General features: G+C 41.4%; 1 protein-coding gene across 2 annotated transcripts; it reads left to right on the top strand.

Annotated features, from left to right (window-relative positions):
- Window positions 1-29697: 29697 nt before the first annotated feature.
- SHOX (short stature homeobox) lies at window positions 29698-50909 on the top strand. Of its 2 annotated transcripts, none has more exons than XM_032227018.1 (5): window positions 29698-30028; window positions 34088-34296; window positions 42591-42648; window positions 42723-42811; window positions 50664-50909. In XM_032227018.1, the coding sequence occupies exons 1-5, from the start codon at window positions 29698-29700 to the stop codon at window positions 50907-50909; spliced, it is 933 nt and encodes a 310-aa protein (XP_032082909.1). The 2 variants fall into 2 exon arrangements, with proteins under 2 accessions (XP_032082909.1, XP_032082908.1); XM_032227017.1 differs by having other exon boundaries at window positions 42723-42814.
- The last annotated feature ends 21180 nt before the right edge of the window (window positions 50910-72089 follow it).

Here is a 72089-nt window from a genome sequence, read left to right as displayed (position 1 = left end):
AAATCTCCGAAAGTTCTTCACCGATTGCTTTGAAATTTTGACACAACGTTGCATTTGAATATGCACCTTTTTATATACCTATATTATATAGATGTCACACCTGTGACAGGTAAAACATGCTTTTCTGAAAGCAACACATGCTATACTAAATGTTTCACGATTCCATTTCAATGTTTCTGATTGCATTGTAACATTGAATTTTCATAGATTGCAATTTATTTTCATTTTGATTTAATTATTTCGTGTGACATTGCATTGGAATTGAACTGTGTTGTTTACCATAGCATTCATTTCGTGAGTATAGTATATTCGGAACAGTTTGACCTCTCTCCAGCTTTGTCCCAACGGTCCCTTTATATGTGTGGCTCGGCTGCGGCTGCACCCTTTCCCCTTTCCACCCCTCCTCCGACGAGCTTCGGCCATTTCTGCCAAGGGGAGCTGAAGCCCTTCGGCCTCCCCCTCCCCTCTCTTCCCTCCCCTCCCAGCGTGTCTTTGCTGTCTGCGGCAGTATGCCTGCGCCATCCCTCGGCCGCCTCCCCCTGCCCTTAAGCCAGCCTCCCCCCGCCCAGCCCAGCGGAGCTCCAGAGGAGGTGCAGGCAGAGCGTCTCCTCAGCCTGGCTGGCCCTGCACGCTCTCCACCCCCCCTCACAGTGAGCCAGCTAAGGCCTCACCAAGGTGGCTCCGACGGGGTGGCGGCAATGTCAGCCTGAAGTGCAGCATGGCTGGGGTGGCTGCTGGGTGCCCTGTGAGGTGGTGGCTGCAACGGCAGCAGCATCTCTGGATGGGGCCACGGCCGGCAAGGACTGCCACAGGGGCTGCCTCGCGTCCACGTCACCAGGGGTGGCTTCCTCCTCTTCCTCCTCTTCCTCCTCCTCCTCAGGGGACGTTGGCCGCCTCCTCTTGCCGCTGCCACTGAGGGAAGCTGGGTCACTGGTGGTGGCCGCCTCCTCCTCCTCTCCTCCTCAGCCCGGCCAGTGTGGCGCCTGAGGGAGGCGTCGTTGTCGGGGATGGCGTCGGGCCTTCCTCCCACCAGCCCCAATGCAGCAGCCGCCGCCACAGCAGCCTGACTCAGTGGCGGAGGCACGGGAGAGGAAGAAGATGGCACAGCCTGCGATGCTGCCTCAGCAGGGTGGCAGCAGCAGCGGCACCGGCTTGGAGGACTTCCTACCCAGCCTGCTGGCTCAGCCAACGCCGCCTCCACCAGCCTCCACTGCCCCCTTTGTCTTGGTCTGCTCCTGCCATCCCGGGGTGCCTCTGCTGCAGAGCCTGGCGCTGCTCTTGCATGGAGGAGGCATCGGGGGTCCAGCGGGCATCCAGTTGAAGAAGAAGAGCAGCTTCCAGGTCACTAGCGTGACCCTGGTGCAGATCTCAGCCAGCTTCAGCTCCAACAACAGCATCGCCAAAGACACAGAGAGCTACGACGACCTGGACAAGTCGCACACCAAGGACTTCTCCTCCTCCAAGATCCTGGACATCTAGCTCTCCCAGGCCACTGACTTGGGGGAGCCCGAGCGCAGCTCCTCCAAGGAGATGCTCAACAACTTCCACGAGGCCAACAGCCCAGCGCCGTCTCTCCCAACCAGCCTCGCCCGGCCCAGCAGCCCCAAGGCCTGACCAATGGCAGTGCCCCCCTACCATCCCACTACACTCACGAGGGACACCCCCAGCCTCCCTCCCACACTGAGGTTCCCCCACCCATGTCCAGAGGGGCTCCATCCAGGCCGTCATTTCAGAGGCTGCCCATCGCGGGGAGCTTGGAGGGCGCTAGGCCAAGGCCTGCGGGAGCGTCCTCCGTGGCAGCTCTTGCAGGGGCCACCGTGGTTCACTTCCATGCAGGGGCTGCCTCTGCCGGGGGAGCCATGGCCAGTGCAGTGAGTGGCAGGGCCCACCAGGTGGGCAAGACCCTCATGAGCCTTGCCGCTGCTGGCAACGGCATGACCCTGCATGGAGGGAACCACCCTGGGAATGTTTCTTTCTTTGCATGCTGTTGGTAAATGTGCCCGGTCCAACGCCTCACATGGACAATTATGTGTTGCGTGTTCTAGAGTCAGCAAACCAGACAATCTCTATACCTGCACAGACAATGGAACAACAAAAAATGTTGTATACCCACAAGCATTGTGAAATTAAACATATTACAAACTTGCGCTTTCTCTTTTCTTTCTTTTCCATTTAACCAGCCTGGACCAGAGCAATGTGTGGCCAGGTACAGCTAGTTATATCAATATAATTTAATTAAATCAAATTTAACTTGCCTAGTTCCACCCATTTTATATCCTGGCACCACCCTTTTTATGATGGATGATTCTTTGGAATATTGCCCAACCTGACTACATCTCCAAATGAAAGTGAGAACTGTGTTTTCAGACATGGCAAATTTCACTCTGATGTTATTAATTTAACAATTGCAGTGATTCACTTAAGAACTGTGGCAAGAAAGATCATACAATGGGGCAAAACTCACTGAATAAATGTCTCACTTAACAACAGAAATTTTGGGCTCAATTGTGTCATAAGTCGGGAACTAACTGCATTAACCTGTTTTATTACTTTTGCATATGATTTTCTTATGATAATCAGCAATGACTTCCAGCAGTTAACATTATAAAGACATTTAAAAAGCAATGTAAATAGAAAATTCATAAAAACCATCAGTATCATAATCAACAGAGATTGTAATAGCAATAGCAATAGCAGTTAGACTTATATACCGCTTCATAGGGCTTTCAGCCCTCTTTAAGCGGTTTATAGAGTCAGCATATTGCCCCCAACAATCCGGGTCCTCATTTTACCCACCTCGGAAGGATGGAAGGCTGAGTCAACCTTGAGCCGGTGAGATTTGAACAGCCTGCAGTGCTGCATTTAACCATTGCGCCACCTCGGCTCTCGGCTTGCAACATTATCATCTTCCATAAATTCATTATCATCTTCCAAATATTCAATTTTGACCATTTTCTGGAATACCATCAGGATGGATGTCAAGCTATCTTCTGGAGGGAGACTATGTCATCATATAGTCCCAATCTCCAATCAGTTCTGATTACAAGAGCCTGGCTGCTCATGAGCATCAGCCTAATGTAAAACAATCCTTTTCCATATTTCTGTATCCCCTTGTTCTTTTGATGAGATAGTAGTTTCATACAGTCTATGTGGTTGGCACAATGATTCCTGGTTTGGATCCCAGGTAAAAATAAGGGAATTTGCATCACTACTTGCTTGGGCTTGGCTTTTCTAGTCTTAATAGATGCCAATCTTGTTTTTCTCATATCATAAGTCAGTGGCATGACACTGTCTGAAAGTATTTAACTTATCAAGGTTTGAGCAATCAAGTCATTGGAAATAATGATCCAAACAAACAGGTTCTACCTGCTGTATCATTTTCATCTTTCTACAAAGCTACTTTAAGCTCATTTACATACAGGCCAGCCAACTGTTTTTCCATAATTTGATGCATGGAATGTCCAAATTAAACTGTTATTGACAGAGTTACCACCGTAAAGAGGAAACACAGCCAGATCCCTTCATGAAGGTACAAGATATAAAGCACATGTTAGAAATAGCGTGTACATCCAAATGGAAAAATAAGCACCAGTTGTGTACAAACTATCACATTCAATAATGTGAAGGTATAAAGTTTACAAAACGAAGTCAGCATCTGTATCACGGGCACATAAAAAGTATAAGCAAATCATTAGCTAAAATGGCAGCCTCAGGGAGCAGATCATTTCACATCATTCTTGAAACAGGTGACTCGTGAGAGGCTGTATTTGGTTTATCAGAATAAGGGATTCCTCCTAGTCAGAAGTATATTAAGAGGGAAAGAAATTTCTAAGTGGCTAGCTTGTAGCCATTTTGTCTATTTATTATCACAGGCAGAAAACTTGAAGGGTTTGAATCCAAGTCTCCTTGTTGACACTAACATATGTTTGTTCTTTTGTTCTTAATAAATAATCATTGTCTAACATTTGGAGTATATGCAACTGCATGCAAGTCTCTTGGTATCTGAAAAATACTCATCTTATACAATTGGAATAGAAGACTTTTCTTGTCATAGCTTATGAACAAATTGGGGATGTCCCAGGAGGGATCAAACTAGCCAAGATGGCTGCTGTACAATCAAAAGCCCCAATCTGTTTTACATGTATCAAGCATGAATTGCATGCACAAGAGGGATATGGTTTTACTTGTATGGTCATTGGCACCATCTTGTCTTTTTTGGAAGCCTTTCTCTCCTCCCATGGATACCTCTAGACTAAAATGAGCTTAACCCAATCTTCTAGAGATAAGCTTTCATGACAATGGTGTACCAGGAATGGAAACATCTGTTTTATTTCATTTATGCTCTGCAACCACACAAACACCATTTCTCTGAATTTAATTGCTACTTGTTTATAATCTTACACAACTGCCTCACAATAAGGAAAGCTCCATTTTGACTAATCTTCAGCATCATTCCCCTGAAGATGAAAGGGGTTTTTTTGACCATCCTTTTTGTTTGTTTGTTTTACCTTGTATCCTAGCTTTCTTTCAAAAGTTCAAGAGAATCTAGATAGCACTCCCACTACAATTCGTTTCCTGTAAGGGCAAAAGAGGGGCAAATATGATATGTGCATGATAGCACAATCACAAGTGTTCTGTGTGCATTTGCAGAGATTGTGACACAGCTATATAATTTTGATATTCCTTGAGGGTATCATTCATGTGTCATTATAATATCATTATGATTTGTCTTGGGCATCACTGCCTGTGAAATAAAGCTGGGCAAACTACAGGACTTGGGTCAATGTTAGTGAGTTTCCACAGACCATAGTGGACCTAAAAGAATGTTACTAACATCTGTTAGCTGTGATGGCACAGTAGTTAAAATGCAGTACTGTATTCTCACTGCTGACTCTGGTTGTTCAATTATGAGCAGCACAAGGTTGACTTAGCCTTCCATCCTTCTAAGGTTGGTAAAATGAGGACCCAGTTTGTTGGGGGCAATATGCTAACTCTGTAACCTGCTTAGAAAGGGTTGTAAAGCACTGTGAAGCAGTATATAAGTCTAAATGCTATCTGATCCAGCTTGTCACGGCACTTGATGGGACTACTATAATGTTGCATTAAGTAAGAAGTTTATCGAAGTATATTGTGTCCATAAAAATATTGGATGGAAAACTACTTACAACCGTCCCAACTGTCATCTGTGACCATGAGTAAAATTCACACCTGAGATAAGTATATGTAGGTTAGCCTATCATGTTGGGTCTATCCTAGCTATTCTTGGATTGTGAGAAATCTATATAAAATAAACTCCAAAATCAAAAATCAAAAGTGACATCCATTCTAGTTATATTGTTAGCATATGGTGTGCCAGAAAGAAGAAGATGGCATTAGCACGAGTCTAACTCTTGACTCTTCTTTTGTCTGAATGAATATTCAATAAGATTGTAGCATGTTTAGCTTGGATCATTATTTCCAAAATTGTTCTTTAAAAAGTCCAAGTCATACTAAACAATAATGTAACCTTAAAATCACTTTTAATTTCATATTTCAGTATTACATCCATTCACTTCAGCATGATCATATTACAAAGATGATCCAGACTGGACATTGTTAGCATGCCAACATTGACACAGGTCAAAAAATTATTCATTCACTTATTACATTTATGCTGTCCATCTCACCATCAGATGTCTTTCACAACATTATTATCAGCCTATTGTAATCTACCTTAAGCTTTTAGTTCATGTTTGGACAATTTTTTTAACCTAGTGGCACTCTAACAACAGGCTTATCACCAAATTAGTTGTATAAGTGTTCAAAGTCACCTTGAACCACCAGATGGATGGGAAATAAAATTATATTAATAATATAATAATATTATAATAATCATTAATAATAATAATGATGATGATGCATGTCTTTGTATTTTGTTATCTTCTCCAGTTCTCTCTCTTCTATTTTGCTGCTACATGTATTATTGTTGTTGTTGTTATTTCTGGCTGACTGTACTACTACTACTACTACTACTACTACTAATAATAATAATAATAATGATAATAATAATATCTTCCGATGTTACCTTAACAGTTTCTAGGTCCTTGGTTAGGACTTGAGCTGTTGAGGTACCAACCAGCCCCAAAGGTTGTGAATCTCACCAAAGATTAACCACATAATAATAATGATAATAATAATAATAATAATAATAAATGTTGCTGCTGTAATGAGAAAGATGAGACAGTTGACCATTTGATCAATGGGTGCAGCAAAATTTCATAAACTGACTACCAACAATGCCATGACTGAGTTGCTAAAATCATTCACTGGAAATTGTGCCAGAAGTTTGGATTTGAGTACAGCAAAAAACACTGGGAACATCAGGTTCAGAAGGTTTTAGAGAATGAAAAAGTCAAGATCTTGTGGGACTTCAGAATCCTGACTGACAGGCACTTGGCCCACAACACACTTGACATAACAATAGTTGAAAAGAAAAAAGTATGGTTCATTGACATTGCAATACCTGGAGATGCACAATTGCACAATTGAAGATAAACAGCAAGAAAAAAAATCACAAAGTACCGGGACTTGCAAATTGAAGTTGAGCGACTGTGGGAAAAGAAATTGTGTGCTGTCCCGATTGTAATTGGAGCCCTTGGAGCAATACCTAAAGGGCTACTTCGCTATTTGGAAATCCTAAATTTATCAGACTTGAACATTCTGATTCTACAAAAAACTACCCTACTTGGAACAGCTTATATCCTCAGACGTTACCTTAACAGTTCCTAGGTCCTTGGTTAGGACTCGAGCTGTTGAGCTACCAACCAGCCCCAAAGACTGTGAATCTCACCAAAAATTAACATAATAATATAATAATAATAATAATAATAATAATAATAATAATAATAATAATAGATGTAGCAATACCTGGAGACAGCAGAAGAAAAGAGAAAGAACTGGAGAAGATAACAAAATACAAAGACCTACAAATAGAAAGAGAACAACAGTGGCAAAAGCAATAGCAATAGCAATAGCAGTAGACTTATATACCGCTTCATAGGCCTTTCAGGCCTCTCTAAGCGGTTTACAGAGAGTCAGCATATTGCCCCCAACAATCTGGGTCCTCATTTTACCCACCTCGGAAGGATGGAAGGCTGAGTCAACCCTGAGCCGGTGAGATTTGAACCGCTGACCTGCTGATCTAGCAGTAGCCTGCAGTGCTGCATTTAACCACTGCGCCACCTTGGCTCTTATATGGTACTACTTTTGTTTTCTTTTGCCACAGTTGTTCTATTTCTATTTGTAGGTCTTTGTATTTGTATAACCAATAGTTATAGATGCTTTGGGTTCAATCTCAAAACAACTGAGCACCATTTGATCTCTATTGGCACTGACAAAATCACCATCAGTCAATTGCAAAGGGAGATTTACTCAAAACAGCTTACATCAACAATACCTTTAACATAATAAAAAATAAACTATACCAGGTTCTTGATAGGCTGACACCTGGCCAACTGAGACAAATCAGTAATAATAAAGAGCTCTCAACTATGAAGAAACTTCTGTGTGAGAACAATTACAGGGGAAAAAAAATACATAGAATGTATAAAGATGACTAGGAGGTACTGACTTGGACTTTTTTGACTTTGGTTTTGTATTTATTGTGCATATGCAAAAGAGATTAATCTGCAACCATGATTGTTGTACTTCAGCCTTTAAATTTATAATAATTGCACATTATTGCAAAGTATACCATAAATCTCTAGTGTTTAAAGAACATCAACCATGTGATGTGACATTAAAAGTGGATGGATTTTTGACTGAGATCACAGCCATCATTTTGACTTTTTCAGACAATGTAATTTAACTTTTTTTCTTGTTCACTTTCAACTTCTCGGCTTTTGTGAGCTGCAGAATACCTTAGAAAATGCTTTTATTGACCATAATATATGATCATTTGTCTAAAATCTTTTGAGTCAGTTTAATGATAGCAAAGTTATATGTAGATAAGAAATTACTGTTTCTTATATTTGATATCGTAACTGTATGCTAAGTGCTGTATAGTTTTTTTAAAAGCCCCAACACCTAAAATATAAGAAACCTAATTTGATTAAAGTTTATTTGTAAGAGATTTTGTTTCTAATTCCTAAACTCCTACAGACTATATTCATAATTCACAGTTCATTAAAGAAAAATAACACACACATATTAGACAGAATGTATCTATAAAGGTAAAGATGGATTATCAGAAAGGCTGAATGAAGTCAAATGGATGTATTTGGATTGTGGTGCTGGAGGAAATGAAAATTCTTGAGACCGGAAAAGAACAAATTGTTCAGTACACACACAAAAAACCAGACACACTAATAACAAAGCCAAAGTTTAAATATTTGGGACAGCTTATGCCCAGGCAAGAAGAGCTTGATGCCTGGAATAAGATTTCTAAAACAAGCCTAGAGGAGAGAACATAGCTAAATGCTATCTGATGACACAAAACAGGAATTTACAAGCACTCCCATAAGCAGTTATTGGCAGGCAATTCTGCTGATGTGATGTTGATTAGGTCACCTAGAGGTGGAAGCAAATAAACAACTGAACATCATCACCACCAAAGTCTCAGTAAAATTGACATGTCTCTCGAATTTTTGGGCAACAGCACACGCAAGACAAAGTTTAGTATTTATTCTTCACATGATTACTTTGTTAATAGTAGTATGAGCATAATTTTGACACGAAATTGAGTTTTCTGAATTTTACAACTACAGATAGTCCTTGACTTATAACCACACTGAGCCCAAAATTTGTTACTAAGCAAGGCAGTTGTTAAATGAGTTTTTGACCTTTTTGCTACAGTGGTTAAGCAAGTCACTGCAGTTATTTAGCATATCATAGCATATCACATTTCATCTAAATTAGTAAAACACAATAAAATATACATGTTAAAAAGTTTGATGTACAAATACCAATGTCTGGACCATCTAACCATTGATGTCAGCATTGTTTATATTAAAGAAATCAGATACTGAAGTGGTCTTATGCCCTCAGCTGATAGCTGATCACAATGTGATCTACAATTTGAATCACTATAGTAGATCTGGCTTCCCCCATTGACTTTGCTTGTCAGAAGCTGCCTGGAAAGGATACAAATGGTGATCATATGATCCTGTCTTGAATACATGCTAGTGGCATCTGAATTTTGATCATATGACCACGGGGATGCTGCAACAGTCATAAAGTGTGAGAAATGATCATAAGCCACTTTTTTCAATGCTGTTGTAACTTCAAATGGTCACTAAACAAGTGGTTGTAAGTCAAGGACTATCTGGACCTACCAGAGGCAGGGGAGAAACTATGCCAATTGTTTGTTTACCTGAGGTACATCATACAGTGGTTTAAATCAGAATCTGAGAGCAGATGAAAGCTGTTTGTGTGGTCAAGAGAAAACACTTGGATTATCATGACATTACAATTCTACTTTGAACTGCGAGCAGGGAACACAGTAGGGATGTGTCCACAATTATGGTTCCCCAGGGGAATGCACTATTTGTGATGAAAAAGCAGAACCTACATCAGAGACTCTCAGTTATTTGCTGTACCTCAGAAAGTGGAGAAAGAAAACAGGCACATTGGAAAGGAGAGGGAGAATCTAGTTTCGTAGGCTGAGCTTGGTGCAATAGTAAACAGCTACTGGATCAGAACCTATGTGTAGATACATAGTTCACGGGCATGCAAGTTCAATGTGAATAAAGAAAAAGACAAAAGACTTTGGGAGGTATAAGTAACCCCTCCCCTTTTGGTCACTATGCAATCTCCACAGTGGCCTTTCCTGTTGCAGAGGTTTCTCTCTCCATTAGTGTGTTTCCAGCTACCACTCTATACACTTGAAGGGAGAGAGAAAGAGACCTATAATAATGAAAGATATTCATTCATTCAGTATGCTCACTCATCTCAGCCAATGATCTAGGCGGCAAAAAATATTAAAATCATTTTTTAAAATGTATTTTTAAGGGCCCTGGTCATTGAAAAGTCAGAAGAGCCATCGTGATCGGAAATGTTCCATTGGGTGGGTGCTATGGCCAAAAAGGCCCATATCCTGGGCTCCATCAACCATTGTCCCTTGACCAATGATAGGACCTGGAGCATGCCCATCCTGCCATGTATTTCAAGGGAAACAATTGGGCTTTTATGGTTTTTTTTGCCAGTTTCTCTCTACTTGTCAGTTTCAACCACTTGACCCTGAAACATACAGTCAGGCCAGTTTAAGTTCATCTACAACAGTGGTCACCAACTGGTACTGCGTGGACCACTTTTCTCATGGTCCGTGAGAAAATTTTGGTGGGCCGCAGAAAAATTATTTACATTTTTATATTGCACAATACTATTTATCTTTTTTTTTAAAAAAAAAATCATATTAGTGGTCCGCCGGATTTAAAATTATGAATTTAGTGGTCCCTGAGGCCTGAAAGGTTGGTGACCCCTGACCTACAATATAGGACAGTGTTTCTCAACCTTGGCAACTTGAAAACATCTTCAAGTTGCCAAGGTTGAGAAACACTGATATAGGACCTTGCTGTTTGTACAATCGGGGCGGTTTGCCGCCATCCTCACCAAGGCTAGTTCTGCTTTAGTGTCCACACTCATGTCACTTTATTTTAAATTGGCAAGTGTCCAAAAGGGGTCTGAGAGTAGGACTAAGCAAACCAGCCTAGAAAACTCCTAAGAAAACTCTTCCTCCCCTACCCCATTCATTTTGCAATTTCCCACTCTTTAATACTGGCTGGTGAAATCCCAGAAGTGACCACCAGCAGCAGCACCATAGCAAACACCCACTCACTATTGCTTAGTAGAGTCCTGTTTTTAATCCCAAATTATGGATCTAGTCAGTTTTCCACAGTATCCATCAATCTTGCAAATAAATAAATAAACTAGCAATCTCACTGACACATTCCACTGACACATGTAACTAGTGCTTTAATTTAATCTTGAGGAAATAATACAGCAGGCAGCACTCCTCACCTCTGCTCACCTGTTCAGCTGTTAGCCGCATTTCACTCTCCTGAAGAAGGAATTAGTGGGACTCCCCCACTAATATTCAGCCAGTGGAAATTTTGAGTAGTTCATAGTTTGGAGAACCAGTAAATACTACTTCTGACTGGCCCCACCCCCATCTATTCTCTGCCTCCCGAGTCCCAGCTGATCAGGAGGAAATGGGGATTTGTAATATCCTTCCCCTGGAGTGGGGTGGTGGTGAAGATTTTACAGTATCCTTCCCCTGCCACACCCAGTCAGCCACAGCCACCAAGGCACACCTACAGAACTGGTAGTAAAAAAAAATTGAATCCCACCACTAGTCTCCCCCACTTTCATCCTCCTGGATTAGGTCTTCCGCCATCCAAGGAATGCGCGGGATGAAACTCTACCCCGTCAAGACCTGGAAACAGAAGGTCAGCAGGGCCTTTGGAAAAGGCAAGGAGATGAAGTTTCCACCAGAAAGGGAGGCATTTCGGGGAGGCTGTGTTTGAAATGAGCAAGGCCTCAAGAGAAAGTTTGGCCGAGGCAACTTCTCCATGACTGCCCTCCAACTGTATCAAAAAGCCTGCTTTCGTGAAGGTTCGATGGCTTTGGAAGAGTCGCTTTCTCCGCTCATTCGTTGGCAAAGGAATTCAGAGGGAAAACTCGCCCTGTTTCCCCCCCCCCCCCCCCCGCCCAGGATAGTCTCGCGGCAGCGGAGGATTGATCACATTGGTCTCCACGAACACCGAGCGGCGGCTTGGAGTGCCGCGCGTGGAACTCGCTAGGCGGAGAGCGACAAAGCTGCACATTAGAATCGGGGCCGAAGCCTCAACATTACGGCGTCCTTGCTGTCGTAGAGGTGATGAAACAAGGACTTGGAGACGGAAGATACTCCAGGCAGAGCTGAATATTGTACCAACAACTCTGCAGGCTTCATTGCAGTTACCTCACCAGCCCCCCCCCCCCGCTCCCAATTGCGATTCTTAACTCGGGAATACATTTTCAACGAAGAGTAAGATCTATATTCTATATGGATATAAAATAGACGAGTAAGCATCTTTTTCCTACAATGCTTTCAAAGGTGTTTCAGAACCAGTTTCTAAAACTAATAAGTGTTTAAAAAATGTCTAAAGACAGATTGCATGAAAAAAAACCCTGCAGGTTATTTCTATCTACAAGAATATAATACCGAGCAATGTTCCTTATTTATTGACATGGAAGGGATATTTAATTTATTCAATCGGGTGCAATAGGGCGCACATCCACTGGAATCAACAGGGCGAAGTTGGTGATGTAACTAAGAGGTCCGTTGCTTTTAAAGAGACTTGAAATTGATCTGGTTGATTGTCCCCATGTGTTTGAGGCTAAAAAGAACAGGGACCAGTTTACAATTTTGTAGATTTTGAACCTAGAATTCTGTTTCTTTTCTGAAAGAGAAAAAGGAAATTAAGTTTAAATTTAAATTTAAGAAATTTAAACACAGTGGCATGATTTCTTCAAATGTGCTGACCCATTTACCCAGTCCAAATGGAATTCTGATTTAATGAGAAGAAATTCAATTTTATTTCAGTGCAGTATCAGAAAATATCAGAAAATAATCAGAGGGATGATTACAATTATATTCTCTCTTTCAGAGTCTAGACATTTTATAACTAGTACTAAAGCTCAATGCTCAATTTTTAATAGTGATATGATTAGGATTATAAAGTAACAAAAGCTATCATCCTAACAACACAATAGATGAGGAAAACCAGGGTCCTTGAATTTCCTCTTACTTCTGAGTAACTAAGTAGAGGATTATACTGCAAGAACCTGTTCTCATTCAGTTCACTGGGTTTTTTGAATAGAGGTGGATAGGACTGTGCTGTGCTTGTATAGGATCGGATTGGTAAACTAATCCAACCACAGCCAGCACCGGTTTCTTATATAGGTTGACTGCATTTAATTTGCAAACTCTTCCTAGTCAACACTCCCAAGCAATCGACAAAGCAGAAGCTTAACAGAATATGCTAAAATGTCCTATTTGACTTTTGGCATTAAGAAGTCCCTTGGAAATATTTTTGTCCTATAGTGATGGATATACAATTTCGTTGTATTTATTGTGTACAATGACAATAAAGGCTATACTATCTTCTTTTCTGAACGCCAAGATCAGCTGACTTCAGATGGTAGAAGGTTTGGTCAAAAGAGAGGAATCCACTTCGCTTATTTCCAATCTCTTTATTGTAGTATTTTTTTAGACAAACAGTAGATAGAGAACTCCGGAATATACTGGCTAAAAATCAAAGTAACAGCTGGCTGACAGCTGCATTGTCCCATGAACTAATGTTCCAGGGCAATGAGACTTGGAACTACTCGGTACATGAAAAGGGTCCCTATGCCTCACTTTACAAACATGGAATGCTGCTTGCTGCTTCTCTTATTTCCTTCACCACCACACAAAAGAGCTCCAATAGAGTGACCAAGTTTCATGACTCACATTATGCGGGTTCACCAAGAAGCAACTTTCAGTAAAGCTTACAGTACTCCCACAATCTTTTGCAGTTTGATTTTGAAAGGAAGCCTCACTATATGCTCAGCGGAATCTATGCCTACCCAGATCAGAACTAATTTCTTTAAATCTTCTCCGGACCCAAAGTGAAGGAGAAAGATCCCATTCTCTATTGTACTTAGAGGTCTTCAAACTTGGCAACTTTAAGACTTAAAGTTTGGGGACCTCTGTACTTAGTGATCCTCTCCTCTGAATTGATGCTGTAACCTAACTGGGAAACTGGTTGACCTGTCTCCTTGGTTCTAAAAATACAGTTGCAAGGGAAGTCAGGATGCCCCAAATGAACGGGACTCCTTGCTTCCAATAAAATAAAGTTAGGATCAGTATTCGAAGAGATCGCCTGAACTTCCTTTTCGCGGTTGAGTTTTATAATTTCTTTATTTTTCTGTCAGCCAGAAAACTCTTCGGGTTCTCATCCGCTTGCCTTAATTTCAACTCTGAAAAGCCTCGCTCTGTGCTCTTTAAGAGCAAGAGAAATCCTAGGGTTATAAGGGCAGAAAAGAACATACAAAACACCGAATGGAATTCTGAACACCAATCCCGATTCTAAAAAGGCCCAGACTGTCCCGCTGACTTCCTCATCCCTCTCCCCAAATGAAAAGAGCTGTTGTCTCCTGGTTGAACCCAGTTCCGAGGCTGATTCGAACTATTGTCTAATTTCAAGACAGCTTGCTTTAAGCACACCCACCCACACAAGCTAACAAGATTATTCAGTGCTCACTCCTCGTTTGGTGATGTTGATTGATGGGTGGTTATTTCTTCTGTGAAATACAGCTATTTGGGAGGGGGGAGATCAAATCTGCCAGGCAGCAAATTGTCTACTGCCCAGGTATGTGTGTAGGGGGTGGGGGTGGGTGGGAACTCAATGAGTTTCTCGAGAGGAAGAGCCGTAAAGTTTAAGGTACAATTAAGTTTCTTTAAAAATCGAAGTCGCCCCCGGAGTAAATTTCTTCTTGTTTCTGGTGGGTGCTGCGCTGGAAAGAACAGAAATGTGGCATCCTTCGACGTGGAACTCATCTGAAAGAAGAAGAAAAAGGTGTGAAGGGATTTAACAAAAACTAATCCGGATTGGACGCCTTTATTTAGCAATCTATTTGGGTCATGGTTTTTAACTTTATCCAGAAAAGCAGGAAAGGAAAGGAAAATATACACCTTTCCTCTTTTCTCCAGCAGTCCTAGAAAAGTGAAGCTATTGTGCATGAAGGTATCTGTCTGTGTAGGAAGTTATTGATTGATAAATTATGTCCTATTTTTACAAGACAGTTCAAGATATTTATTTTTGCAGAGGTCTGTTCAGAGGCTGCTGGAGTTCTGAAAAATCTCACCCAGTTCCCTATTTGGAAAGTCCTTCTCTTCCGATGTCTAAGGGTTAAGCACCACCTCCAGGTATCCAAAGAGAGGTCTGAGAATGTCCTGGAGGTGAAAGCATTTGTTTTGGCTGAGGCCACCCCACATTCACATGTAATCAGATGAATAGAGCCCCATTAGGAGGTGCTTAGATGGACTTCTACGTAGTCAAGCAACCTATTTAAACCCACTTTCTTAAACTAGCTAAATGGTTAAATTGCTTATCGGTTTGACTTCAATACACCGTAGAAGGAACCCAACAGTTGTGATTAGTACATCATGATTTGTAGGCTGGGGGGGGGGAGGGTGTTAAGTCAATTAAGGTTTTATTAACAAATCTTAATGAAGCAAACTATAGAGGCTGTGTGAAGCAGGTTCCTCGTTATCGTCCAGAAAGAGATAGAAAAGAGTTTGGTGTCATTTTGAAGTTTAATTAAGAAGTAGTGTTAACAGATCCTTAATGGCAACAAATAGTGAAGAATGGTATGGTAATCACCAAACTGGTTTACTTAAATTTGAATTGACTGTTGACCAAAACCATTACTTTCCAAGCCTACCTATCATACCATGGTTAACTAAAATTAGCAGTGTTACATACCACAAAGTCTTGCCTAAGCCAATCAAAGTTTCTGGGAAGAGCAACCACAAGTCCAGCTGCTTCTAGAATAAGGAAGTAATCCGCAGGACTGGACCTGAAAACCTGGCCATCTGGTTCATGGGGAAGAGAACTGAGTTGGTGCTGGACAGGAACATGGATTGTCCTTTCCCTTCAGATAATTAAAACTTTCTATTCCAATTATTTCTGTACGTATGATTATTGACCTCTGCCCAGTCTCCAAATGTATTTCCTGGAAGAATTGAATGAAGGGAAAGAAGGAAGAAAGGAAGGAAGGAAGGAAGGTGATGTGAGTGATGATAAACTATGTGTCATGCTCATTGTGGTGGCTTTTCAAAAAGGAATGTGGTGCATGAGGCCATATTGCTACCCTTCAGGTACAGATAGCAATCAGTTTCTAGCAGGTTGCCCCCCCCCCCACTTAACTATTCATCCATCAAATTGTGTTGAGGAACATAGAGAAACCTGTTGCCCCAATATTAAAATTCCAAAGCTTTGGTCAAGGAGTGACTGTAACGGTAAATGGGGCATTCAAGCTCAGAAGGAGAGTTAGACAGAGGAGCCGTTGCTTTCCTTTCCAACCACTTTTGGGAACGGATTGACTGTCACTGAGTATGACAGATCTTTCTAATGCAGAAATCAATGAATATTCCCACCATCTCTCCACTATTAAGAGCATTAATACATCCTGTCTTCATTTTTGTTCTTTGAGGTTAGGCTCAATCAAGAAAAGGCTGCCTTTCAAACCTTGTTAATTAATCTGCTCTTCCTACCATTGGAAGGCGAATAGGGAAACTCTTAACGAGGATTCATCAGTAGGAAACTGGCTGGAATGCAATGACTGTGTGTAATCAGAACTTTAAAGCATCTTAAAGACTTTAATATTGCCATTTATGTGAATTGAAAGTCTGCCTTTAGGATAAACTCCACTCTTACGTTTCAGAACTAGCCACTCTGGTCACCATGGCTAATAGCAACAGCACTCTTAGACATATGTAGCTTCACAGTGCTTTACAGCCCTCTGTAAGTGGTTTACAGAGTCAGCATATTGCCCACAACAATCTGGGTCCTCATTTTACCCACCTCGGAAGGATGGAATGCTGAGTCAACCTGCAATCTTCTGTACTTATGAAGGGTATAGGGGGACCTACAGGTTTGCCACATAAATGTTTGTCATGGCAGTGTGATAATAGCAATTAAAACAAGTGACTGACAAATGAGCATTCTTCAGAATTGGGGGACTATAATCTTTATCTGCCCCAATTAACCAGAGCAATGGAAAGGGACTAAGAGAGTTATAGCCAAAACATCTGCAAGGCAAGAGGTCACCCACCTGCAGTTAGACTGTTATATGCTATGGCATTAGAACTGGGCGATAAGGATCAGAATCCCTTCTCAACCAGGGAAACTATTGGCCGATTTGGGACCAATTATTTCTCACTAAGTCTTTTCCTTATGTTGCTGTGAGGGTTAAATAAAAAAAAAAACAGGAAACACCTCTTTGGTGTCTTAAAATCTTGGGGGGGGGGGAGAGCAGAACATAAGTGAAATTAATTGATTATGAAGTGGCTCTAGACAATCGCTGCCTTGGATACCTTAGGGCTTAGCCATAGTTAAATGAAAAATGGTTTGCTTCATCAACTTTCCTGATTAGCACACGCTAGGCTAAAGCGCTGGTGGTTGGTGGTTTACTGGCCGAAGGAAACCCAACTCCTGGCTATCCCACTTGACTGGCTAACTACAGAAACATTGTCAGAGGAAGGCGGCGGAGAACGTGCAATCTCTTTGGCTCTTTGGAAGAAAGGTGCAAAGTGGAAGTAATAATCATGGCTCTAAATTCTAAAGCTAATAATGCTGGTGTGTCGATTGGCCTGTGGCAAAAGGCTAACATCTCCGCCTAGCGCTCTTCTTAAGGGCTAAATAATTAAGAGAGCTCATTTAAGGCTTTAAAGGTTTGCTGTCTCTTACTTTGGTTTCCCAGACACCTGGAAAGCCAGGTCTGAATAGTCTTGGCAAAATCCCTGACTTAGTCCCTTGTATTAAATTCCAATGGGCGCTGTTTTCTAATCCAAGGAGACGGCGATGGCCAGAGCGATTCATCCCCAAGTGCTCAGAGAGTGACGTCGGAATCTGGGGCCGAGCGCAACGCGAGAGCCTCTTCGGCCGGACCTACATCCCTCCTCCGCTCAATCGCAGAAAGGGGCTGGATAACCCGCGAGCCACGCCAGCGCCTCGGCCGGCCCCCTCGCCTCAGCAAACCCAGGCGAGCCTCCCCGCTAGAAGAGCTTCGTCCTCGGCCAGGCCAAGGAGGCTGCAGGGACCGGCCGAGGCGAGCGCCGAGCCAAGCGGCCGAGCTGCTTCTTTTCGCCCGGAGCTTCGCCTGAAGCCAAAAGCGCCCCGAAGAGTGGGAGGAAAGGAGCTGCGCCCGAGGTCCGGCCCGGCCGGTGGCTGCAGCTGGATCCCGGCTTCTCAATTAGATCGGCCGGAGGCCAGCCGAGTTCTCCCGCGGCCCCCCGGCATTGTCTGCGCCAGCCGAGGGAGATCGGAAGCAGATGGGCCGAGCCGGCTGCCTCCTCACCCGGCCCCGCCTCCTTCCCTTCCCGGCCGCGGCCGGTCCTCCAGGGGGCCGAGAGAGACCCGCCGCGCCAGCCGCCTGACTTCTTCCCGCTCAGCCCCTGCTCCTCTAAGCGAAGGGACCAGGCCAGGCCAGGGGCTGGCGCTCAAGGCTCCTTCTCGAAGGCTTGGCGGATGCGCACCCGGCCTATTGCGGCTGGGTCGCTGCCGCCGCATAGCCTTTCCGCACACCGCGTTAAGTTGGAGCAGACTCAAAAGGAAACTCCGGGAGAAGTAGGTGATGCCGGCGGGCCGCGGGCCTTCCCAGCAGGGAAGGATACCGAGCGCGTCGACTGGCGGCGGGTGGGAGATCAGCGCTTAGCGGCGATCCCAAACACCTCGATCAAATCCAAAGCGTCAATTTATACAGGGCGTCTTTGAGTTCAGCCTTTGGCTAAATTCTATACCGGCGGACACGCTTAAAACCTAAAGGCTGACTGCAGAAGAGCTGGGCTCCTTGCGCAGGGATTTTTGCGCAGTTTTCTTGGCAATAGCAACGAGGCGGTTTTCCCTCCAGTTGTTTCAGGAAATTTGGGGGAGCTATCAGATCAGGGGTGAAATTCAGCAGTTCTGGAGAACCGGCAAATGCCACCTCTGGCTGGCCTCAGAGTGGGGTGGAAATGGAGATTTTGCAATACCTTTCCCCAGGAGTTGGGAGGAAATGGGGATTTTGCAGTATCCTTCCCCTGCCACACTCACCAAGCCGCGCCCACCAAGCCACGCCCACAGTAGTAAAAAATTGAATTTCACCACTGTATCCGATTATACCACAGACTGGGGTTTCCTAATGGTCTCCCATCCAAGGATCAACTAGGTCTAAACCTGCTTAGTTTCTAAGTCTAAACTTGGTCCATCAGGACTTTCTCCTTGCAAGATTGATATACTTGCCTGAGAGTAATCCCTACCAAATTGTGTAAAACTTTCCGAGAGGGCCCTTCTAAGTCCATAGCCGCGATTTTTGGGTCCACATCTATCCACACAACATAGGTGTGACTTATAATTCATATAAAAATGGTATGGATTGTGGTTTGTTTAAACCATCTTAGTCCAATGTGTGAAGTAAGCTGTAGCTTTGCCTTTGACATTCTGGTTCACTGATTGATGTGTGTCTGAATGGGTAAACTGAGATCAGGGTAGAGCCAGGAGATCCAAAGATACTAAAATCTCCAGCTCTTTTACTAAAGTGAGGAATGTAAAGATTTTTCTACCATCATTGCCTTCCACCATGTAATGATTTCAGTCATGTAACGTAGCAGTGATGTCAATGGCCCTACAAACAAGTTGCAGTTGGTTACTTATCGGTTCTTATCCTTCCCAGCTGCATTGGCCCAATGAGAAAAGTCGGTGAGCAAGAAGCAAAAGGAAGTTATTCTCTGGTAACGCTGATGGCTTCTTCAGAAACAGTTCAGATTAGCACCTTCTCTTCCCAGTTGCTGTGACATAATCTGGCCATCCTTTCTGAAAAACGAATAATGTGTGTTTGTGTATAAAGTGGTATAAAGAACAAATATGCAGCAACTTTTATAGCATCAATTCTACAGCCATGAAGGAGAGAGTGAGGTGGCTGTCGTTTTTATGGAACCAGATATAACAAAGAGTTTGGTTTCAAATGTAAGGGCATGTAAGGGCATGCAAAATGAAATAAATAAAGGGGAGTGATTATCAAATGGTGTGCAATCCCAGAGAGATTTCCAGTGTGCAATATTTCTAGGAATTCCCTTTATAATTCCATAAATAGTGGGGAAACAACAGTTACATCTAACTGTTCAGTGGTGAATCTTCACTGGTGAAATTCTTGGGGGGGAGGGAGAAGGTTGGTTATAAGACCTTTCTTTCTTGTTCCCTCATTCCTCTCCCTACAGAAAATTCCTGTAAACATCGGGAAACTATAGGAAGACAATGTGTTTTTTCCCCCTTCTCGAATTATTGAATTTTCCTTTTCCTTTCTGCCATCCACACATATAGAAAATGACACCAGGCAGTGCAGGTTTTTCCCCCACTCCCTGGCCCGGGGCAGATTTCTACTTTAGTGGGGATGGCAAAGGTCACACAAATGTGACATAAATATCTGGAAAAGAGAACCCACTTCCCCAAATCTGCTTAGAGGTCAGATCTTGGGACAAAAAAATGACTATCCTGCCAAGAGAGTTGTCTTTCTCCTTGAGCAATATAGGTAACTCTGACCAACCAAATTGTCAAGATCAGCTGGGATATCTTGTTTCAGCTTTTTGGCATCAACAACCCTAAAATTTTCAGTCCAGTGGAAAATGTCTTGGTCTGATGATGACAGGCATAATGTAGCCTTTCAGGTTTGCTACATGTTCTAAACTGAGAGATGAGTATGGATTACACTTGCAAGAATGTCTACATACTTTCTGCACAGGAAATCTCTCTCTCTCTCTCTCTCTCTCTCTCTCTTTCTGTGTGTGTGTGTGTGTGTGTGTGTGTGTGTGTGTGTCTCCTCACAAATCTATGCGAAGAGGTAATTTTGGGGCCAACGAAAGGCTACTGCACTTGCTTTGAAGAATCTTCTTGGTTGCTTTGAGGTTCTCAGGGCTGGACCCCAGTCCATGCTATGGAACTGAGCAAAGAGTGGTTCTACTCATAAGAAAGCAAAGCAATAAAAATAATCTACTTTGTGGGTGTATTGTCATATAATTACAAAATGGATGTGTGGCTCCTCACAAATTGATAGAAGTCACTATCAAGATTTTAAATTGTCTGCCTTTGAACTTAAATTAGATTTTCACAAAATTAAAATGAGGTGCCATTGAAAACGAAGGGAGGTTCCATACCAGGCTCCTCAAATAACCAGCTACATTAACTACCATCTTAAACAAATTGTGGCCAGGGAATAACATCCTGCAAACACTGTGGGTTCTGCTTGGGGTCCCTCAGCTTCCACCTTGTGATCTTCAACTCTTAGCTGCATCTTTTCTACAGCAGAATATTGCCCCCCCCCCAGTCTAGCAGCCATACCAAACTGATCAACACACAGCTAAATCATATTATGTGCATCATATTGGGCACAATAAGGTCTGTCCCCACTTTCTAGTTACCAATTTTGAGCCATATTCCTTCACCATGTCTACAAAGGGAAAATGCTTTACTATAAGACTATAAGAAAATAATCAGGAACATTCACCCGCCTATCAATGCAGATATCACTAATGCTATGAACAACAGGCTTCACTCCAGACATCCACCTATTAAGACAGACAGAAGCTTTCTGGATAACAACGTCAGTCTGCTTCAGGCCCGGGCAGAAGAATGGTCCTCTACTGCATTCTTCAAAATGTCTCAACATTCCCCGCTTTACAGCCAAAACAAAAGCATTCAATCTATCTGGTAAAACTAGATTGGCAATCTAATCTCACTCCTCAATAAGATTAGGACTCGACATGGCAGGTGCGCTAATTCATCAATGGCGAAAGCTCTGCTCTTTGGAATGCTGCAATGGTGCTTCCAAAGCAGACCCTCTGGGCCAGGGAAAGCCTGGCTTTTATATGCAACTCCATCATGAATTGACTATATGAATAGTCTACCTTTGAATTTGTAAATAAATAAGTTTCATATTTTATCTTTGACATACCTTTGTGGTGTGTTTTAAACATTTTTTTGCTATATGCTAAATAAATAAACTACCTTGGAAAAATACATAAATTGATAGTTTATGATGCCAGCCAAAATTAACTTTGAGGGTCCTAATTGAAGTGATTCCCGACCCGGACTCCTACATTTTCCTGGAAGGAAAGTGTAGAATTTCAGAGGCAGACCCAAAGATACTTCAAAATAAATCCAAACCATTCATTTTGCTTGGATCGCACCCTGTAGTCTAATATTTGCCAGCAGGATATGTTGCACTCAGGTCCGTATGACCCTCGAAGCTTCTGGACAAGTCCTTCTCGTGTACTAAGGTTCTCCCTAAAAAAAAGAAAAGAAAAAAGAAAAAGAAACCCCTGGCTAGTGGTCATCCCAAGTCGCAGTAGATCTCTCACAAGGACCTCAGCCATCTTTAAAAGCTACGTGGAGATATCCGGTTATCTCCTAAAATAAATAAGATAAGGGGAGAAAAGGAGAAAGCGAAGGAGGAGGAACCACAAGTCAACCAGAATCAACTGTGATTCCGAGGAGAAAATAATGCGCGAGGGCAAATTCGCTCCCTTTCAAGTCTTTGGAGACTGAGTTCCAGGCTCCACAGCCACACACACGCCTCCGTTCGCCTTGGAGCGTGGATTTCTCCCTACTGCATTTCCCTCCTGTGGCGACCACCCGACGGTGCCCAGAGAAATGATTTCATTTGGGTTGTGGGGAGATTGAGGGGAGAGGAACCACAGGAGGAGGAAGAGAACATTCCCCTCGCTGAAATCGCACCTTTTTATTACATTGTATGGATGGGCAACAACGTGGCCGGGGTGGATCAATCCAATCCATTCATAATCAGGATTGAGGACACCTATTTGAATTAAAATCTATTAACTCCTCCACGAGAGACGTGGCCCGGGCCCAAATCAATAAAACGCACAAAAGAGTCTAGCTTTCTGTATGTGTTTTTTAAAACCTTCCCTCGTATGAAATGTGCTAAGAAAAAAAAATCCCTTGATCGATTCGATCCTTATAAATATTTAACCTGCCTAGAAGAAGGAAAAAAGAAGGGGGGGAGACATAGGAACGAGAACTTAGCGGAGAAAACGGAAGGCTATCGTAATTAACACGGCCGCCGTTCAGATTATAAAACAAATGGTCCCTGGACTAATGCGTTGTGGAAATGAATGGGGGTGGGTGAGACTGGAGAGTGGAAACAGGCTTGGGGAGACCTGAAGGTGATTTTCTGAGAAAGCCCAAGGCCCAGATGTGTGTTAGTGTGTAAGCCAAAAAGGGTCAGACAGGATCCACAGTGGGCCGAAAAAGCCATTCAGAGAAAGCGAGGGGGGCTCAATGCTGAATTCCCCAGCCAAGCGACCGAAGTCTCGGGCAGAAGGGAGAAAGGGCGCCTCTCAGCGCTCCAGCCACTCACCCATCCACCAGCTTCCCTGCATTAGTCCCGCGATTGGGCCGGGGCAGAATTGGTCTATGCGTCCGGTCCGGACCTTGAGCGGCAATTCTTTCGGAAGTCTAAGCAAGGCGAACCGGGCAGCGCCTAGGAAAGAGTTTGGAAAGCTAGTGGAAGTGCGGGAAATAGCAGCGCCCTTTGGGAAACATTTCCAGGCAAATCCCCCAGAGCTCCCTGGGGGGCGGGGGTCTGTCCATTGGGACGGGTGATGCACACACCAGTTCCCGCGATCAGAGAAAAGATGGCTAGTTCGTTTGCGCATCCTTCCCCTGCGTCTCCGAAACTGTAGAGCTTCTTTGCTCGGTAAAGACTCAGGGAGGCCGAAGGGAGGATTGAACCGGTTTTTTTAAAAGGAGAACAGCTCCCAGGGGAAACGAGATTTTAGCCTGGCAGGTGCTGACACACAACAACCACACACCATTCCTGCCCTAGAGGCCTATCGGTCCCCCTCCCCTAAAGGTTCCCCTCGCATATATGTGCTAGCCGTTCCGACTGTAGGAGGCGGTCCTCAGTTTCAAAGACGAAGAGCCAGCGCTGTCCAAAGACGTCTCCCTGGTCATGTGGTCGGCATGACTAAACGCCGAAGGTGCACTGAACGCTGTTACCTTCCCACCAAAGGTGGCCCCTATTTTTCTACTTGCATTTTTATATGCTTTCGAACTGCTAGGTTGGCAGAAGCTGGGACAAGTAACTAAGCCATCTCTTCCCGTCCTCCTTCCACTGCCAAATTTCTGATCCGGCTAAGGACTGGAGACCTTTTTGGAGGCGGGCTGGTGGTGGATCCAAAAGCCGGCTCCGAAATAGGCCAGAGGTCCGAGATACCAAGCCAAGGTCAAGTCCTTCCTCACCAGAGAAACCCCACAAAGGAAGAGGTTGCCATCTAGGGGCAGAGAAGCCACCAGGAAAGTAGGGCAGCTGCAGGAAGGAGAAACTTCTGGGCAGTCGGCCTATTGAGGGCCCCATATTCCTTCACAAAGCATCAGGGATTCGTTAAAATAGTAGGAATTCATATCTTGTTATCGCCCCGTTGGTGTTTTTCCGACCATAGGAGATTAAGAATAATAGTGGAAGTAAACCCGGGTTAAAGAGTCAGGAAGGCAAGCAGAGACTGTTTGTGGCGAAACGAGGCAGATGGAGGAAACCTGATCGCTTTTTTCTCCGACCGGTCTCCAAAACCGTGGCACGACATAACCGCGAACGTCAAAAGCGCGCCGACAACACCGCGGCGCTCAAAACTGGTGGAGCCTCTGGTTGCCACAAAGCAGCCTCGTTAATGGTCTCCATCAAGCGGGAGTTAATAAAAAAACCAAGGGCAAAGGAATGGGGGCGAATTCGATAAGGCGGCTTTAAAGAGAACAGGTTGATTCGATTTCAGAGGAAAATAGATAAAATCAGGACTCAACCTCCCCACCCACCACCCGACGAAAAAAACCTGTGGGCCACCTGGTTTGTAAACTCGTTAAGTTGATCTGTTTCTACATTTGAGTCTACCGGGGTGCCCCCATCTCAAAGATCACCAGCTCGGACGGAAACCAGCTCAGCTCCTGCCGAAGTGTCATTCCTTTTAACCTGTCTTGAGAACGAAAGGCTTCCGTCTCTACCCCCAGGGATGGAGAATCCTGGGCAAAGCAAAGGTAACCCCGAAGGTGGATTCTGGGATCTCATGCAGTCTTGGCCTGGAAGCAGGAGGCGTGAAGAAAGGTCTCTCCTCCTAGTCAGCGATCCAAGATAACAGACCGTTACTTTAATTTCCAAACTTGCTTTGCAGGAAAGCAAAAGTTTGGGCTTTAAAAAAAACTTTTCTTTTGTGCCACCTTCTTTCTCGTTCTACCATGGCTTCATTCGTCAAACGCTCCGAAGGAATTCGGGTTTGTTTTCAACCTGTCTTTGACATGGGATGGTCGTAAAATCGTCAGGAGCAAAAAATATGCAGTGATTTTGGCTTCCCGGCTATCGTTTAATAGGGCCCTGATATGAAGTAGAGATGTGCTGCTCTCCCCCCACCTCGCCCCCGTTGAGACTGCCTGAATAATTGGGAATGTCAGAATTCTTCTACTTCCCATGATCCGAAAATGTCCAAAGCAGAAGCTCTCAATCTCTCTCTTAAAAAAAGTTTAAACAACTCTCACCTACCAAGCAAAATCGGGCCTGGGTCGAGCATATGGACGACCATTTTCACACACGCGTTTCTAAGCACCCGTCTGCCCAGAATCCACTGTTAAGGCGTCCTGTGTCCAATCGGGTGGGTGGGCAGGGCAATTGCAGGGAAACACGGACATTATTGCTGTGAAGGAATGTCTTTTCGGGTAGATCTCCAAGTACATTTCTTTGATATTCGCCCTCCCCACCCCCGTCTCTGGATGGCCCTAAGTAAACGCTTCTATGAGGAGGAAATGCCCTGGATGATTGGAAAAAACGATTAAACACCGCAGTAGTTTTAGAAAGGAATATAAAATATACACTCTGCACCAATGTTAGCATCCATGGGGTTTATCCTTGTCATGTAATGGATTCGATTTAATGGGGGGGGGGGTAATGAATTTGGAAATTAGTCAAGAAATTGTTCCCCAATTTTTCTGAACTAGAGGTCAGATTGTCAGGCTGTCTGAACTTTTCAAACGCGCCTGGGGTACAGGCGGAAAGAAATCCAGGCGTGAGGAGGTCACATCTGCATACCTTGCCAAGACTCAAGGCTGGCGGCAAATAAGCACGTGACTTTGTTCCTTGGGTGCAGGATGGTAGCACTTGGTCGGGTCGGGAAGAGATCGCAACTGCACTTGCAAGGATGCGAATGGCTGGGAAGATGGTTTAGGGGTGTGTGGATGAAAGGCAGAAGGAAGAAACTCTCTCCCCTATTGGTGAGAAGACTAGCGCCTCATTGAGGTCCAGCCTTTCCCAATTTGGTGCTGTTCAGCTACAGTTGGACCGCTGCTCGGAGCCAAATAGCGGGATAGAAATGGTGGAAGTTGTGGTGTAACCCATCGCCGGATTGAGGATTTCAGATTCCTTCGGGTGATGTCTGTAGACTGCTAGCAAAAACAAAACAAAAATATATAGCAAAGATGAGAAGCAGCCGTGCAAGTAAGAAAATAGGAAGGGAAAATGTCCCTAGGAACTGTTCCTGAAACAAATACTCAAGGAAACAACCCAAGGTTATTGACTGCATAACATTTGGGGCCAGGAAATGGCCTCTTCTTTGCTTGATGCTCGGTCGCCTGTTCTTTTGCCGAGATCCCCAAAGAGCCACTGGCCAGGCCCAAGGGCGATCTACATTTTTAATCACCTCTGGCTTTTTTAGTCGCTGCCATCCTCAGATAAAAGTTTACATCTAGATACTTACCTAATTCAGTGGCCGGGTTGCTTTGTTTTTCAATCACTTATATTCTGCCTAAACCTGAACTCCCAGACTCGCTGTGTCTCAGATGTGCAGGGCTGCTCGGGACTGGAACTGGGTGAAACCTGTAATTCCTTCCTCCTGAATCCAAACAAACCCAGCGGGATTGATCTCTTTGTACCTGGCAGAATCGTTGCGTGGCCTAAAAGTGAGATAATCACAATCTGCCCACGTTTCCTCCAAGAGATACAAAGGAAGTAATTAGACTATTGAGAACGGTGTGTGTGTGTGTGTGTGTAAAATGAGGTGGCGAGGAAGAAAGCCAAATATGATCAGATAACAGGCCTCACACAGGCCCGGCGACTTCTCAGAAACGTCTCCTTTAGAAGCGCTCGCTCTCATCCGGCGCCTTCTTTAAGGCTTTCCCAAACTGCTTGGTTTACCTCAAGATACGACCCAGTTCTCTTCGGCGGTCTTCGCTGATTAAAACCTGCTTCGTCCTCCTGGAGAAGGCGAGGCCCCTCGGAAACGTCCGGAGATCCGCCGGCTGCCCTGAGATCAAACGATCAATCCTAGTAATTATTTTAAAATTCACGCCGGAATTGATCTCCTTTTAAAAAGCGCTTTTATTACTTGTTTCCTCTCCTTTTTTCTCCCTCCTCCATTCCTCCTCGGTGGAAGTGCCAAGACTGCTGCTGTTGTGGGTATCAGCGGATTAATTAAAAAAGGCCCTCGGAGAAAAGGGGGGAGCGGAAAAGAAGAGGGAGGGGAAGGTGCTCTTCCTCAGCCCGCTACCCTGAGTGCATTCATATCACACTTCGAGGAGACTCTCTCCCAAAAGTGTACAGAATGGGTGTACTTAGTTTTACAGAGTGGTTTACAGCACTCAAGGATTCACTGAACTCGAGAGCAAAATTGTGTGTGTGTTTGTATGTGTGTTTGTGTGGAGAGAAAGAGAGAGAGACAGAGACAGAGACAGATAGACTGACACTGAGGGGGGCACTCCCGTAGAAAAGTTAAAATGAAATACACTAAAATATTAGATCCTGTCGCGGGATTTTCCTGCCCTGTCAGGATCCAGGCTGCGAAGTTGCCAGTGTTTCTTCTGGGCAGTAAGTCTCGCGTATTTAAGTCGGGGCACTCCAGAAAGCGCATGCACAGAGTGAGAGAAACGGCAGTTTAAGCTTGGCGGGGAGTTCTCCAAGCAAGCGAGAACTTGACCTTCCCAGACAAATCTCCCACCCCGAAGAGGCGCTTTTCGCCAGGGGCTGGAGGTACCCTTGAAGCGGGACAGCGGGACGCAAAATCGGAGCGTTGCCTTTCAAACTCTGTGCTGACTCCGATTCTGCTCTGCTCCGATCCTAGAGATGGAGTGAGGCCGAGGAGTCGGTAGGAATCCCCTGCCAGCCCCTGAGTCCTAGGGCCACCCCTTGATTGGAAAGAAGTTCACTTTTAAGCACAAGCGCCGTTGTGAACTCCCCCTTAACCGGAGGGAAGGAGAGACACTCCGAATAGGAGAACCGCCAGCCAGCGTGGAGCTGCCTTCGGTCTGGGCACGTGCGTGGATTGGTTTTGTTCTACTAGAGGTTTTGCCTCTGGTGCTGAATCCGGCAGGTTAAAGAAAAGGGAGGAAAATAATCCTTTCCGCCTCTCATCCCCGCTTAGATGAATCTCCTTCCTTCCCTGGGGCGATTTGAAGAGATCGCTTCGATCTACAAAGGGGATCGATTCAATCGCCTCGGGTGTTGCTCTGGCAGATTGAGGGGCCGCCACAGGAAAGCGCAAGGAAGCGCCTTGCGCCCCCCCCCCCCCGAAAACGCAGGTTGCCTTCTGGGATCCGCTTTTGCTTGGAAGTTTCCTGGATCTTAGCGGGATTGATTTAGGGGCAGGAGATTGCGACGCAAGACGCGCAAGGGTTTTCTGGAGCTGCCCCCCCCCCCCCGCTTGGTGAAACCCCACAGCCCCCCCGGAAGCTCTTTTTTCCACCAGGAACTCGCTCATCTTCAGACGGTCGCGGAACCCAGGATTGCCTTGCCTGCAAGGGCAAACAAGCCTGCAGTTCGTCAGGTGAGAATGGAAGCCAACCTGCTGTTTCTCTCTTGGATCCCGGACCCCTCCCTTTCCATACCAGGGGGCGGGGTGTATCTGCGTGTGTGTATCTCCTGGCCTAACTTGTAACAGAGAAAAACAAACGCCGCGAAGGCTCCCGACTTCTCGCTCATCCTCTTTGCGCGGAATGGTCTCGCCACCGAAAGTGCCGGAGCTCACATCCGAAACCGCCCCATATTGAGGATTTAGGCAAGAAAGGGGAGGAGAAGACCGACAAAGGCGACAAAAATCCAGAAAGACCCAACAGTTACAAAACAACATTGATCTCCCCAGCTGGACCGGATTTACCTTTGGGTCGAACCGTCGGCTTATTTCTCTCTGGCTTCTCCTCCCCTTGCCCGATTGTCCGTCTCCTATAAGTCCACGCGAGCTCGTGGCAGGCAATAAAGTCTTCTTCGACTTTTGTCCCCCCCCCCCCACATACCCCTCGTCGGTTGAGTTCCTACAAACCCTGACAAAGCACGCCGGCCACGAGGTACCTGTTTGGGGCGGAGGGCGGGGAGGGAGGGGCTCGTTGGCTTTCTCTCCCTCCGCCTCTTTCTGCTCTTTGGCTCCCGAAATCAAGGTGCAGCGGACGCCAGCGCGTGATGAAACGTAAAGCAAGCCAATTGCTGGCCTGAGGAGGGGGGAAACGCTCTCCGGCGTCTGCCTGCGACTCGGAAAGAGGCAATAATTGCTGGAGACAGGGAGAGCTGGGGGGCTGGGCTGAAGTAGCCCAGTATAAATAGTGGGATCTCAAATTGAAAGGCATAAATAACAGCGGGAGTGATCTAACCCCAGCCTCTTCTGTTTCTAGAGCTCCTGGACAAGGGGGTCTCTGAGCGCGCGAGCGAGCGCAAGCGCGCGCACACACATTCACACATAGCGGGAGCGCGCGTGCGCGCTTCTACAGCCCCCCTCCCCAGCCTGGACAAGAGGGACCCCACGGCCAGGAGGACTCCCGAGCGGAGCCGCATCCGACGAGTTGCGCAAAGCCCAACAGCAGCAGGATCGCTGGCGGTGGAACAAGCTCGCCTGGCCGTTTGGTGGCGGCGGGTTTTTTTAGGGCCCGGCTGCTTCGTCCCCTTCCCGGCCGGGTCGTCATGGAAGAACTTACGGCGTTTGTGTCCAAATCTTTTGACCAAAAAAGCAAAGAGAGCAGCGGCGGCGGCGGCGGCGGAGGTGGTGGTGGTGGTGGTGGTGGAGGAGGAGGAGGAGGAGGAGGCGGCGGTCACAAGAAGGAGTCCATCACGTACCGGGAAGTTTTGGAGAGTGGGCTGGCGCGGACTCGGGAGCTGGGCAGCTCCGATGCCACTAGCCTGCAGGAGCTGGCCGAGGGCGGCCCCCACTGTCCCATCCACCTTTTCAAAGAGCCTGGAGAGGGCGACAAGGACAAACTCAAGGACTACAATCAGTCCAGCAGGACCTCGGAAGGTAAAGAGGAATCTGTCACACACACACCCCCCCCCCCAGGCGTCCAGCAGATGCCTCTCTGCACTCCTTCCCGGGGGCCGCTTTGGCGAAACTGTATAGAATAGAGTTGGGGCCGAGGGTGGCGGTGGTAATCACAGCAGTAGTGAAGAGCATTCAGTTAGGAAAACGAATCTCAAAACTTCAGCCGTCCCGATTAGGTTCCTTTCTTTAGATGGAATTTAAACAATAGAAGGAAAAGAGTTTCCCTCTTCAGCTACCGCGCGCGGCCCATTTTCCTTGGCGACCAATTTAAAGTTAGGCAGAATTGGTTCTGGGGGCTCATCTCGGCGGAATAGCTAAAATTATTTCAGTAAGCAGATGCGGGGAGCTTTGGGATGGGGAAAAAGCTAATAAGCTCAAAATGAGGTGGCCGGAGGCTTGTCAGGCAAAGGGAAAACAAGTAAGAATCCTCTCGCTTAGGATATTGCGCAAATCTTTTTTTGTTGGGAGGTGGTGGTAGTGGGATGGGTGGGGATGATCTCCAAGCTTTTCGCCTGAACGGCTGTACTGATTTTGCTTTTGCTTCTGACCTTTAAGGATCTGTCCAACTGAATAAAGAGTTAGGGCTACAGTATAGAAAGCTTTAAATACGGTCTACAGAAAAGGAGGGGAAAAAACCCAATGTAGGAAGTTAAGCAAGCATTTCTTCGGCCACTTAGACTGAGTTTTATGCCACCTCTGCTTCCGGGAAACCCGATAGAATGAAATCCAAGTATCTCTTAGGTTCGGAACGGAAGCATCGCCAGCTCTCCTCGCAGCTTCGATAGTGGCTACTTTAGTATTAAAAGCAGAGCAAGGAAGAATCGCTCCTTTAAAACCTGTAATTTCGTTTCTTAAATGAATCTTTCCCCCTATTCTTCTTCTTCTCTAAATCAATGCGAGGCACTGGCGTTATTGATGTCTGGCAATTTACAGACCAACCTTGACGTCTCCATTGAAAAGTAAATCCAATTAGCTGTATTTTAGGGGTTTCCTCTGTTCTAAACGGGTTCAGATAAGCAGATGTTCAATCGTTGTCAGAAAGACCCTTTCACTAAAACCCCATGTAGTATCAGCTGGAGTTTTTATGCTTTTTATTAGAACTGTTGTGATCTAAGAAAGAGGTTGGCTTTCGGATGAAGTGATAGTTTATATCCCCACCGGTCTTACTGTAATGATTTTAAGATCGATCGATCTCTAGCTATCTGTTTATCAGTTCAAGAATGACTAAATATAAATAAAATTCTAACGATTATCCAGGATACTCAGGTGCTAACAAATCCAAAGCACCCACATTATTTATATAACCCTGCAAAGATTAGTTTTACAACGTGCATGTGTGCATAACCTCCCAAAATGCATGAATCCACGCAGTCTGTAAATCACTTTTTGAAAATGCACCATATATCTATCTATCATCTATCTATTATCTATCTACCTACCTACCTACCTACCTATCTATCTATCTATCTATCTATCTATCTATCTATCTATCTATCTATCTATCTATCTATCTAATGTATCTAATCTCTATATAGAAAAGTGATTTTAATGCTTACCACTTCCTTCACGTGTGGATAAACAGCACAAGTAAATGGGCTATTTATTCACCATATCCAAATCTCCCCTACAAAATTAACGTCTGCAGTCGCGGTCAGTCGGAAGTGTTCATAACGCCACAAAGCTGGAATTCATAGAAAAAAGGAAAGTCCATCCAGCGGCATAATAAACATCGTGGATAAAACCCTCGAAACGTGCTTGTAAAAGGAAGATCGGCTTATGTGGCAAACGGAGAAATTCTGGTTCTTGAAGTCGGTGGCACAGAACTCGATGAAAATCTTGGATCGAGACTTGACGGGTTTTAAAAGATTCGTGTATTCGCGACCATAGTTGGTTAGATTCCTATAACTTTGATCTGGTGGTGGTGTAAAAAAAACACCTAACTACAGTCTCTAGCGCTGATAGTCTGGAAGTATTTTTTTTTAAAGCGGTACTATGGATCCTCCCACCCCGGCCCGCCGCCGCTTTTATGCTCCTTGGGAGACTTGGACTGAGAATTCAAATAGACTAAAAGCTCTTTCAAAAATCCCCGTTACAATTTTCTTGGGCTGCCCCAGATGAATCCTCTTCGAAATGACTTTCCAGTGTGTCTCCTAAGATGAATAGTCTTCGAATTTTAGCTTTACAGTGGAGTGAACTGATTTCATCGAGCAAGGGAACCGAAGTTAAAGGAAATCAGCAACCGGTTTCCATTGCAGCCATTTTTAAGGGTGCATTTATATGGAAATCCATCTGTAAGGAACACATCTTTTTGCGGCAGCTAAAAGAGAAATCCGGGAGCTTCCTTTGCTGCACAGGGCCAAGAGAAAACTATTGCTGGAAAAGGGAGCCAACAAATCGCGCTCATTTTCCAAAAATGGTGATTTTTGTGAACCTGGGAATCTAATTCGGAGCTTTCCACAGCGGCCCTCAAAATCAAGGCAGAGGTTCCCTCTCCCTATGCCTTCGGAGACCCGCTGCTTTCCCCAACGCAGAACCAGGGCAGAAGGCTGCATTCCACCAGCCACCCCTGCCCCATCTCTCCCTGGCCGGGCCTTACAGGGTACCCTCTTGCCAACAAGAACCCCTTGAGCGATTTACTTTTCTTTCTAGTTTGCCAACTCAAGCCCACCCATTTTTCTTTCTTCCCGAATTTGTAGCAATGGACGCTCCCCTCTTTCTCTTCCCCGTTCCCGCTAAAATGCTCCCGCGTCTTGTTCCTCCCACGCCTAGTGTTCCTCTCCATAAGCTCTTTGCGTAGCGTGACGCCTGGGGGGCTATATGCGTGTGCTGGTGTGTTTTTCACGGTAGCAGGCCCTTTGGTGTCTTAGCGAGGACTCTTTCCCAAAGTCAGTAGCTCTGGGGAGGGGGATACACGTAGAGAGGAATCCTTGGGATGCATACACTTTTGTACAAAGTGGTGTAAAGGAGACTCTCCCTGTGTCTCCCACGCGCTTATTTTCTAAGCAGGTGAGTTTCTCAAATATTTAAACGAATCTCCGATTCCCGCACCCCCTTCCAGGTTTCAAGCGTATAAGAGCAAGTTCAGGACATTTCCCATCACCTAGTCGTGAATGGAGACTTGTTCTCCTACCTCCTTCATTTTCTGTTCCTTTACAATCCTCTCCCTACCCCCAAGCCTCGCTTAAATTGACGATATAAAACAGCTTCTATAACTCTGATCCGAAGGTTTGCCTGTAACAGGGCCTTTCGCCGTGCTCCGCTAACCCATTTATCTTACCTAGCAGAACTGGGCTGGTTTTACTTAACACAAAACCAAGCCTAACAACATTTAGTACTTGGACTAGACACCACCTAGACATCCTCTGTCCGTAGGCTAAACGAGAAAGTTGACAACATCCTGCAGCACCACTTCTGTCTGTTTGCTAAGAATAGATAGGGACTATCTATAAAGTGAATAGGCAACAGACTCGTGTGTAAGGGAGAAAATACGGGGGTCTAAATTGATTTCTTGTTACCTGTTCCCTAAATTGTTTACAGTATCATGAAGGGCAGGCAGTGTTCCGATTATCGAGATCTGGGTTCATTTTGCACCGAATATCAGAGCTAACATTATATCAGTTCAATCGGTGGAACTGACTCGGTCTTTTAAATTGCCCACAAGAACTGGGAAAAGTGGAGACTTTTAAAACAGGCAGATGGCAAGGTTATTAAGGCACCCCCATTGCACAGCGTCGCTGCTTGTAGACCACCATCCTTTCTCGTATCGAAGAAAAGAAATCCCACGAGACCCTGGCAGTGTCTTTGCGAGAGACGAACCCTGCTCAAATCCCCCCTTGGACTCATTAACGAATATTGACCGAACCCCTAAGCGAAATATCCGAACTAAAACTCTCTCGCCTTTTCTTATTCTCAGCTCCTGGGGGTCAATCGCCTGTTCGATTACTTATTGGGAACCCTGCCCACTTTGGAGAAGGCTTCTGATAGCCACCCAGGTCTGATGTTTGCCCTCTCTCTTTCTCTTCGCCCCCCCTCCCCCAGGGATCTATGAATGCAAAGACAAGCGGGAGGAGGTGAAATCCGAGGACGAGGACGGCCAGACGAAATTGAAACAGCGGAGGAGCAGAACGAATTTCACCCTGGAACAGCTGAACGAGCTGGAGAGACTATTCGACGAGACGCACTATCCGGATGCCTTCATGAGGGAGGAGTTGAGCCAAAGGCTGGGGCTGTCTGAAGCCAGGGTGCAGGTAAGGAGGAAGAGTCCTCGTCCGTCCTCTGTGCTGGACTTTTAGTTCAGAGGCCGGGTTCCTTGTCGAACAACATCAGGACACGTGTCCAGGCAGCGGGGGAGATGGGGAGAGGATTGGAGCTTGGGCTGCTGCGCTCGGTTTCTTGCCCCCTCGGAGCCTTTCGTTTCCACCGAACGCTCGGCGTCTCCTTGATCCCACTTCCAACCAATCAGTTGCTTGATTTAACAGACCCGGCCAGGAGCGAAAGAACCTTTCGCTTTTCTCTTTTGTTTTTGCTGAGCTCTGTGGCGGGGCGGGGACAATGGCTATGGAAGAAGCTGGGTGCTTTGGGAGTAGATAATCCAGAGCCAGGGGGGGAAATGTGCCTCTGTTTGACTTGCATAACAAGAGCATGAATTCATAGGGCCCCATCTGCTCTTCCCTCCCCCGATGCCCCTTAAAATATAATGTCTCTAAATTCTTAAGAATAGGTTTGAATTATGTACTGATAATTCGCCAAGGCATCTGTGATCTGTGTGCATTATCTATCTATCTATCTATCTATCTATCTATCTATCTATCTATCTATCTATCTATCTATCTATCTATCTATCATCTAATCTAATCTAATCTAATCTAATCTACCTACCTACCTACTACCTACCTACCTACCTGTCCTCCAATCCATATCTTCTGTCTATAATCTTCTCTCTGTCTTTGTCCCCCGTCCATCTATCTCTGGGATTGCCATATTGGGGCAAAAGAAATCCGGGCGACCACTAGATGGTAGCAAAAAGATACAAATACTTGCAATCGCTGGTAGTAATTAGACCTCCTAGTTATCCGGACTTCAGTTCTTCAAACGGTTAAGCTTATGGTTTTATGTAAAAGCCACAGGTCACCACCTTCTAAAGTAACAGAGAAAGAAATGGACCGCGAAGCTAAAGGAATGCCAGCATTGGTAACAGCGACCCATTCAGTCACATATTTAGTAAGAAAAGGGATTTTTGATAAAATCATCTTGTGGAGTGATAGGACAAGGTTTTAAAGTCAAAGGCAGTTGAAGAAAAAAATACGCCCGGGAGCTTAACTGCCCTTTCTTTTGACTATTTTATGAGATGAGAAAGGAAGAGAAGGCATCCTTCGGAGAATCTCAACGAGATGCTTTGATTTTAGACTCTCCATAGTTTCCCATCAGATCTACTTCCTCCTCATGGATTTAGTATTATTGAGCATGTGTTCTAAACTAATCACCAGAATTAGATCTCTAGAGACCAGCATTTACTCCTGGGGAAACAAGTGTGTTGTTTAGATTGTAATAAATAATCGTTTTCATTGTAATTTCCCCCCTCCAAATTATTGTGATACTTCCCCCCTCCTTTCTATGACAAGTAACGGGAATATTTCATGTACATTTGCTGATTTTGGAAAAGAAAAAGTAGCAGGGAAGATGACCACGAAGGTTGTAGTGGTTTCAGTTCTCACCCCCGCCCCCCTATAAATGGCTACAATAAATGAATTAAGAGATTAAATTTTGGCTGAAGGCGACATCAACTTTTATATCATGTTTTCCAGTTCCTTACAAGAGAAAGGCTCCTGTAATGTTCTTGAGAGGGCTTTGATACAAAGTTTTTATTGAAATAAATTACTTGTAGTGTTTCTCTAAAAATGTTACTTGCAGTTGAATTCCACACTTCTTTAAAATAGTTTATTACTGGGGTTAGTTCAGTATCCTAACAGGATATTCATAGTTACAGGAAAATTGGCGTTCCAAGTGTTCGCAGGTTTTTGAAATATTTGTTCTCAGCTTCCCTTAACCGTTCCCTTCCTCCCGGCAAAATTTCCCACTCTTTCATACGAAACCCATAAAAGCCATACACCCAGAAAAAGTTCAACTTGATAGAAAAGAAAGAAATATTTAAAAGAGAACGGTCCGCCGAGAAAACCGACCGCGCTTAATTAAAACATAAACAGGGTTTGATATGCCTGATAGGAGTGGATCAAGATCTTATTCTTGTTTGGTAAAAGAAAGGAAGGAACGGAAGAGATTAGGTAGATTCCCCCTCCACAACCCCAAAACAGATATTTTAGTACTTTCAGAATTGTCTTCTAATTCTAGTCAATAGCTCCTGTCCCTTGTTGTTAAAGGATCTAGTTTCAATTTAGTGTGGAAATCTGCTGCAAATAAATTGGAGTTCCTGCGGTAGCTACTCCTTATTAACCTTTTATTTTTAGTGTTGTACCGGCAACTCATATCGCCCAGCTGTCAGTGTTATAATTGAAAGTTATGAGACCGTAGTGAAGGGTAGGCAGTAATTCAATTACGAGCAAATATCTTTGGGTTTTATGGCGCAGGGCTAAATTAAATGTCATTATTCACTGTCTCTAATGGAAATCAAAAGGAAATCAGATTAGAGCATTTGTGAAAGAAATCACTGAGTGATCCTTAATGAAGAAATAACTGTCTAAAACACTGTCCTGCGCTTTACTTAGCATATTCATGACTAGTTGGAATTGATCGGGAATCACACCCGGGCTGATTTATGAAGACTCTGCGCTTGGGCTAATTCATCACTTCCACGCCTCCTCCTCACTTTCTCCTTCGCCTCTTCCTGAGCTGAAAAGGGAAGTGGCGTTCTGACATTTCGAATTGGCAGAGCCCTTGGGCTTAAGCGGACGGGATCGAGAGCAAGAGCGGGGCTCAACGCTGGTTAGCCCGAGAGAGGCCTTTGGTACCGGCGCTCGAATTGTAGTAAGGTATTATAAAGGTTTCGCTAGAGACGGCCGACCCACCGGTCTGGAGATCCGCAGAGGATCCGCCTGTGTGAGTGGCGTCAGGCTTCTAACCCGAAGCAGCGAAAGCCAGCTTGACCTTGGGTATATAAAAAGGAAGGACCCTCGTCATTTCCACGTCAAACCTCTAGAATTAAGCTACTTCTAGGCCAAGGAAGCTAATGGCTCCCCTTTCCCAACGTCTTAAATGTACAGCCGTCTTTTTTTTTTTAATCATCATGTAAGCAAATTAGAGACTCCTTTAATAATTGCCGATGAAGTGACCTGGCCTTGTAAGATCAAGACTTGATCTTGATGGATGCTATCACTTATTTTTATGTCTAAGCTGTGGTGGATGGCGGCTACGGCTGGAGTTTTCATTTCAAGGGAGATTCGTTTTGCTCTCGGTCAAAACAAAATCCAGTTAAATCCGAAACTCTCGGCCTGAAATTGATTAAAGCTGTTAGTCTGAAGACACGCCTACGAGAAACCCACTTGCCTTGAAATGAATGGCATTGTTTCCCAACGGAAAAGGAGGGAAGAAGATTTAGCCTCCACTCGAAATTTTAGTTTGTTTGATGTCGCTAGGACAGGAGTTGTTTCTATCTTGGAAAGAACATTTCCAAAACCTCTTGAGGGAAACAAGGGCTGCTGATTTTTAGATAGAAAGAGGAGAACGCGAAGCGGGGCGGGGGGAGGGGAAGCTCTTGTTTTAAAAGTTTCAGGACCCTTCAAAAATGCGTATGTATTTATTTTAATTCGGCTACTCATTGCACTAATTCAAGGTCTCGCATATTGGTTACTGGGGGTGCTGCGGGGAAAGGGAGACTATCCCACGTGCTGCAATGTAAAGACGGCCAATTCCTGTTCAAGAAACCATTCCAGTAGCTCTGGATAATTAATGTCTTTGGAAGCCTTTCTTTGCACTAATTACTCCGTTGTAAATGGCCATCATTAAGGCAATTGAAGAAAGCTTGGAGGCGAAATGTGATGTAGGAAGTGCAGTTAGTATTAATTAAGCGTATGATCAACTTGGCAAGCGGAAGACCTCGTCAGGGGGCGGAGCAAAGGGCCACAGACTCAATTCTTAGGTTTGGTCTGTCTCCATCACGCAAGCAGTGGCTGGCTGGCTGGCTGGGGAAGCAAAGGGAGGGATTTGCAGGGAGGCTGTATATTTCCAAACCAGGTTTGAAACATTTCTAGCAGGAGGATAAACGCCTTGGCTACTGGGTAGGCCAGTGAAGTGCAGTGTCAGGTCAACTTCACAAGAAGACATTTCCAAAAGGGAAGTCAGATTTTCTGGATTGCAGCAATTTTAGAGTAAAATACAATGAATCAGCTAAGGGTGGGACCGTAGGATTAATATTAATCTGTTAAACCCAGATCTGGAAATGTTTTAATTGCCTGCTGGAAGCGATGCCTGTTTCAACAGCCAGAAGAAATGTCAAAAAAGCACATTTACATGGACTGGTTGTGGATTTAGCCTAATTATAGCAGAAGTTTAAAAGCACAACTGAAAATCAGCCAGACGTGGTACTTTCCCTAATGACTTTTAGTGACTGTGTTTGCATCACAAGCAGAATTGCATTTCTCCTAACTACAACATTTATGGAGGATGCAAACTCAGTTCATGTGGTGACTTTAGGGTTGTAAAAAAATAGGCTTCCCCAAGTCCAGTTCCCCTTCTGCTGACCACTTGGACATGTTTATGTGGTTTACTTGGCAATGGTATAGAAGTGCTTCATCTTTGCCTTCCTCTGAGATTGTAACTTCCTACTTCCTCAGATTTTCAATGCTCTCCCATCTAAATTCAGCACTAACCAAATTCAGCTTGGCTTAGCTTTTTCCTGATCAGCCAAGGTTATCTAGGTGCCGCCACCTAGCTGTAAGAATGTGTGAGAATCCCAAAAACTTAGTTGAGAAAAAACATGATTCACTGAATCCTAGCTAAGTGTAAAATTTGAGATTGCAAGTCTTCCAATTGTTAAGTATGAATTCAGTTCTGAGTGTCACATCCACCTTCCTGAAAACGAATTCAAATCGCATCACTCCTAGCAACTGCCTGGGTGAATCCCTGTAGTTTTCTTAGCAAGATTTTCAGGGGTGGTTTGCATTTGCTTTCTTCCAGGGACTGAGAGAGAATGATTGGTCTAAGATAACCCAGCTGACCTTGTGCCTAAAATGGGACTAGGATTCATGGTCTGTCACTTTCTAGCCAGGTGCTTTAACCACTACATCAAACTGGCTCTCACAAAATAAGCCCTTCAAATTGCCAGACAAGTTCTTCTGCGTATTTAGGAAGAAGATTCACAACTCAAAAACTACCCAGGCCTTTATGGAAACCTTTCTTAACCTGGTGCCCAACCAGATATGTAGCATCTCTTCTTCCTTAATCCTCATGACTATCCTGGTTAGGAATTTTGGGAGCTAGTCCAGCACATCTTGAAGTTCTAGACTGAAAGAGATTGCTTTATAGTAGCACTATTGTTCCCTATTTTTTCATGTAATAGATGATGTTAATTTTCTAGAAGGATTTTCTAGGAATTGTTTTGAACTTAGTCCAAATGCTAACTTCACAGGTCTATGGGAATGCTGTTGATTCTGCAGTTAGGTTCACTTCACCCAGACTCATTTTTATAGAACTAGCATAATATTTTTTTCAAGAAATGATTGTCAAAATAAGCAATTGTGGTCAAACTGGTATGTAAATCAATGGTTAGATAAGTTAAATACTTATCCCAAATCATACAGAATGGTAGAAGTCCTATTAGAAGAGTGAGTTTAGCTATGGCAATATTGAAGGCATAATTCAGTTTTCTCAGCAGGAGGAATTGTGTCATGCTGTTCTTCCCAGAATTCACTAGATGGATAAAATAGCAGTTCCTATATAAAGCACTCAGCCCCTGAGGCCAAAGACACAATTTGCTTTTGTCTAAAAAAAAAAGAAATAAAAAGAAAGAAGAAGCAAACTGACAAAGATGTGTGGGTATACCATCCATATGGTTAAAATTACTATTTCTGGGATACTGAAATGATAGGAAAACCAGAGTTCTTAGTCAGGCAGCCCCATGCTACTCCAGAAAATGGTATAAATCCCAGTTCAATTTGGAATGACAATAGCAATGCAATGCTTTGCCCAGTGTCCTTGAAATCCAAACTCAGACCTTTCAGGATGTTTTCCCAAGCTTGGAAACTTCCATAGAATGTTGAACTGCAAATCCCAGCATGCACCACCCTACAAAGGAATTCTGGGCTCCAGATTAGCAACTCAGAAATACACAAGGGTTTGCAATTTGGGAGTCCTCCTGGATCCACAGCTGATGCTAGAACAACACTTGTCAGCTGTGACCAGGGGGGGCTTTGCCCAGGTTCGCCTGGTGCACCGATTGCGACCCTATCTGGACTGGGAGGCCCTTCGGATGGTCACTCACGCCCTCGTCACCTCAAGACTGGATTACTGTAACACGCTCTACATGGGGCTGCCCTTGAAGAGTGTTCGAAGACTTCAGTTAGTCCAGAATGCAGCTGCGCGAGCAATAGTGGGCGTACCTAGGTATACCCACGTTACACCTATCCTCCGCGAGCTGCACTGGCTTCCCATTGGTCTCTGGACATGCTTCAAGGTGCTAGTCGTTACTTTTAAAGCCCTACATGGTATAGGACCTGGCTACCTGAGAGACCGCCTCCTGACATTTACCTCCCAGAGACCCATAAGATCGCACAGACTAGGCCTCCTCCGGATTCCATCTGCCGGTCAATGTCGGCTGGCGACTCCCCGTGGGAGGGCCTTCTCTGTAGCTGCTCCGGCCCTATGGAACGATCTTCCCGTGGAGATCCGGACCCTTACTACCCTTCCGGCCTTCCGCAAAGCGACCAAGACCTGGCTGTTCCAGCAGGCCTGGGGCTGTTGATTTATCCAGTCCGATCCTAAGCTATGAATGTTGTGGAATTTTAATGTTGTTTTTTATTTTTTGTATGTTCCCCCTTCCTTTTTATCTGTCAGCCGCCCTGAGTCTCTCGAGAGTGGGCGGCATACAAACCCAATAAACAAACAAACAAACAAACAAACAAACAAGCATACTGTAATTTTTTGCTATATAATGAATTTTTCATTTCAATTTCCAAGAAGTTTTAAGCTTGTAAAAGTGGACTTCCAGCATGTGCAAATGCAGCTAGGATTGTCACGTTATTGAAGGGTGGGGGGGTTGACTTGGACAACCCAGCCATTGGATTGGAAAGTCAGGAACCTCACTGGGAATGGATCTGGTCTCCAAGCAGGCATGTGCATGCAAACTCTAGAAAGGCTGCAAAGTGAGTTTTGAATCAAAGTCTACCTCATTGTAAGGAAACTTCTTATGGCTCTTTTAAAAGTCCTTATATAGGAGCATCAAGGAAGACTTCTTTGCAGTGATTCAGGCACAGGATGGAGGTATAACCTATTCTGGGGACACTGTGGGTCTATTCATGGGATAGCTGGGGACACGGGGGTTTATTCATAGCAGCAGCTGTGAGCCCAATTCCCACTTTCTCCCACTTGCAGGCTATTTAATTGGTTTTCCCTTTTGGACGGAGTTAAAACTATTTGCACCTGCAGCCCTTTCATGGAAAACTATCTCAGGCAGGCCTTGTATCATTTTGATCCAATGCCTTTTGTAACCATATGGTTATTAAGAAGACTCAGGATGCCAATCTACATAATTAAGGGGGTGGCCGAGGCATACTCTGCCCATTTTAGCACAGAACTGGGACAGTTAAGTAGGTGTGTGGATGCAAGCAACTTTATGCACTGAATGTCCTGAATCCTTCCAACACTTATATTAAAAAATCACATCTGGATGGTTGAAAGCACGTCCCTTTAATCTGCATTATGCCAGCAGCTTTGCCCACTCAGAGGCCAGGTGGATGAGTTGGACTATAACTTCCATCATCTCCAGTGACCCAGCCCTGGCTATTGTCATTTGCAGACGAAAGGTGAAGCATTTTAACACATATGGAGAGCAGCCGATTGGGGAAGGCAGATCCACAACTGAGTAAGGTGGGAAAAATGGAGTGGGGGAGTCAAGATCCCATTAAAATTTAAGAATGATAACCTGCTGAAATATTGCTTGAACTCAGTGGGATTTAATTATGAGTAGAACCTCAAGGGATGGTACTATACTACTATTATTACTAATTTTGTTTGGCTTAATTTAGGCACGAAGAATAGCTTTCAAGCTTGTGAGCGCTATTGTGTATGACTTTTCTAAAAACCATCTCTTGATATAAAAAAGCACACTGAAATGAAAAGATTCTCTGCTCAGGAACTTATTCGGAGTATTAAAACTGAATAAAAGTTACTTGAGACCTTTGTCCTCACCTGCTCATCATTGTCTAACAACAATTTCAGATTGTTGTATCTTTCTTCTCATACGAGCATTTCTGTAGCCACCCATTTTCCCTGTTCCCTAGATTTTAAGAAAGTTTGGGGAGCCATAGGCTGATTTCCCTTAGCTACTGCTGACTGCTTTTATTACTGCCAGCATCTCTTCTCCTCTTGGCAGGTTTGGTTCCAGAATAGAAGAGCCAAATGCCGAAAACAAGAGAATCAGATGCATAAAGGTAGGTCCTGGAAGGAAGTGGGGCAGGCTGACCTTTCTGAAGGCTCTTTCCTGACTCTATACCTTTGCTTGCAGGTGTGATCTTGGGGACAGCCAGCCATTTAGACGCCTGCCGAGTGGCCCCCTACGTGAACATGGGAGCCCTAAGGATGCCTTTCCAGCAGGTAGCTTATTTGAATTTTCATCGCCAGACTGACCTGTCTAAGATACAGTGGCTGTTAAGTTAGTATTTGGGCAGAGGGAGGGAAGGAATGTGCGACAAAAGGACATATTCTGCACATATGTACACAGAGGGGCTTTCATTACCAATAGTTTCTGGGCTCTCTGTTTTTAAAAATGGAATTCTGGAAAGTTTTTAGCAGAGTAGGTTTATTTAAAAGTCATCCCCTCAATATTCTGTAGAATTTTAATATGCTTAAAATCTGCCACACTCTTGTAACATACTCGCCCTGTGAGTGAGATGGGTGGTCTCTAAACTTGAGATATAAATAAATAATAAAATAAAATAAGCTACAGTATATATATACCTATTGATTGTGACAGCATCTCAGTTTGATTCCATATTACTTGCTAATAGTGACAGGTAAAACTCCATCCAAAATATGTTGCTGGAGTACATTTGTTGAATTTTAGCTTTTTGAAAAGGCACACATCCAAAACAAATTATTACAGTGAATGCAAAATGAGAAATGTTTCCAGCTGTGGGGGAATACATTCTTAGCATGTAGTCTGAGCAAGCAGAAAATAAGATTTAGTTATTGTCCTTCCTTCCAAATCCACACACTGTGTTTCTTCAGTAGGGCTGGTTTTCTCTAGATATGAAAAATAAGCAGCTTTGAGTCTGGTTAGTACTTAGATCGGGGAGCTCCAGAAAATACAAGGATTAGGAAGTTGAAATTGGAAAAAAAATATTCCAGAAAAAGGAAATGGCAAACTACAGGGGTAGGATGTATTGGTAAAGTCAAGCGGAGTCCAATTCAACTCATAGGAAACTTTTTTACCTGATGTATGATGGATCTTTAGCACAGCTAAACCCTTGTGGCATCAAAGTAATGCTTAGTGGAATAGTGTGTTGTTCTGCTGGTGGAAAAGGAAGCACACTATGAGGGGCTGATCAGTAGTTAGCGACATGTATTTTGTTCTCCTTGTATAAAATTTAGGCACACCTGTGAAATCTGTCAATGACTGATGAAGGCTACATTGTACATACACATATCATGGGCAGCAAACAGAACAAAGTTTATACCCTGTGGCAGATTATTCAGGAACTTCTGATTACTTCCCAGAATTCAATGGTACTATAAAGCTGTCCCAAAGGTGCTTTTTCAGGAGGCAACTGGAGTTTCTTGCTTTTTTTTTTCTTTGAAGACATTTAGCTTCTCATCCAAGAAGCTTCTTCAGCTCTTACAGGATAGTGGGGAATGAAAGGATTTATATTCTTTGCAGACAGCTGGTCATTTTGCATCCTTTTAGAGCAGGGGTGTCAAACTCACATTGTCACAGCAGCATCATGTGATGTATCGGGACTTCCTTCCCCTTCGTTAAACCGGGCATGGGTGTGGCCAGCACATGACACATCTGGCCTGTGGGCCAGGAGTTTGACAGCCGTGATTTAGAGGTCATTGAAGCATTTGGAGGTCTTCAAAGAAAAAAAAAAGCAAGAAAGTCCAGAAAGTTCCTTCCTGAAAAAGCACCTTTGGGACAACCATGACCTGGATGACTGAGGATCTCTACAGACTTTTGTGCTGTAAAGCGCTTAAAATGTGGAACAAGATCAAGGCATCATAATCAGCAATGGAAAGCAATGGAGGATTCTTGGGTCAATAATAACTGAGACAAAATGTCTTTAACACAGTGTTGTGCTACCCTATCACAGGATGCTATCTATGTCTTTAATAATTTCACAATTATTACAGACATAGCCTCTGTTAGGGTTGAACATGGAACAACTTGGTTTCAAATAGCACAAAGAAGGCAGTTTTGTTCATAACAAGCAAAAATAAAACTAATGGGGACAGAGTTAGCATTTGAACATGAATCCTGTATTCTTGGGTGCTAATATTTTTTCCTTCCCCTCTCCTCCTTATCCTCCTTCTTAATCTCAATATTTTCTAGGTTAGATCACTGTCTAAAACCAAGTATATCCATAACATTAAAAAATAAGCTTATGTATATTACTGCTGCTGAGTCTATTTTCTGCCTGATTTTGTTGTATGTTAAAAAGCCTGTTAATAATAACATCAGTTCTGTTGGGCTTCTTTTGAAGCTATTATTTAATTTCTTTTTCAAATTAAAAAAGTACCATAATTTCTAGCTTTTTGGAGTAAAGAATTTAATGGGTGAGTGAAATACGTCTGTGTTTTTCCTGTTTTAATTCATCAGAGGAGTTGTGGTAAAAAAATCTTCCTCTTTTTTTCAAAAAACATTTTTTCTTAGCTGTTTTGTAAAAGTCTTACAGGGAAAGGCAGCGGTCTGAACAACCTGCCATGAAATCATCATCTAGCTTTACTTGTGGGTTTTTTTGGTGGAATTTTAGGAATGTCCTCTAAACTTCCCTGCATGATATTTGTAATTTTTATATTTTCATATCAGATCTTATAGCATTTCTCTTTTGAGAGAAACCCCATTAAAGAGAAAATGAAGGAATAATTACATGTGCTTTAGTAGAATGCAGGTGATCAATTAACTGGATAGGTTTTTATATATAATGATAGAAAGAGAATTTGTAGTCAACACTGTAACACTGCAACACTGTAAAAAAGAGCCACATTGATCACTGACGATTAGAGCAGAAGCTGTCATAGGAGGCATAGAGAGGTAAAGCAACATGTCATTATTCCTTCATTTTCCCTTGATCACATTTTGCATGTTTGGCAACTGGTCTTCATTTATAACTTTCTGCAGGATCCTATAGTTACATGACTGCCATTTATGACTGGCATCTACCAGTTTCCACAGAAAACATCCATTGTGGACAATGGGTTTGCTTAACAACCCTGTTGATTTGCTTAAGGACTGTCACAAGAAATATTCTAAAATTGGGTTGGTCACTTGATAACCGCTTAACTAGCATGACCTACGACTGTAATTCTGGGTTCAGTTATGTTCATAAGTTGAGAACTACCTCTACTGTGTTTCCATCAAGGTCATCTTCCTTATCGTCCACATTTTTATCCCCCAAATAAATTCTGAGGAAAATGAACCTGGTTTTGGCACAAGTGATAGCAAAGCAGTGCAATATAAATTCCAGAAAGAAGAATTTGCCTGAAGAAAAAAAGAGCAAGAATCAAAATTAAAAGGGAATTGGGGGGGGGAGGGGGCAGGGAGAGGAGAAGAAATATATAGTAGATAGTTACATAGGAAAAAAGAAAAAAAATGATGTAAGCAGAAATGACTGCCAGATACTGGACCTTTGGAGCAAACCAAAGGAATGTAGGGATTGGAATATTCAGCAGGAAGGAGACAGTGTAGAAAAAGAAGACTGTTATTAATTTAAAAAGAAAATGAAACTCCAACTCAGCATAGTACCTTATATTCCAGATTTTAGGGGCAAAATAGGCTAAGAGAATTGAGATGAAAAAGTCTCCCAGGCAACATGAAAAGGAAATGTTGCAGTTTAAATCTGAAATATATTGTTGCTTCCAAGGGTTTTCCAGAAGATCTTCCCCTTTTTGTGTCAGCTGCTGAAAGTAGAATTTGGGATCAGAAGTCTTTGTGAAATTCATTTCCACTTTCACTAAAGGAGGTCCAATGAGCTTCCTAATAATCTTCCTGAAGAACAAGTTTTTCCATATACAGCTCTTAAAGAAACTGTACATAAATGTTAGTTAAAGGACCTGATTTTTCCCCTCCCCACTAAATATTTATATGCTTAGATATTTGCACAGAAAGCCGTGGAACTCTTGTGGAGTTTTGCCCCTGGTGCAAATGATGGGTAACCCTTTACTTGTTGCGTGCCGAAAGAGCGTGTGTGTGTGCCCACACCCATAATGCAATGCGCATGTGACACTCCCCTGGGTCCCTGCCACCTGCGCATGCATGCTTGACACCTCCCCTGCTCCTCCCACCCCCGCACATGCATGTGTGATCCCCCACATGTATGTGCGACTCCCCGCGCATGTTTGTGCGACCTCCATGCATCCGTGTGCAACCCCCTGCGCTTCATTTTGTGCCTAGCAGGCCTCCCTGAAGCATCCTGGAACAAAAAACAGTGTGCGGAGGGGAAACACTGCCACCCTGTTCCCCCCCATGCACGCACGGCAGAGACTCAAAAATCACGTGGCTGGCAGGAGTTGCATGCACATGCACAGTGGAGCTGAGCTGGTGTGACAGCTCGCATGCCCACAGAGAGGGCTCTCTGTGCCACCTGAGGCATGTGTGCCATAAGTTCCCCATCATGGCCCTAGTTCCTTGTATATATCATTCAACTCTTCATATTCTGTCCCCCTCCAATGCTTGGTTTTGATTGCCCTATTATATTCCAAGTGATTCAGCTTTACCTAGAGGGATCATCCATCTGGGAAATTCCTCAATAGATATGGTCACCAGCCATCTATAGTCTTATTAGAGCAGCTGAAAATCACAATTCTATGTATCTTGCTGTCCTGTTTTGATAATTTCATCATTAGAACATTTGTTTTGAACTGCAGGAATCTCTATTGTACTGTCTCTTTAGCCTACCCTTGGTATGAAAACAATAAACTTATTTGGGATTGCAAGAAACTTGGGAATAGTATGAGTTAAACTGCCTGTAAAATAGAATATAAATGTTTTTTCAAGAGAAGAATACAGTTGGTATGTTTCTAAAGGAATGTAGATGGCCTGAGATTAACAATCCAGAGAAAAGGATGGAATTAATACATGTGGGCTAATTTTATTTCCCATTTGTTAAAGATTAAAAATAAAAGAAAGGAGGCCAAATTCAGTAATTTGAGGTACTAAATAGAGAAGCATTTCTCTTCAAATTTGGTGGAGAGTTATTTTTAGACCACTCTAAAAAAACTGTATGCAAGAAAGAAGCCTGTTTTGGTCTGATGAGTTTGATTACAATTTAAGAGAGCCTGTGAGTTTGAGTTATGGTAAGAAAACGTTTGTGGACAATGGTAGACCATGATGCTTCCTTGGCTGTTATAAAATTAGAACTAATGGAATAAATATTGTTCCCCACCAATATGGAACTTTACAAGGGTTTGGAAGCAAGGATCCTCATTAATTACCAGTGGCCAGAATGTTAATAAAGTGGATGTGTTGTGATTTGAAATAGGTGCAATGCAACATTAATTTACGCCATTTGCGGTTATCATGTTTCTGATATTCATGTTCATGTTTGTACTAGAACATTGTGATGGCTAACCTTTTTGTCATCGCGTGCTGAAAGCATAATTCAATGCATACATGACGCCCCCTGTGCCTTGCCCACCAGCGCATGTGCACATGACCCCCTCATGCTACCCCCACCTCTGCACATGCACATTTATTCCACCGCCCTCATGCATGCACACGTGACCCAAAGACCACCTGGCCTGTGGAAGGTGTGCACGCATGTGTGGTGGAGCTGAGCTGGGGCGACCACTCGTGTGCCCGCAGAGAGGACTCTGAGTGCTACCTGTGGCATGCGTGCCATAGACTCGCCATCACAGTACTAGAAATATCCCTTGCCATCACTCAGAAGAGGAGGCTGCAAAGAGAATGGAAGGGGAAACCTAAAATAGCAGAAGAGGCTGCAGGAAGCATTGGTGGTAATTGGGAGGGAAAATGAGATTGTAGATATTTAATAAAGACAGGAAGAGTGAACGAGAATGGTTTTATATATTTAAAATGAAATAAGTTCTATATTGTTTTATATATTTAAAATGAAATAATGCTAAGCTGGAAGAGAAGGAAATATGTCTTGAAATGACCAATGCTTGTTTTTACTTGAATGTTAAGATGCCTCTTTATAAGGAAGAAGAGGAAGGGCTAAGAATCTGGGGAGAATGTAAGCAGATTAGAGAATGAAAACACAGACAGGAAAGGGAGACAATCAATATATTAAAAGTAAAAGTAAAAGAAAGCTCTTGTGATAAAGTAAACATCCCATACATTCCCTACTTCTAAATATTCTATATCTCATCCTGTCTGTCTTCATGAAATTATTGTTAAAGTTTTTATTGTTTTAAAAAAACCAACATGTTATACCTGAGGCATCATGCTTCCAATAAGTGAGATGATGAGATATTTTGAATTGAGGTCAAATTCCTCATTATATTATTTCTGCTGAAACAAACCTAGTTTTATCATAAGAAGCAGACTATCTTTTGACTGGTAACTCCTTAAGACACTGTCCGACCACATCAAATGCCAGACCCTGGACAGGGGTGCTGCAGGGGGAGGGGATAGGTTCTATCTGGAAAAACTAGTTCATAGCCGTTCCATAAAAGGACACTTTTAGTGATATTTACAGTAACCAATATAGATAGTGTAATGTAGCAAAGAAGAAAATGCTGTCAGTTTGAGAGGTGTATTCACCCAGTGGCATAAGAAAAGATAATTAAGAGCTGTGGTGGTGCAGTGGTTAGAATGCAGTACTGCAGGGTACTTCTGCTGACTGCCAGGTGCCTGCAATTTGGCAGATTGAATCTCACCAGGCTAAAGGTTGACTCAGCCTTCCATCCTTCGGAGGTCGGTAAAATGAGGACCCAGATTGTTGGGAGCAATATGCTGACTCTGTAAACCACTTACAGAGGGCTGTAAAACACTGTGAAGTGGTATATAAATCTAAGTACTATTGCTTAAATGTATCTTGATTATGAGTTTTTTATTTTTAATCTTTGAGTACCTGCTTATCCATTTTTTAATATTAGTGATCAAAAGAAATAAAAAAGACTAATAGCATTACAATGGTAGGGGTATTAGTTTACAGATATTCTGGTCATTTAAACAATGTGGCAACTTTTTTGTCTGTAGACAATCCTCCATGTAGACCTGGATGGCAGCAATGATACCTGGGGGAGGATGGAGTTAAATTTTTCAACCTGTTTTGCAGGAGTGGTTTAAGGGACATGATTTAACACACCTGTTTTGTTCTTTATTTATAGAAAATCATTAATAAATGCCATCAAAAATCAGTATAATTTTGGGGCTGTGCTCACACGCAATTAAGAGTTACAGAAGTATAGTTTCCCTATCTGTAAATTATCACAAATTGACAATTTTGATATTTTGTCAAAATCATACCCAGCAATGCTTGATCTTTAAAGCAGAAATGGAAAACTTTTTTCAGTGAAGGGCTCTTGAAATATTGAAGTTGAGTTTATGATGAGTGGAGTCATATTTTAATAGAAGATGGATCTAGATGAAGGAGAGGATGAATCCATTGTTTAGTGTGGATGGATCTTGCATCATTACCTCCTTCTGCCTCTTTTTGTGCTACCCAATCCCATCTCTGTTTCCTTTTCTCCTTCAAGGACTTCAAGCTGAAGTGTTAACTATTCCCAAAAGTACAAGAATGGAGCTATAGGAATTACTTAAATGATACTAAGTACCATATGAAGTTAATTAAAGTGTTGCACAGTCTTTAGTCAGCCACAGAATTGTTTCCTCAAATATTTGTTTCATACTTGTGTGACCCAGACAGATAAACGGTAAATACTCAACCTTCACAGAATTAAAATTACTTAAATAAGTAATAATTTACAAAGCCAAAAAGTAAGGCCTGATAAAGAGTAAGGGAGATGACCTTGACAAAAATAGGCAAGAACCATTATCTAGACAAAGAGGGCAGAATGAGGGTGGAAGCCCTGAGAAGCAAGACCAAGTAAATGCCACTCTGATCCACTGGGGCATAAGAAAGAGTGGAATGACATAAACAAGATTTTTGGATGGGCATAATAGAATCTTGCAAGATTCTATTTTGTCATGCCCATCTTAATAAGGTATAGTCTTCTTGTGGAATTGATAGGGCTGACACGCCCATTTGTCCTGTTGGAATATCTCCTGTTAATCTATTTTCTTTATGGTTCTTTTTTCCCCCTCCAGGTCCAAGCTCAGCTGCAGTTGGAGGGGGTCGCTCATGCCCACCCACACCTCCATCCTCACCTAGCTGCTCACGCCCCTTACTTGATGTTTCCTCCCCCTCCCTTTGGACTCCCAATTGCCTCCTTGGCTGATTCTGCCTCTGCAGCTGCAGTTGTAGCGGCAGCCGCCAAGAGCAACAGCAAGAATTCCAGTATTGCTGATTTGAGGCTCAAGGCCCGGAAACATGCTGAGGCCCTGGGGCTTTGACATTTCCTTTCTGGAAGCAGTTTCATTACCAGGATGGACAATAGTTTCCTTTTCTCCAGCTGTCATCCATGCTTGGCTGAGACAAGGACAAGTGCTAGATTTTGAAAAGCTTGGGAGTCCTTATGGATGCACAATCGGCACTGGCCTGCTTTTTCTTCCTTTCTTCTCCCTCTTCTCCCTCTTCCTATTTTGTTCCAAGATGTAAGAAGTGATTCAGTTGATCTGAGGATTGAAGGACCCACCTGTCTACCTTTTTGATTTTGGCCAAGCGCTTAGTGCTGATAATAGCAGTCAAATCTTTTCACTCCCACCAGACGCACACTGAGTCTGAATTTTAGGTATAAATAACAACTTTACAAAAGAAACAAAAATCAAGAATACTTTGGGGCAGAGAGAAGATGAGAGGGATAATACTCCAAATTATATGGCATCTTTGAATGTTGGGACAACTGGAGCTTGACCATGGCCAAAGTGATCATTGTGTCAGCCTAAAACTGTTCACTCCTATCAGTTTTGCAATGTTGTGCATGTGCCTAACAACTAACATCATTTGGAAATCACAGACTCTGCTGGAACAAAACCCAAGCTTGAAAATGATCCCAGGGGCTGGTCTCCATTACCATAACATTTCTCCTTAGTTGCCAAATATATTCTAGCTATTTCACAAATTGCTCACAAATTAAGGAGCTGCTTTTGCAAAAGTGGCTTAAATTTAAAACATGGAATATCAAATCACAGATAAGACAGTTTAATCCGGACATAGCAGACCCTCTAGCTATATATTTTACAAAGAGCTACAACAACACAAAAGTTTGAGAGACAAAAATTACACAACAATCACAGGTGATCTAAGTGATGGAAACAATGATAATGAACAGTATAATAATTAACCATCTGAACAAGCAGATATGCTTGTAAGACTTCCTTGCTTTGTTTTCCAGATGTCTGGATTTCTCAGAAGAAAAATCTCCTTGGCTTTGTTCTCGAGAGATTGATTCAGCTATCAAAGATGGACATGCAGTTTTAAAAGCATAATACTGATGCAGTGTTACGTTTAGTGAAATGCAATTGAGTGCAGTAAAGTGCAATACTGTAAATATTTTAGATTAAAAGGGAAAAATAGCAACACATTCTTATTCTGTTTGTAACCTACTCTATAGGAACTGTTTATCTGGTCCTTGGTGCTCAGACTTAAGAATGATCATTTATTGCCAAAATTAGATAGCCTGGTTTTTTTATGGTATGGTGAAGAAATATGAATTGCTTATAGGCCAAGGTGGCGCAGTGGTTAAATGCAGCACTGCAGGCTACTGCTAGATCAGCAGGTCAGCGGTTCAAATCTCACCGGCTCAGGGTTGACTCAGCCTTCCATCCTTCCGAGGTGGGTAAAATGAGGACCCAGATTGTTGGGGGCAATATGCTGACTCTCTGTAAACCGCTTAGAGAGGCCTGAAAGGCCTATGAAGCGGTATATAAGTCTACTGCTATTGCTATATTGCTATTGCTATTATTATATAAAGGGAATTGCCATGATTTTGATCCAGTTTATGTCCCATATTTCTGGGAACTAAGCTCAACTGCCTATTTTAATTATTATAATTATAATTAGTGTTATTATTTGGAAAATTGTTTTAAAATAAGGAGCAACAATCAAGACAATGTCATATAGAGGTGGATAAATTCAGCGTGTGAGTTGTATAAAGGCACAGAAATAAATCCAGTTTTAGGCACATTAAATGCAACCTCATTGGAATTTTCTAATGAGTAAAATCTGTAGTGCCAGTCATAGAGAAAAAGGGAAATCAACTGAAATTAGATTACCAAACTGACTGGGATTATTATGTCTATATTTCTCACTCGCATGTAAATCCTTTTAACCAACTCATTAATTCTGTGCATCATCTGGGGAGAAATATTCATCTATTTCTACAGCTGTTTGCATTTGATACCAACATTTCACTGATGGAATCTTTGCTTCTCAACAGCATACAGTCATCCAGTCTGTTGCCCTCAAATGTATTTGTTTTTTTAAAGCAATTAGTAATAGAACATTTTGTTATTTTTTAATCAGTTCATGAGATATATTTCTTTTGTGAGTTCATATTTTCAAACTGTGCTCCTAATGCTGATACTTTCTATTGAGCATTCAGTCTTACTGTTGGCATATTGCTTTCAACCATTTATTTATTTGGCATAAATTATATTTTGAATATACTTAAGAACAGATACATTTACCTGACTTTCCTACCTCTTTGCAAAAGCCCCAGTACCTCTTTGTGCCAAGAGTATGATCAAAGCATAACATTAAACATATCTACAATCTTGCACACAGGTATACATAGCACTGCCATATTTGACCTGTAAAAATCCAGATACCATTAGATGATGGCAAAGAGGCACAGAAAACTCTCTTGCCATCTAGTAACCTGGATTTGCAGCCATATGTCTCATAGAAATACTGTATGTATGGTAGTTTAAAATTGCAGTTTTAAAACTGGTAATAGAGAAGTCAGAAGTCATGGCATTTTTCCTCTGTGAATTATAATGTAAGGCTTTAATGGAACTTTTCATGTATTATGATGAAAACCTTTTCAAAATTATAAGTCTTTGGGTGCCTTGGATAAAGCAAAGTTAGACTCATGGGAGTTGAAACCCAACTAACCTGTAGGGCACCAGTTTGAGGAGAGAGGAAACCTATCAGCAAATGTTTTCTGTATGCAATGTCAGTGCAAACTAGAGAAGTGTTTATGATATGTAATTGTAGAACAACAGCAAGATGGCAGATATTTCTCTACTCTGAATACAGATGGAATTAATTAATTTCAGTGCAATCAATCATTTCCCTTTAATTTATCACAAAGAACTAATCTACTTCAGTGCACAATTTCATGCGAGATTCACCGTCCTCTGCCTGTTATATTGATTTGCTCTAAATTCATGCTCTAGTTCATGCTCAATTCACTTAAAGTAGAACCCACTTCACCCTACGCTAGGAATAATGGAAATTATATGTATGGAATGTTTGATTAACTCATTCTCTTGTTATGAACCTGTTTTCAATAGTAGTTACCTCTCATAATTTGATTCTGGTTTTAGAACTGAATCTCCTCTAAATCAATTCAAGAGCCATTGGTAAATTTATGGGATTTTCAGATTATTTAATGGACTTCTATGGCTTCTATATATCTTCAGATCAGATATTTTGGGACTGTTTGCCAAAGCATTAAAGCTTGTGCTTAGCACAAGTGAAATGGACTTATGCTTACTTGCTATTTTGTGTCTTCAAAATCTCTTTGTATACATGTTTTCTTAGTAGGCAAATTCTTGGACACTGTAACTTCTTTGTAGCATAACTAGTCTTATAATAGACATATGTTTTGTTTGGCCTACTAGATTTTGAAATATTTACTACATTTGATTGATACTTTTATTTTCATAAAATATGTACCCATATATATAAACAGTTTCACATAATTTAACATTTCTTTATACTTTGTAACAGAAGCTACTGCCTGAGACCACAAATGATATTGAATGTAATTACCGTAGTAAAATCAATTGGAATTTTAATAGCTTTCTATCCAGATGATTAACAGTTGATGGTTATCCTGCTTATAAAGCAAGGAAAGGCAACTTTACCTTGTATGCATGACCAATGGGGAAGATTCCTGAGTGTGGTAATCCAGGAACAGCTAGAGTGCTATACTTTGCTTATTCCTGTTTTAAACTACAGTATGGAACCATGGAGAAATGGTGGCAGTTTGATGTACAGTCTGGTCTTTTCTTATCTCTCATAATATCTTGGGGAAGGCCTTTAAAGGGTTACAAAATGTCAGCAAGACTTCATGAAATTTTTCTGAATTCCCATATTTTTATATTTTTGAGAAGTAACAGACTTTTTCTGTGCCTTTTTTTTTAAAGATTTTACTCCATTTTGAGCTGGTCAATGAGAGTTTTTGGCGAGTTTGGTAAATGCTTTAGAATCTAAATGTATTACATGGCCAACTTCTGGTTATCTTTATGTAAGAAAAAAATGTCCAGTATGAAACTTTCATTTTGGAGAGGCTTCACCTGCTTTTGGTAAAGACAGCTTGAAATATTTTTTGGATTAACAAGGAACAAAAATGCAAATACTACTTTTATAAAGACTGGAGAAAGATGGTTTGTGAGTTAAAATGGTGTGAAAATAATAGTGCTGCTTGAGGGAGGTAGATTAATCTTTGTGTTGTTTTTTTTCCAAGACTTTTTTCATTATTATAATGTTTTAAAAACTCATTTAATGCTTTACAAATTTATTTGATCAAATAAGGGAATGCGCCATTTAGTAGATGTGGATTGCAGCCAGATTTACTTAATGTATACTTGTTAAAATAGATATCCTATTCTATTTCTACCTATTCTAAATATTCCTAATTTGAAATTCAGTGCATAAATTGCTTTAGGTTCACCTTCAGTTTTTTAAAAACTATTTTTATAGATGAAAATTGTGGTACAAGTTATTTACTCTCAGTATGAAGAAAGACACAAGGCAGAATGTTGTGCTTACAATTATTTTCCTTTCTTGGTATCAGCTTCTAAAATGCAGGTGGTTTGTAAGAATATAGGAAAATTGTGATTGGGAGATGTCCTTCTGAAAATGGAGGTGTAACAACTACTTCTTGTTTCAAGAATAATATTTTTTGTCTTTTGTTTTGTTGGTATCAGATAAGGAAAATAGAAGAACAAGAGATGCAAGAAAGTTCAATGTTCATATTACTAGTTAAGGAAATGAACTGAAATCATTGCTCCAATTAGAACAAGAATTCTGGTATAAATGGAGAAATTAATTGAATTCTGCCACATCCCAATAGCTTTTCATATGCAGCTACGTATTTCAATTAGGATTTTTTTTCCCAAGCAAGTGATCTGTCACACACATTGTGAAATGATTTCTGTATATAAGAGGACTATGCTATATGTTCCCCTTCCTGTTTAAAATGGTTCAGTAACTTAAATAATTATTACCACCTTTCCAGTTTGAGTTAGGAATACATCAAAAAGGTTCTTTAATCCCTTGCTATGATTGTTTCAGCACTTCCATTCTGCAGCAGGTTGTGTCCTATGAGGTAAGAACTGCATAAAAGGTAGTTATGTCGGGATCTTCTGCCAGAATATGCATATTTTGAGGACTAGTCCACCTCCTTAAGAGCCTTCAGTTTTGAGGAACACACAAATGCACATTGTCTGTACAGGCCATTCAGACTTCAATTTACTTTCTGAACTTGCTGGTTCTATCCAAATGAATTGGTGACAGAATAAGAACAAGCCATATAATCAATTTCTGATTACTGTTGTCCATGTAGAAGGGATGGGCAATCCACCATCTATATATCTTTTCTTAATAGAATTGGCTTCTAGCAGCAGCATGTCTTCCAAGCAGACATGACCAAGGGATGATGGATGGATGAAAGTTGTAGTTTAACCTGATCTGGAGGGTGATGTGGGTTCTATATGTAACCTGCATTAGTATGATATAAGAACTGATGTTAATACTACCCCTTGTGATACAGTTATGATCTCTGAGAGGCTGACTGTGAAATACTCATTTGAAGAAAAATTACATTTAACATTTGGGTGCTGGTGGTGAGGACAAAAAGTTGCACTAAGTGATGTGGTGATGCAAAGTGAGAAAGCTGTGTCATGCATGGGGCTGGGGCCTGGATTTTCTGATTTAGGTTTATCTTGTGGGGAAGAAATTTCTTTTTTTAAAAGACATTGCATGTATTTTAGAAGGTACACTACAACTTTTGTGCATTTCTGATGCAAAATGGGGAAAGCTGTGCAGCTTATTTTGGACAGTTGTGGCTGAAGAGAGCTCAAAGGCAACATAGACATTTGGGGCCAGATGTGATGAAGAAGGCCTGCTTTTAACTGTGCCTGATATAAGTACAGATTGAAATCAATTGAGCTGCATTAAATTGTGGTTATATTGTGGTCTCACTGTTTTCTTTCTTTTAAAAACTATTCTGCCTGCAGTACTGTGCTATGTTAGATTTTCCTTGTGAACTTATACCTCAAATATATCCAATGGTGTCTAATATTTTTTTCTCTTTGTAATAATAACCTTTTAAAGAAATCATACAAAATGAGGAGCTCTACTTGGTTATATATTCTATCTCTTTTTAATTTGGCTGTGGGTTATTTCTCTGAGATAAATGTGGAAACATAGTCCACATATTTCCGCTAGGGAAGTTCAAGATCTGTACTACATATCAACTGTTGTTTATCCATAGTCACCTTGATAGCTATGGTTGTCGGGCAAGAAACTTCAGGTCAACACAAGAAGAATTAAACTGATTTATTGGTAATCATGCTTATGCATTGCATCTACTCAACTAATGGTTAACAACTGCTTGGGGTTAGATAAGGGTCAACAGAATTCAAGGGAGGTTGGACTTAATTTACTTGTGGCTAGGCAGGGATTCTAGACCAATCCCATTTTAACTCTGCCCCAGGTTTTGCCAATCCTTCTGCTGCAATGGTGAAGGTCAAAAGATGGAGCATCAAAATTATTTGAAGTGCATTATTTGTTAACATGGCATATTTAACCAGAAAAGGACAAAGAACATAGAAAATGACAAATTAGGACTGGAAGAAGTATTTATTGAATGATGCATTTTAATGAAAATAAATTTATACTATGTGTAAAAAATTATCACAGGCAAGCTGATATTTTGCTTTTTATATTAATATAGGTGAATATTTTATTTATTTATTTTTAAATGCTAAGCATATGATGTTTTAATTCTGTTGAGTAAAAACTGGAGAATGCCTTCTATTTTTCAAATTAATTATAATGAAATTGCTTTTCCTGAACCATGAGCAGCCAGTGTGATTCACATCATCATTTTTTTAAAATCCTGGATTGATTCTGTACACACAATTTATGAATGTATCAGGGATTTCTGTAAGGGATGGAGTGGTGGGAATCCAATCTAAAACCAATGGATCTTCAATTATGTAGTCCTGTGTTATTGTGGAATTAAAAAAGAAAGAAAGAAATATGATTTATAATTTGAGATATTTCAGAAGAGTGCTTTATCACACAGATAGGATCTCAGTCTCAAAGTGTTATTATGTTGATTCATTTCATATGAATGTACATCCTGTAAAAATAATATGTGAATAAACTTATAAATATTTGTAATCCTATGTTAAAGGGAAACTTGAAAAGAATGATGCTAAAGGGAATCTTTCATAATGGGAATCTTTTCATTGAATATATAAACAGATTGTTTATTATTTTTCTCCTGTGTGCTTGTGTGAAAGGGAAGGGACAGAGCATGTGGTATAATATAAATGTCTCTATAAAGAGCTGCACAAAGTGTATTGATCTTTTAAATACCACAGAACCAAAGGAACACATTGAACGAGAGAGGCAAGAAGTGGGATACAAGAAGTGGGAAGATTATTACAAGGTAATAATGATTTTCCCAAGGTACTCCAAGAATTGTGACTTTCAGATGGTATTCATCAAAATATTTGAAAATTCCATTAAAGCCTTCAAGTCTACTTCCCATGAAAAAGATACCATGACAGTTGCCCTCTCAAAGACCAGCTTTAAAATTATACTTATAAACAATATAACTTATGCACATTATTCAAACTACGAATAAAAGTCCGAATAGCTAGATGGCAAGAAATAATAGTTTTCTGTTTATTTTGCCTTCCAGCTAGTGATTAGATAGATTGTGGCAGCCTTAAATCACACTCTTTCCAAAGTTATGCTTTTTAAAAAAAATCTAAATTCATATTTGTTTTAAAAAATGATTCTTTGTAAGTACCATACTACGTGAAGTAGAATCAGCCAGGTGCTGATTTCATTCTATTCAATAGTGGCTTTCAAATTTTCTAATATTAGGTACCCCTTCCCACTCAAGGATCTCTGAACAGTGATAAAATGCATGGAACATATGTATGTAATCTAATGTCATTTTAGGTAGAAAAATGAAAAGTTACCATGCTGTCAACACAATACTTTATTTTTCACACCAAGAGGATGCTTGTTCATCAAAATGTCCTGGAATTCTCTTGGATTTCCTCCTGGTTTCATGTAATCTGATGGTGGATAGTTAGAAACATACCTAATAATTCCCCTCAGAAATATCAGCTGTGGGAGTGGTTTTTGGCTACCATGACTGAAAATGTCAAGAAGCTTCCAAGGTACCTCAGAGTTTCTAGGAAGAATGAAAACCAGCATTTAAAAAGAGCAACTTAGCTTAGCTAGGACTAGGCAATTGGTTTCTCTCACTGTTAAGTCCCCTGGCTTTCTCAGTTTGCCAGGATATTTTTTTGTTGTTTCAAAATATCTGTGAACTGAACATATCATACACGTTCATCTGTCTCAGGAATCAGATCAAAACATGGTGGAGTGTCTCTCCTAATTATTTGTCTGAAAATTCACCAGAGCATACAATTGACAAATGGACTGAAGTTTTGGCATGGTCACTGGGAGTGTTTTTAACCAGATAATAATCTTTTGATTAATATTTACAGATTCTGAAAACAGGTGATTTCCTGAGGGAATGTAATAATGAGAATGGTTCTTTTGATTCAGACTTGAAGATGAATACCATCTCATATAAATAATCTAAAAATAGTTTCTGAATTAAGTTAAAGTGACAAAGAGGATTAACTAGACTGCCACAAGCAATTCATATTCTTTCATTTGAATCAGATTCTATTCATAATTCATATTTGAAATCCTGGGTTATTTAATCAAAGCTGATTAAATGTTTAATACTTGCAAACTTGTAAGATAGCTGCAATCCAGAAAAAATAATATTTATTTATTTATCAAATCTTATTCTGCCATAAAAAGTACAGAGGCTCCCTTGACTTGGGCTTAACCATGGCAACAATAGCGAAATGGATTGCAATTACCTTGTCTCAGGATGCCTCCTAAATTTCCAATCAGATCAATAATTCTTGAATTTTCTTTCAGTTTCTTGTCCATGAAGTAATGTGGTAAGACTGTCCTTAGCCTTTTGGAGACCTTCCAAGGTTCGTAGGCGCTCTCACCTGGTGTAAAACATAAATGAAAATTTTCATTAAATAATAAAAAGAAGTAATAATGAATAAATCTTTGTTAATGTTCAGCAAAGTCATATTTAAAGCCAAAGTCATGATTTTTTTTAAAAAATAGCATTTTTCAGTTGCAAGAGCCAAGCACCAGATACAGGAGAACATAAAGCCATGAACAGTACTTGTTATTGACAATAATGGCACAATGGAAGAAAAAGGCCTTGTCAGACCTTCCTTAGCTTGAGCCTCTAGTTAAGAATAATCCTTAACTCCATTTGTTGAGAAAGGTATAGTTTACTAGAAGTCAGATGAATTATAGTAGTGCAAAGACAGAACTGAAATTCACATGCTGAAATTCCCAAGGTTAACTTTCCCCGCCCATAGATGCCTCCCATCTCTTCCCCCTTCCCATGTTCAATCAAATTCAAACAATATGTTTTTAGAACGACCACTTCAGGCATAGGTTTGGTATGCAGCTACGTTCCATTCCCAGCCATCTGACCTTAAAGCTTCTCTGGGATAGATGAAGTAAACTTTCGTTCCCCTTGAATCCTCCCCCCTCCCATCTATCCCCCCTTGTGTTCAAAAGATTTCGGGAGTAAATTTATTAAACCCGAATTTAATTGTTTTTTCTCACAGAGAATCAAATGTAAAAATGATCCCCTTAAAAAGAATGAGAAATCTTCTAGAATAAATGAATTATAAATGATACTGAATGGTTGCAAAGTGTGAAGAGCAAGTCTGTGGTGGCAGCTGACATGCCTCTTTTGAAAACCTTAAACCTGGTTATGCTTGTTAGTGAGAACTCTCTTTCAAATAGTCTTAAACAATACAGGTTTTTATAATCATGACTAGTACTTTGAATTGTATCTGAAAATGGACTGAGCCAGTGAGGCTGATTTTTTTTCTTTAAGAAAGGAAGTTTTATGTTTTCAATAACTACCTCAGTTAATAGCGAGGCTGCAGCAATCTGGATCAAAATATATCTAAATATATTGAAATCCCTTGGATCACCCATGTTTGCTATCTTTCAGTGAAATTATGGGGAAATCTGATCAAATGAAACATATGTGCAGTCAGATTTTCAGATATCTTTTTTTAAAAAAAGAATTGTACAGTTCTTTGGAACTCAAATTTTAATTAGCCTTCAACAAAAATAAGTTATAAATATGAACAGTCTGCTCTTGTTCTAAGTGGTAAATATGGATGGCAAATCAGGTCTAGTTTGATGAAGAGATTAGAGTACCCAGGGTAGAAACCAGGAGATTGTGAATTGTAGTCCTGTTTTAAGCATGAACTCAGCTGGGTGACCTTGGGCCAGTTGCTTTCTGTAAGCCCTAGGAAGGAAGCAATGGCAAAGCTCTTTTGAAAATCTTGCCAATAAATCTGGTAGTAACCAGGAAGGTACACAACACAAACACATAACAAAACATGATAAATAACCCAATTAACATGGTAGATATATATGTTTTCGTAGATTTTCACAGGTGTAGATATGCTGATCTTGTAGTCAGGTCTTTTCCCATGTAAGATTGAGATTGTCTTGGCAACATTTTGGCGAGGTCTCACTTGCCATCTTCAGGCTGGTGTTTCAGGCTTCGTATACTCACACAAACACCTATTACCTATTTCCCTGCCTTAGCTGATAAAGGAGGAGAGCCTGTGGCCTAGTGGCTAATACAACTGCCTAATATGTAATACAGCCCAGGTTCGAATCCCAGTAAGGGTATGGCTAGCTGATGAGAGCTAAATAGCTTGAAATAGATCTATACTAGTCTCCCTTTATTTATTTATCAGCACAAATGCAACACAAATGTAACAAAGGCAACAGTAAAAATAATGGCTTTCTGTGATGGTCTCGTGATGAGCCGATAGACAGAGAAAGGAAGCAGTATGCTTCCTCCCATATTTGGGCATACCAGGGGTTGTGGCACAATATACACACACACACACGCACACACATGTATATGTATATGTATATGTATATGTATACGTATACGTATGTATATAATATATATACATACATACACACACACACACATATCTGTGTAATAATATGTAAGTCTATCTCTCATTGGTGCAAAAATAAAGAGCAGGCTCAATAATTAGCTATGGAACCTATTAATTTACACATTGATTGATATCATATTTAATTTATTACATGGAAAAGAATCATAGGGCAGGAAGGGACCTTAGAGTTCTTCTAGTCCAACTCCTTGATCATACCAGGAGTCCTTATATCATCATGTACATATGATTTCTTGAAAACCATTTCTTGAAAACTTCCAGCAATGGTCCACAACAACTCCTGGAAGCAAGCTCTTCCTCAATGCGGTTGGGCATCCAACTATGAATCTATCTGGTGGTGGTACTGTCTATATCACATTGTTTTATCTCACCAAGAAGTAGGTTGTGGTCTATTTTTTTCAAATGCTTCAAGTGTAAACTTTATCCATAGTGTTTTCCTTATCCATTAATTTAGTGAAAGAAGGCAATAAGATTTGTCTGGAATGATCTGTTTCTGAGAAACCCATATTGACTTCTGGTAATCACTTTGTTCATTTCTAGATGCTCACAATTCTGCTGCTTAATTATCTTTTCCAGGATTTCCCTGGGTATTGATGTCAAACTTATTGGTCTGTAGTTTCCTGGATTCACTTTCCTCCCTTTTTTGTAGATTGCAACCACATCAGCTCTTTTCCGCTCCTTTGGCAGTTCCTCCATGCTCCAGGAGTTGTGAAAGATTTTGCTCAATGGTTCCAAGATCACATCTGCCAGCTCCTTCAGAACCTTGGGATGGAAAACGAGCATAGCTGAAAAGAGTAATCAAAATAATTTTAACAATTAAAACAAAAACTGTGTCACATAAATAAGTCATTTCCCTCCCTCATTTATGTTTTGAAATAAGCATCCATTGCCAAAGGTTACATATCTCCTCTGGTTTTCAGAAGCTTGTCAGTTTTGAGGCTTTGCATTCCTGCAATTTTATCTATTCATGTTTTCTATTCAAGGCGAGAATCTCTTTTCCATTCTAAAAACATATGCCAGAAGCAATCTGGGCAGGCATCTCTTTATTTTACTTTGTAGATTTTGCATTAAATTAAATACAAATAAATGCAATAACAGAAGACAGCTATTATATGTTGTCAGGGTTTTTTTAATCATGTTATTTCTCCACTGGCAGAATTTGTTGTTCTGATTTTTTTTATTGTTCTTCCAAGTAGCAAATAATTTCAAATATTGTCTGGAGAATATCTTATATTTTAAAAATCTGATTGCTGATAAATAAAATAGGGTAGGTAGGAGGTCTCAAGGGTTGCTTTGGTAAGTGGGCAAGAAAGCAGTGATTCTTCATACAGTCTCTTCTAGAAATGTTTAGAAAGCATTTAGAAATAGGAAAGGAAATCAATGGGGGTGTTTTAGTTCCTTCGCTGACCCATTAATTTCTCCTTGAATTTGTCCACCCCATCATTCATAGCAGTTTCATTTTGACCTGCATTCTGAAAAAAGAATCCGTAATATAACATTCATTTATTTATTCAACTTTTTAATGAAGTCCCCTTTTAGGATCAAGGTTTCATAAAAATATATAGTAGTATAAATGCACTACATATATTTAGTATCCCTGCAGCAGAGTGTAAGTATTCAATGAATCATGGAGGCCAGAATATAACCTGCACGTCCAAACCTTAACATTGAGCAGCCTTTCTTAATTATCAAACTTTATAATAATGTAACCCTTGTTACATTTGCTATCTTGTTATTCATTGCTGTCTTAGCTGGCTAACAAATTGTATGCAGGAAACAGGAACATAAAATCCAACCCATTTTACCTTTCTGCATTTTCTCAGAGGCCAAGATGTAAATACAAATCTGTTAAGATAAAATACCATTTGACATTCATTGTTGTGGATGGGCTCAAGTAGCAATCATTAGAGTGTCCCAAACATTTAATATTAACTTAACAAACTTTCAAAGTAACTTTGCAGTTTACATCTGCTTTTCATTAGATACTCAATCCACATGTGTGGAAACATCACAAAACATAACTTATGATTAATTGGAATAACAACTTGAATCAGCAATGATTACCCAAAAGGGGAAAAAGCATAACATAGTGAAGAAGACCCAGACAGAGAAGACTATTAAATGCCATGTGGATATCAAAAAACACTGTAATCAAACTTTTAAGCCATCCATTTTTATCTCTATACTTGTTAAAGGATTACATTTTGCTACGGCTCCTAAGAGAATTTGGAAGAAAGAAGTAATTTGTGGAGACAGCAATTTGAAGTGCTGATGTAGAGGAAATCTGTTTAGAGATTTGGCAAATATTAAAAAGATTAATACCACCAAAATCAAATATCACCAAGGAAGAAGCAAATATCATTAGGGACTTGAGAAGAAATGAAAATGTTATTGTTCTCGGAACAAAGGAAACACCAGAGTTGTAACAGACAGGACAAATTACAAAGATAAAACGTGAAGCTTGCTGGATTCTGATTTATACAAAAAAATACCAAAAGTGTCGGAATCCCCAAGGATTATTGTCATGAACTAAACAGGCATGTATAAGACTGAGGCTTTTGAGATACTTGAACAACATAACTGGGAACTAAATATTTACCATAATTCAGAATGCTGGTCATTTCAAATAGATAAAAATAACTGAGCAAATTGTGGCCAGCTTGGAAAATGTACTCTGGGCAGCATACATAATACAAATCCAAGAAACAAATAACAAGACCAACTAATATAATAACATAAAACATACATATGATTTTTACAAGATTAATAAGCATGAAATCTCATATCTTCTTGTTAATGATATTGGAACATTCGCTTATAGACTGATATGATATATTCCAAAATGTCTCCAACTTTGCATTGGAAAGGCAGCATGTTTCATTAAAAAAATATCTCATGGTATTCAATCGATCTTAAGAAAATTGAGAATTAATGAGGGAGTTTTGTTGTTTCATCATTATTCTTTCATGTCATTGTGGAAGATTCACTGCCAGTAATTCACCAGGTATACAGTTTGGGAAAGAATAAGGTATTCACAAATATCACATACCTGATACAATTCTGTTTGAATACCACATTTTCTGGAGAACCTTGTGAACAGAAATATGGAGCAGTTATAGAAATACCATTGTCATCAGTTAGTGCCAATATCTAAATAGACATTAAAAATGTTATCTTTTTGAGGGCAGCGAAACAGATATTTCTCTATAATTTTACATAGGCAATAAAAAGTCATACACATACAAATAAGAAGGAGCATCACTAGTTGTCATCTACATGATGATTAATATTTACTACCTTGTGGACAGTGTCTAAGAAGATGGCATTTGTTGCTAAGGTGAATTAATGACTGAGTTGCCCCTTCCAATTGTGTTCAATAAACGAGAATTACCCGTGCTTAAATTTTGTCCCTCTAATCATAGTTCATTAAATATTCAATTAAAAAAGTCTATTTAAAGGGATAATTTGCCAGTAACAAATTTACCAGTAATAATTATTTATTCATTAAACATGAAACTCAGTCAACTGAATATTCAAAAATGTATCACAAATACCATTGACTGGTGCTAATGGTTGATACGGTTTGCTGCCAGCATCCTAGGTATCAACCAAGTACCTTCTTAAAATATAAGTGAGTAGTGCAATTCCACTGGTGTTATTGCAGGAAGCTGCAATTTGTTGATGTATGTTATAAAATTATTGGACATGGTACCAAGTGCCCTGATGACAATTGGTATCACTGTTACATGTTTCATCCATAGCTGTGTAGTTTCGATGGCCAGGTAGTGGTATTTCGTGATTTTTTCCAGTTCTTTTTCTTTAACTCTGGCATCTCCTAGTATTGCGATGTCAGTAAATTGTACATTTTGGCCCTCTACAATCGTGATATCTGGTGTGTTATGTTCCAAATGACGATATGTCTGTATTCGAAAGTCCCACAAGATCTTCATCTTCTCACTTTCAGTAACTTTTTCCAATTTGTGCTGCCATGACTTTTTGGATACAGGTAAGTTGTATTTTTATTATTGTTATGTGGTTAATCTTTGGTGAGATTCATAGCCTTTTGGGCTGGTTGGTAGCCTAGCAGCTTGAGTCCTAACCAAGGACCTAGGAACTGTTAAGGTAACATCAGAGGATATTATTATTATTATCATCATTAATATTATTAATATTATTATACAATTGTATCACAGCGGCCAGTTGTTTTGCCAGATTTGGCATTGGTTACTACTATACTATATTATTATTATTATCATCATCATCATCATCATCATCATCAGAATTGTATCACAGCAGTCAGTTGTTTTGCTGGATTTGGCATTGATTACTAGTTGGGCCCCACCCAGGGGCCTAGGATGTCATAACATATTTTCGTAATATGAGTGCAGTTCCAAGCAGTGCGGCTTTTTGCATTTGACTGATGGTGATTTTGTCAATTTTTAACTGTTTTAAATGTAATTCCAGTGCTTTTGGAATAGCAACCAGTGTGCCGATTACCACTGGAATTACCACTGCTGGTTTGTGCCATAATCGTTGAATTTCGATTTTTAAGTCCTGGTATTTTGTGATTTTTTCATATTCCTTCTCGGCGACCCTGCTATCACCTGGTATTGCAATATCTATGATTGTAACCTTGTTTTTCTCAACCAGTGTGATGTCTGGTGTATTATGCGCCAGTATTTTGTCGGTTTGTATACGGAAATCCCACAAGATCTTGACCATCTGATTTTCGGTGACTTTTTCAGGCTTATGTTCCCACAGTTCGTTGCTGTTTTAATATTATAATTTTTGCATAAATTCCAGTGGATCATTTGTGCTATTGAATTGTGCCGCAATTTATAATCAGTCTGCACAATTTTTTACAGCAGTTGTTGTTGTTGTTGTTGTTGTTATTATTATTATTATACAATTGTATCACAGCGGCCAGTTGTTTCGCCGGATTTGGCATTGGTTACTAGTCGGGCCCCACCCAGGGGCCTAGGACGTCATAACGTATTTTCGTAATATGCATGCAGATCCAAGCAGTGCGGCTTTTTGCATTTGACTGATGGTGATTTTGTCAATTTTTAACTGTTTTAAATGTAATTCCAGTGCTTTTGGAATAGCACCCAGTGTGCCAATTACCACTGGAATTATCACTGCTGGTTTGTGCCATAGTCGTTAAATTTCGATTTTTAAGTCCTGGTATTTTGCGATTTTTTCATGTTCCTTCTCGGCGACCCTGCTATCACCTGGTATTGCAATATCTATGATTGTAACCTTGTTTTTCTCAACCAGTGTGATGTCTGGTGTATTATGCGCCAGTATTTTGTCGGTTTGTATACGGAAATCCCACAAGATCTTGACCATCTGATTTTCGGTGACTTTTTCAGGCTGATGTTCCCACCAGTTTGTTGCTGTTTTAATATTAAAATTTTTGCACAAATTCCAATGGATCATTTGCGCTACTGAATTGTGCCGCAATTTATAATCAGTCTGTGCGATTTTTTTACAGCAGCTGAGTATATGATCAACAGTTTCATCAACTTCTTTGCAGAGTCTGCATTTGGCATCATCAGAGGATTTTTCAATTTTGGCCTTAATGGCATTTGTGCGGATAGCTTGTTCTTGCGCAGCCAGGATTAATGACTCTGTTTCTTTCTTTAATGTGCCTGTTGTTAACCATAACCAAGTTTGTTCACTGTCCACTTTATCTTTTATTTTTTCCAGAAATTGGCCATGCAGTGCTTTGTTCTGCCAACTCTCCAGTCTTGATTTTATTACATCTTTTCTGTATTCTTGTTTCGTCTGTTGGGCCTTCAGTAGATTTTTGTTCTTTACTTCGATTAATAGATGTTCTTGACTTTCTTTTAAATAATCAGCCAGTGCATGTTTTTCTTCTTCAACTGTTTGCTTCACTTGTAATAATCCTCTGCCACCTGATTTTCGGGGCAGATATAGTCTATCAGTATCACCACGTGGATGTAAACTGTAGTGCATTGTCATTAGTTTCCTGGTTTTTCAGTCCAAAAGGTCCAAATCAGCTTGTGTCCAGTTAACTATACCAGCTGTGTATCTTATAACTGGTATTGCCCAGGTATTTATGGCCTTGATTGTATTTCCACCATTCAATTTAGATTTCAAAATTTTCCTAATTCTGTTGGTGTAATCTTGCCTGACAATAGTTTTTACTTCTCCATGCTTGATGTTATCCAACTGCACAATGCCTAAGTATTTGTAGGCTTCATTTTCTTTGCATTTAATTAATTGGCCATTGGGCATTTCAATTCCCTCACATGCTTATTATTATTATTATTATTATTATTATTATTATTGTTGTTGTTGTTGTTGTTGTTGTTATATTATTATTCCCTTCCTTTATCTTGTTATAATTTGAAGAGATCAGAAGTCTTTATCACTCAGTTTATCACTTTAAAAGTATAAGTAATTCATTCATTTTAAAACAATTTTGATACAATTATGATGATAACATTTAGTATGATTATCACTGCTCTTATTTTTACATGTACATGGTAATTTTTGAACAGTTTTCAAAAACAGAGTATTATATTGCTCGTGCTTTCAGCAAGATCCTTAATGTATGGTGGTCTTACAACTGGTAACATAATAATGAAATTTTCTGCTGTTGTTCTGTCAACACCATTAGCAGCTGAAAAAATAAGGATTCTTTAGCTATTTGTATACATGCAAAGAGTTGACAGTAGAATAAAGTCTATTTCAGAAGCTTGCTGTAACTATGGCAACCTACTTGAATTGTATTTTAAATAGGAAACACAAGGAGCCCAGTTGGAAAAGGACATGCTCTTTCAATTATTGATTTATGCACATTACAAGTTTTACAAATCCATTTGCAAAGTACAATTTGAGCTCTAGCTAATGAGTAAAAGCAACTTTCATGGGCTAAATTTCAAATGAGAAGCTGATGTATATTAAATAAGACTAATGTGCAAAGAATGTGCATAAGCCCAACAAATAACGGTCTATCAAAGGGCAATTCTATGCTGCAGTTTGCTGCTCCTGGCTGTTTCTCAAGCCAATTTCAGAAATTCCAAACCGGACTACAGGAAATTGGCATCTGAGGCAGGCTGGTGTTCAGTCCAAAGTGTAGCCACTCCAAGACCTGATTGGTGGGTTTTCTGCTCATCTTCTCTACCATACAAATGCAAACCTTGTTGGCCGGCTCCTTTGTGGACCTACCACAAATATCTTCCTTTTCCTTTGGGTGTCAAGTTCTGGCGTTCACGTTGCATACAAACAGAGATTCAGTTTGTTTGGTGAAAAACTTTTATCTCTATCTAAGAAACTACATGATAACCAGCACTAAATGACAATGATACAAAGGTAATCAAATCCAAGTTAGTTTTAACCAAGTTAACACCATCACCCATATATATATATATATATATATATATATATATATATATATATATATATATATATATATATATATATATATATATATTTAGAGTCACAACCCCTGGTAAGCCCCAATTATGGGAGGAAGCTAACTGCTCCCATCATCTGTCAATCGGCTCGTCACAAGAGTCCATCACGACAGAAACCCAATATTTTTACTGTTGCCTTTGTTGTATTTGTGTTTTTTATTTGTGCTGATAAATAAATAAAGGGAGACTAGTGTAGATCTATTTCAAGCTATTTAGCTCTCATCAGCTAGCCATACCCTTACTGGGATTCGAACCTGTGCTGTATGGCATCTTAGGCAAACGTCTTAGCCATTAAGCCACAGGTCTCCTCCTTATCAGCTAAAGCCTGGGAAGAAGGTATATATTTAGAGTCACAACCCCTGGTAAGCCCCAATTATGGGAGGAAGCTAACTGCTCCCATCATCTGTCAATCGGCTCATCACAAGAGTCCATCACGACAGAAACCCAATATTTTTACTGTTGCCTTTGTTGTATTTGTGTTTTTTATTTGTGCTGATAAATAAATAAAGGGAGACTAGTATAGATCTATTTCAAGCTATTTAGCTCTCATCAGCTAGCCACACCCTTACTGGGATTTGAACCTGGGCTATATGACATACTAGGCACACTAGGCAAAGATCTTAGCCATTAGGCCACAGGCTCTTATCCGTTTATCAGCGAAGCCAGGGTGAAAGGTATCTATTAGATTTTTACAACCCCTGGTAAGCCCCAATTATGGGAGGAAGCTAACTGCTTCCATCATCTGTCCTTCGGCTCGTCACAAGAGTCCATCACGACAGAAACCCAATATTTTTACTGTTGCCTTTGTTGTATTTGTGTTTTTTATTTGTGCTGATAAATAAATAAAGGGAGACTAGTATAGATCTATTTCAAGCTATTTAGCTCTCATCAGCTAGCCACACCCTTACTGGGATTTGAACCTGGGCTATATGACATACTAGGCACACTAGGCAAAGATCTTAGCCATTAGGCCACAGGCTCTTATCCGTTTATCAGCGAAGCCAGGGTGAAAGGTATCTATTAGATTTTTACAACCCCTGGTAAGCCCCAATTATGGGAGGAAGCTAACTGCTTCCATCATCTGTCCTTCGGCTCGTCACAAGAGTCCATCACAACAGAAACCCAATATTTTTACTGTTGCCTTTGTTATATTTGTGTTTTTTTATTTGTGCTGATAAATAAATAAAGGGAGACTAGTATGTCATATAGCCCAGGTTCAAATCCCAGTAAGGGTGTGGCTAGCTGATGAGAGCTAAATAGCTTGAAATAGATCTATACTAGTCTCCCTTTATTTATTTATCAGCACAAATAAAAAAACACAAATATAACAAAGGCAACAGTAAAAATATTGGGTTTCTGTCGTGATGGACTCTTGTGACGAGCCGAAGGACAGATGATGGAAGCAGTTAGCTTCCTCCCATAATTGGGGCTTACCAGGGGTTGTAAAAAATCTTATATATATATATATATATATATATATATATATATATATATATATATATATATATATATATATATATATATACACCATTACCCCACCCAGCTCCACCCACAACTCCACCCAGATGACACCCACCCACCATCACCAATCATCATGACCCAGGCCCTCAGCCACACCCCCACTCAGTGTCATCATAGCCTCTTTCCTGGTTTGCCGCATCCCAGCAAAAGAGTTACATCAGAGTAGGCAGTTGCACCCGAGTAGAAGACCCACAGGCAGATACAGGCTCAATCGACACCAGAGAGGCAACATCAACGTGGCAGCGTTAGTGGCATGTAAGCATGGCCGAGCAGGCATGGTGATGGATAGATTCCCCCTAGATGGCAGCCTGAGGGCTGACATTGGGAATATGTTCCCTTTTCATTATTCCCCATGTCTCTCTTTTGTTTTCTTTTTAATGTTTGCACACAAGGATAATGTCACCCACTTCTTTCCCATATTATTCCTTTTGATTCTAATGCAGATCTGTTTTAATTTCTTTTTTTTCTCCTTATGATATTACTGTACACCTAATGCTACAATAATCAAAGCAATGGGAACAAGTCATTTCTATGTTTCTCTATAAATTCAGTGGTGCAATTTAGCCAGTTCTATCTGGTTCAGGCAAACTGGTAGCGGTGCGGGCGGGAGGCTCCACCCAGACATGATCACATCCTGTTTTTGACGCTCTGCGCATGTGCGGAAGGTCCCGATTGCACGCTCACATTTGCAATTACCGGTTTGGTAGCGAAGGTAAGTTAATTTCACCCCTGTATAAATCCATAATAGAAAGAAAGAATGGCTAGTTCAGTTTTATAGAAACTAAACAATGAAGTTTCGGGTTGCAACTTGGAGGTATTTAAAACAAAATTAAAAAGGAAGTAATATTGCAATATTGTGGGGAAGGGGTGTGGAAGCAAGGAGAGTATACTTCGCCTAGTCTGGATAGAAAGCGAAAGGCTGAGGTAAGAGTCGGATGCTGAAAGAAGGTTGAAGAAACTTCACTGACTTAAAAAAATCATTGTTGGATTTAATGCTAGATTATGAAAAAAGAAACAGCAATCGCCAATCAAAATGGCCAGGATGAAATGGCTGCCCAGGGCACAGACCAGCCACTGGAGGGGAGAGGACATACCTGTCACTGAAGTCAATCAGAGCTGGGGC

The sequence above is a fragment of the Thamnophis elegans genome, chromosome 11 (assembly GCF_009769535.1).
Source record: "Thamnophis elegans isolate rThaEle1 chromosome 11, rThaEle1.pri, whole genome shotgun sequence".
NCBI classification, from domain to species: domain Eukaryota; kingdom Metazoa; phylum Chordata; class Lepidosauria; order Squamata; family Colubridae; genus Thamnophis; species Thamnophis elegans.
This window is presented reverse-complemented; position numbering and strand designations above follow the sequence as displayed.

Bases quoted from the DNA above. Each gene is read 5' to 3' on its own strand.
- SHOX (XM_032227017.1), top strand. From the start codon at position 29,698: ATGGAAGAACTTACGGCGTTTGTGTCCAAATCTTTTGACCAAAAAAGC. The intron at 42,649-42,722 runs GTAGGTCCTGGA...CTTTGCTTGCAG, and splicing joins AGAGAATCAGATGCATAAAG to GTGTGATCTTGGGGACAGCC. The intron at 42,815-50,663 runs GCTTATTTGAAT...TTCCCCCTCCAG, and splicing joins GGATGCCTTTCCAGCAGGTA to GTCCAAGCTCAGCTGCAGTT.